The following is a 72,089-nucleotide window of genomic DNA, read 5'->3' as shown; positions in this document are numbered from 1 at the left end:
ATTGTTAAAGATGTTATATCAAATATGAATTCACATTGCGTTGTTCTTCTAGCTTATTCAGCATTAAGAATTTGCTTATGAGCTATACCATTTTACTTCACTTGGTAGTCAGTTTAATTAGGATCCATGTTTATAATCAAATAACTATACTACTATTTTATTATATATTTAGAGGAATCATTCATGGATTGGCAAAGAGTTCTAACATTTCTTTTTAATTTGCTTTTATAGTTTATTTTTCTTTGAATGGTAAGATGTAACGCCTCGTGCATTCGAGTTAAAATTTGACTCATAAGACGGAGGTATAATGAACCCAATTTGAGTAGTGTATAAATGGTGTTTGAAACCCAATCAAGACATGAGAAGAGTCTTTGGGCAAAGCAAAGTTGAAAACCACTCTACGGGGCATGTTTGCAAGTGAGTTTATAGAAGGTCTTACTTCCAATGACCATAACCCCTTTATTAATTAGGAATTTGGGAAAACTTCCTCTTTGAAAGTTGTAGATCTTTGAAATATCTTTCCAACGGTATATTATGGGGGTCAAACGGACATCTGTGCAAAGAGTTATGCCCATTTTACTGAAGTCTGTCTTCGCTGAAAATTCTGCCTGTGTTACGGTGGACGTTACGGGACCGTAACACGGAGCCGTAACGTCCCAAAAATTTTCAGAAACTCACTGGAAATTTTCACTAAGGAACGGTCCCAAGTTACGGTCCGTTCTTCGTGTTACGGGGGCGTCCTTTGGTCTGTTAAGTACGTTTCGGGTCACCTGACTACAAGAGGCCATAACCCTATCATAAATTGGGAATTTGGGAAAACTCAAAGAATGAAAGTTGTAGATAATTGAAATACCTTTCCAACCATAGGTCGTGGGCCTACATGTGACATCGGGATAGGGAGATATGTACATTTTAAGACAGAAAGGTCCCAACCCGATTTCAAGTCGGGTCAAAACCATTTCCCCTTGCTATTTAAGGGAAATGTTAACCCTAGCGGCCTCATTTCATCATATATTCAGATTTTAGAGAGAGAGAGAGAGAGAGAGAGAGAGAGAGGAGAGTTAGAGAGAGAAAGTAGAGAATCAATCGAGTTGAAGGCCCCGAATCCCGAGGCTCGTGAAGGATAAAGTGTAGTACAAGTTGTTGCCGTCGTTCTAAGCTAAAAATAAAACTTGGGGATGTTGTTTTCATGATGACTACTCATAAAAGGTAATGTTTGTACTCCCTAATCATTTATAATTGTGAATTGATGAATTCTTGGGAGAATAATAAATGGGTTTGATAAAGAGAATTATATGAACTATGCTAGAGTTTTTGGATTGTTGACTTGGGATAGTTGTATTCATGTGGGTGATGAAGAATGATGTTAATTACATCTAATTGAGATTGTAGAATTAGCTAGAAGCAATAGAATGGGGATTGGGTGAAGAAAACACCATTAATGAAGGTTATGGAGCTTCATGTCCACCAAGTGTTTGATAAAATGCTTAGATGAACAAAGCATGGATATTGTTGCTAATATAGAATCCCTATGACCTGTATTGCTATAGATTGAAGTTGAAGGGATTGAAGAACATTGTGATACGCTCAAAAGCGGGAAGTTAAGGTATGTAGAACTTCCATCCACATGTGGGAATCTCTACGTTCTTCCCCATGATCTGTTTCGTAAAATCCATGAAGTTCAAATCCTAGGGCATTAAACCCAACATATTGGTAGCCCGTAATTATGTATTTATGTACATGAATTTTGTATCTATATTCGTTATTGTATTCCTAATCTTCCATTACGGTTATTAGAAAATCCTAACTTAATTCATGAATCATGAATTCTTCCTCATGTGTTCCCATTATGTTTATATGAAACTTTATGATTTCATCCAGCAAGTTACAAGCATGTTTTCAAGACAAGTATATATATATGATTTCGAACTATTGTTATTACTCATGAACCAAAAACATGTTTGCACGACTATGACAAGTTATCTTATGAAACTATACAAGCAAGTTATGATTCATGAAAACCATGTACAAGCAAGTTATGATTCATGATATACCATGGGCAGCAAGTGCCACTATTTTACATGTTCATGTTTTGGGAGTTGCATTAATTACCGAGGAGGGCTTCAGATAGCCTGAAACTACGTAGCCACCGTAGGATGAGGATCGATTCACCCCTTTTATTGCCCGGGGGCCTGCATTTCACGATGCAGGTACGAATTTACAGGACGACGCCTCTGCTCATTAGGATCTGCACGTACCAGCTTATTGGTGAGCCCCATCTCATTCGGGGTTTAGTTAACTTTTGTTTATGATTAGTTATGCATCTAAGGTATGCTGGGGGCCTTGTCCCAGTAAGTATGTTTTCCAGTCAGACTCATAATAGAGGTTTCATAGACTAGACAAGTCAGTTATGTCATGTCAGACATTCGGAGTAGTATAGCCATTTTGGCTCATTCATGTTATTTCAGCACTCGTGTTAAAACAAGTATTCTTATTAAGTATTATGACTTACTACGTTTTATAAAGGCTCATCATGCATTCACATTATATTCCACTTATGTTATGTATCATGATGATTCAGCAAGCCATGTGATTCGCTCGGTCACATGCAGTCAGGCACCGAGTGCCGTGTTACGCCCAGGCCATGGTTCGGGGCGTGACATAAGAAGCCTCGTGAATGTTTTTATAATCAATTCGGACTAATTTTAGCCCTAGACAGGTAATTTACATAATCTTGAGTCGTGTGGGCCCCACATGAGTGTGATAAACCATTTTCAACATCCGAGGTTAATAAGATATTAAGGCATTTGAATGGGCTATGACGAGTTTTGAGGTGTTATGAACAAAAGAGTGGAAGCCTAACACGATCATGGCACGAAGTTGAGCACGGGTCAGGCACTAGGGCTCGCTCGGGTTAGGCACTAGGGCTTACCCAGGCCGTTCGCCTCGCGAGCAGGGCAGGGCAGACTAGTGAGGGACGCGTTCGCGAGAGAGATAATGAATCCCGACCATCACAAGTGTTGGATGCGAGGGCATGTGACAACGCTGGCAGTCACACGAGGCAGGGCAAGCCATTGGGCTGGCGACGCGATCCTCCCTGACTTGCAATCCCTGAAGCCTATTAAGGTCATTTCGGGTTAAGAGTTGTTTTTGGAGGTCTAGATAGAAGGAAGATCTCTCCAACATAAATGTTATCTTGAGGTAAGAAATTAATACTCTCTTTGATTGGGCTGGCAACGCGATCCCCCCTGACTTGCGATCCCCGAAGCCTATTAAGGTCATTTCGGGTTAAGACTTGTTTTTGGAGGTCTAGATAGAAGGAAGATCTCTCCAACATAAATGTTATCTTGAGGTAAGAAATTAATACTCTCTTTGATAAATTTGATCCATTAAATGCTTTCCCTAACCTCCCAACCACATGGATTTCAGATTTTCAAATAAAAATCTCAAGAATATTCAAACAAGTCTTGGAGTAGGGTTTGACGAAAGGTAACTCTTCATTCCAATCTTGTATATTATATTCCTGGACATTGTAGACTACACTTTTGAAGGAAATTAAAATTTAATCATCGATTGATGACGCCCTAGAAAATAAATATTGAAATTGGGAAAGTAATTGTATAAACCATGAATAATATTGGGTTTTCTTCAACTATATCGTTTAAAGTTTTTAAAGGTGAGAATAGGTTCTATAACACGTGTGATGAACGAAATTTGAGTTAAAACTGGAGGATTTGACTTTTGAATTGGGAAATAAACTTTTACTAAACGTGTGAAGTTGAATTTCAGTGTTGGTCACTTGGTTAACTTAGTTGGTATCGTTATGACGCGTTACTGATTTATGTAAGTTTGTATATGTAGACTATGAATTGTTGACGTCCTGGGATCCTTTGGCGTAAGATTTGAAAAACGATTCAAGATATGTTAAAACTTACTATCCTTCAGAGCTTTTCCTCCAAACGCACATCGAAATATAGTTTTGAAATGCGTGCTAGTTGAGGAGACAATTCTATGGCTATTGTTTGAGCGTCTTCTATTTGGACGTGGTTCCAGGGAGTACTAAACCTGTCAACCGGTTCGGTTAAACCGGTAACCGGACCGGTAAAATCGGAACCGGTAGAACCGGTTAACCGGTTCCGGTTAACCGTTTAATTATTACCGGTCCGGTTCCAATTTTTTTGAAACCGGAACTGTTAAACCGGTGAAATAAAAAAAAATATATAGTCGTTGGGCGTTGGGCCTTGTCCGTTAATGGACCGTTGGCAACGGTCCATTTGCAAAAATGGTCGTTGCCAAACGGTCATAAAATTAATTTTTGGCCCCCCAACCCCCCAAACTTTTTTTAACACTTTAACCCATCCCGCACCCCTATATAAACCCTTCTTTATTTTTATTTTAATTCACACCAATTCACTCTTATTCTCTTTCTCTCAAATCTCAATCTCTCAATTATAGTTACTTTGCAATAATTAGCCACAAAGTCTTATTATAGTTTCAACTTTCAATTATTAATTTTGCAATTATAATATTATTGGTGGAGTTGGTGATTTTGCAACAATCCGAAGTAGCTTTGGTGGATTTGCAATTCTAGCCGCCTTCACTTTGTTGGAAATTAATCCGGCAATTTGGTACCTTCGTTCCAACTCTATCTTTATTTTTTGCAATTTAATTCTAGCAATTTATTTTTCGCAATTTAATTTACCCAATTTAATTCTAGCAATTTAATTTGTTGTAATTTATTTTCTTGTGATTTATTTGATTGTGATTTAAATTAATTCTATTTAATAATGTCAAAGAGATTAAGACGTGGTGCCGGTAGTAGTAGTGGTATTGTTAGGGGTGGGCTTAATGAGGAAACATTTGTGGAAGAAACACCTAATTTAGGTATTGATGTTGGTGGAAATAATCCACTTTTAGGTCAACAACATTTTACCGACACTTTTAATGAAGATGATGATGATGATGAAACACAACCCCCCGAAAATCCCATAGGAGATATATGTCTACTATTATGAGATTTTTTAACATTTATAGAAAAACACTTTGTATTGCTTTAAATAATGCTTCTAATAATACAAAGGCGATAGGTCTTATAAAAAGAGAACTAAACCCTCCGCTAAGAAATATTTTTCATGTAAGATGTAGTTGTCACATTTTAAACTTAATTGTTAAAGATGGTCTTGTGCATTTTGAAGATTCTGTTCAAAAAGTTAGAGATGCGGTTGCGTTTCTTTTTTGTAATGCTAATAAGGGAAGAATTAGAGATTTTAAGAATGCTTGTGTGGAAAATAACCTTAGACCTAGGAAAATTCAAGTAGAAATTGAGATTAGGTGGAACTACACTTACATTATGTTACAATAAGCATATGAGTATATGATTCTCATACAACAAGTTCACAACAAATATAATACTGATAGTGATGATTGGTTAAATTTTTCGCATTGGGAAGATGTTAAAGAATGTGTTGAACTCTTAGAATTTTTTTATAATGCAACTCTTGCTTTTTCTAGACAATTCTATCCCACGGCTATGTTGCTCGGATCCTTCACTTTTGCTGCCGTACCCGTGTCGGACACGATACGACACCGACACCGACACCGGATTCGTGTCGGATCTGGTCAAACGACATTGGATACTTTGACCAAATCCATGGACTAATCTAAGAAAAAATTTGAGGCTAAATTGAAAGAAACGGAGAGTTCTTGAAGAGTGGACACTTATTGTATCTAGAAGAGTTTCAAGTTAATTAAAAATTAAAATTTAATTATAAATGAAACATAACTATAAAAAATTATTTTTGTTTTTTATTTCTAGGCATAGATTTAGTTATTTTTCTTATAATTTTGAATTATTTTAGCCGAATCCCCGCACCCGTATCTGCACCTAGATCTGTACCCGCAAATCTTAAAATTTAGATTATGCCGAATCTGACCTCTAGATCCGTACCCGTATCCGACACTCGACACCGAGTCCGAGCAACATAGTCCCACGGTAACCGGAATTTTAGCCTACTTAGCGGAAATAGCTAGAGTTTTACAAGAGTATAAATATAAACCCGGTTATCAAGTGGCTATTTTTGAAATGATAATCAAATTTAAGAAGTATTTTTTTCCCATCCCAACTTTATTTATATTGGGTTCTCTTTTAAATCCTTGTTTAAAAGTGTCTTATACTAAAAATTTGGTTAGTCAAATTTATACATTTTTAGAAATTGAAGAGGGAGTTCAACCATCTTTAGCTGAAGCCGAACTCGCTATTGATGATGAGTTTAGAAAAGTTTTTACTCATTATTCTAGTTTGGAAGAACGTGCTACACCCGTTGCTCCACGCCCTACTACTTCTCAGAATAGCAAAAAGAGCTTGTCGGGTTTAAAAGTTTTACATTCACAGCCAACTTCTTCTTGTACTGCAAACTTTGATGAATATAACTTTTATTTGATGCAGCCAAATGTGGATATCAAGGAACTGGATGACTTGGACGTCTTAGCATGGTGGAAGAAGTACAAGGCAAGTTATCCGGTACTTTCAAAAATGGCTCGAGATATCCATACGGTTCAAGTATCAACCGTGGCTTCGGAGAGCGCATTTAGCCAAGGAAGACAAGAAATTGGAGACCATAGACATTCATTATCCGGCTTTAGCTTGCAAGTACTAGTGTGCATTCGCGATTGGATAAGATCGGAGCGACGCAACCAAAACTTAGAAGCGGAGGAAGGCGAAAAGGAAGAAATTGAAGATTTGATAGCTAGTGGACCGGACCAAATGGAAGACTTTGAAGATATTTTCATGACCGAATATGATGTGGGGGAAATTAACGAAATGGTTCAAAATTGGTGATTTTATTATTCTACTATTTCTGTACAACTCATGTATTATTTGCAAGTTAAAAAAAACTACAACTTGCAAATAAATGTTATCCAAGAATGAATAAAATATATGGCTCATTGAGCTTTTTTCTATTTACTTGTGTTCATATTAAAAATAAAAACTAGAAAGTTATATACTTGAAAAATAACTAAAATATATTAAGAATATACTTATAATGTATAGTATACTATAAGTATAACTTAAACACACACACACATATATATATATATATATATAAGTTATACATATATATAAGTTATAATGTTATATATAACTTAAACATATATATATATATTAAGTTATACATATATATAAGTTATATATAACTTAAACATATATATATATATATTAAGTTATACATATATATAAGTTATATATAACTTAAACATATTTATATATATTAAGTTATATAACCTAAGTATATTGATACATATATTGATATATATATATATATATATAAGTATATTCTTAGTTTTTTTTAGGTATATATATATATATATATATATATATATATATATATATATATATATATATGTATGTATACGTATATACGAATTTATAAACTTAGAAAAAAATTAAGCTATAAATAACATAAGTTATAATATATAAGTTATAAGTATATATAGTATACTTAAACACACACACACACACACACACACACACATATATATATATAATTATATATAGTATATAACTTAAACATATATCTATATATATATATATATATATATATATATATATATATATATATATATATATATATAAGTTATATAACCTAAGTATATTGATATATATACGTATATTCTTACTATATTTTAGGTATATGTAGTATAACACTATAACTTAAGCATATAACTTAATATATATATGTATACACGTATATTCTGTATTGCTGACTTGTTGTTAGCCTGTTAGTCAGTAAATATTTAAACTTTACTTATAAACTTGTATAACATATGTAAATATACCTACAATATACTAATAAATACTATAATATATATATATATATATATATATATATAATACAAAAAACAAAAAAAAAAAGTTTTGGAGACTTTGAACCGGACCGGTTCCGGTTTGAGGTTTCAAACCGGTAAACCGGAACCGGTTAAACGGTTCCGATTTTTTAACCGGAAACCGGCCGGTTCCCTAACCGGTTACCGGTCCGGTTCCGGTTAACCCGGTTAACGGGTTTAGGGAGTACCATCATTGATACTCCACATTCCTGTTACTCCTAAATAAAATTTAGTATTATCATGATATATTATACAATTCAAAAAAATGTATTTTAGATTTCATAAGTTTGTAGAATTTCAAAACATAACAAAATATAAACTAAATATTAATCCAATCTTTCATTTGGTGAAATTATTTCGTTCATTAATTCTTTAAACTTATTTTTACCTATTTAACAAACTTTTCAATGGTCATTACCCAACTTCAAGTAGCTTTCAATCTAATTGACCATACTGGTCTAAAAAACAATCATCAAGTTTATACAGTGATTATATGCTAACTTGAAAGATTTTTTATACCTAACAAATAATCAAAGTCGAGAGAATGTCTTGAGTTCAATACTATACGACATTGAAATAGTTATAAAGAAGAAAAATAACGATAGCAGAAAATAAGGGAGTGGGACAATACCCACAACCAGAATGTAATTGAGTTATAAAAGGGAAATGACTTTGATTTTTATTTTTGATGACAGTACCCATATAAAAATTATCGGATCTTTTCTGAAACATAAATTAAAAGGTGCAAACGTAGACAATAGGCTAGGTTTATGATTACAAAATAATTGTCGTAGCCAAGATTTGAACTCGGGTCTCTCAGGTGAGATTCAACATCCGAAACAAGTAAGCTCCCGGGGAGTGAGGCAAAAAAACTACTTAAAAAGAGTAAAATATGTTCTTTTTGATATAAAATAAATACTAACTTAATTCATAAAGTACAAAAGGTATTAAATGATGAATAGGTAAGACAGTACGTATCTATTGCTTTGTATTAATATTACTTTTCCTCTGTCAACATTGCATATGTGCTTCCTATTTATAGGAGCAACATACAAAGGATTAGTTACCAAGTAAACTCATAAAACTTACACGTATGAATTCCAAGATGAGCACAAGATAGTTAATGGACATCCACTACTTGGGATATTTATAACTTAATGGACATCCACTACTTGAGATATTTATAACACTCCCCCTTGGATGTCCATTAATAGATGATGTACCTCGTTAAAACCTTATTAAAAAAAAAACCTGTAGGAAAAAGTCCTAATGAAGGAAAAATAGTGCACATATCTAGAAATACGCTTTGAGAGCTGTCTCATTAAAAACATTACCAAGAAAACCCAATGGGACAAAACTTGGTTAAGGAAAAAAGAGTACAACGCGTATTTCACTCCCCCTGACGAAGACCAAGATTCAGATTTCGGAGTCTTCGCATTCCAATCTTGAATATCATCTTCTCAAGAGTTGAAGTTGGCAAAGATTTAGTGAACAAATCTGCAGGATTGTCACTTGAACGGATTTGTTGCACATCAATATCACCATTCTTCTGGAGATCATGTGTGAAAAATAACTTTGGTGAAATGTGCTTTGTTCTATCTCCTTTTATGAAACCTCCTTTTAATTGAGCTATGCATGCAGCATTATCTTCATATAATACTGTGGGTATTTTTGTATCACACTTCAAGCCACATCTTTCTCTGATGAAATGTATCACTGATCTCAACCACACACATTCTCTACTTGCTTCATGAATAGCGATTATCTCAGCATGATTTGAAGAAGTAGCAACAATGGACTGCTTGGTCGATCGCCATGATATAGCAGTACCTCCGCATGTAAACAGATAGCCCGTTTGAGATCGAGCTTTATGTGGATCAGATAAATAACCTGCATCTGCATAACCAACAAGATCTGTACTACCTTTGTTAGTATAAAACAGACCCATATCGCTAGTTCCCTTCAGATATCGCAATTTATGCTTAATCCTGTTCCAATGCCTCTATGTAGGAGAAGAGCTATATCTTGCTAGCAAATTAACAGAAAATGCTATGTCAGGTCTTGTAGCATTATCAAGATACATAAGTGCACCTGTTGCACTAAGATATGGTACTTCAGGACCAAGTAGCTCTTCGTTTTCTTCCTGAGGTCGGAACGGATCTTTGCTCACTTCAAGTGAGCGAACAACCATAGGAGTACTTAAAGGATGCGCATTGTCCATGTAAAATCGTTTTAATACTTTCTCAGTATAGGCAGATTGATGGATAAAGATCCCTTTAGCGAAATGTTCAATTTGCAGACCAAGACAGAGTTTTGTCTTTCCGAGATCTTTCATCTCAAATTCTTTCTTCAAATATTCAATCGCCTTTTGGAGCTCTTCTGGAGTTCCAATGAGATTTATGTCATCAACATAAACAACAAGTATAATGAACCCTGATTTTGTTTTCTTAATAAAAACACATGGACAAATGGCATCAATTATATATCCTTCATTTATCAAGTACTCACTTAGGCGATTATACCACATACGCCCTGATTGTTTTAAACCATATAATGATCTTTGTAATCTGATTGAATACATTTCCCGAGACTTTAAACCAAATGCTTCAGGCATTTTATATCCTTCAGGAATTTTCATATAAATTTCATTATCAAGTGAGCCATAAAGATAAGCTGTAACCACATCCATCAGATGTATTTCAAGGGTTTCATAGACAGCTAAACCGATGAGGTATCGAAATGTTATAGCATCCATAACTGGTGAATATGTTTCTTCATAGTCGACGCCGGGTCTTTGAGAGAATCCTTGTGCAACAAGGCGTGCTTTGTATCGCACAATTTCATTTCTCTCATTTCTTTTCCGTACAAAGACCCATTTGTAACCAACTGGTTTTACACCATTAGGCGTTTGGACTACAGGTCCAAAAACCTCACGTTTAGCAAGTGAATTCAATTCTGATTGAATTGCTTCTTGCCATTTTGGCCAATCATATCTTCGTCGACATTCTTCGACAAATTGAGGTTCCTGATCCTCACTGCCTTTTATAATATTTAGTGCAACATTATATGCAAAAACACTATTCACCACAATTTTAGAACGATTCAAGTTGCCCTCATCACCAGTAAAACCTAATGATAGTTCTTTACTCACTGGAGTCTCGGGTTTGCTGATTCTTCAAGAATATCAGTATTAATCAGATCTTGAATCTCTTCATGAGATCCTTTCATAGTGTCATTCTGATCATTGTTTGTATTTCTTTTTCTAGGAGTTTTATCCTTGGAGCCCAATGGCCTACCACGCTTCAGGCGTGGATGAGATTCAGAGGCTATGACACTAGCAGATTGTCCCTTTGGAACATCAATTCGAATAGGCACATTCTCTGCAGAGATATGCGACTTAGTTATTCTTTTCAAATCAGTAAATCCATCTGGCATTTGATTTGCTATTTTCTGTAAGTGGATGATCTTCTGGATCTCCTGCTCACATATAGGGGTACGTGGATCAAAATGAGATAGTGATGGAACTCTCCACGCAATTTCTCTTTTGATTTCTTTTCTCTCTCCCCCTAATTGTGGAAAATTTGTTTCGTCAAATCGACAATCTGCAAATCGGGCAGTGAATAAATCTCCCGTCAATGGCTCAAGATAGTGAATAATGGAGGGTGATTCAAACCCAACATATATTCCTAACCTTATTTGGGGGCCCATCTTAGTGCGCTGTGGTGGTGCTACAGGCACATATACAGCACAACCAAATATTCAGAGATGAGCAATATTTGGTTCATGACCAAATACTAATTGTGACGGGGAGTATTTATTATAATGAGTCGGTCTAAGACGAATAAGAGATGTTGCATGTAAAATAGCATGACCCGAGACGGTTGTAGGCAACCGTGTTTTCATAAGTAATGGTCTTGCTATCAATTGCACATGCTTAATAAATGACTCAGCAAGGCCATTTTGGGTATGAACATGTGCTACAGGTTGTTCAACCTTTATCCCAACTGATAAACAATAATCATCAAAAGCTTAGGATGTAAATTCTCCAGCATTATCAAGACGTATAGCCTTTATAGGATAATCTGGGAATTGTACCCTTAAGCGTATTATTTGTGCCAATAATTTCGCAAACGCCAGGTTGCGAGACGATATGAGGCACACAAGAGACCATCTCGAAGACGCATCTATTAGAACCATAAAATATCTTAATGACCCACAAGATGGGTGAATAAGTTCACATATATCCCCGTGTATACGATCTAGAAAAGCAGGGGATTCAATGTCAACTTTCATTGGTGATGGCCTGGTTATCAATTTGCCCTGATGACAAACGACACATGAAAATTCACTACTTTCAAGAATCTTCAGGTTCTTAAGTGGATGCCCTTTTGAATTTTCAATAATTCGTCTCATCATTATTGATCCACGATGACCCATTCTGTCATGCCAAAGCACAAAAGTTCCTGAATCGTTAAACTTCTGGTTTACGATTGAGTGTGCTTCCATTGTACTAATTTCTGCATAGTACAGTCCAGAAGACAAAGTTGGTAATTTCTCCAAAACATATTTCTGGCCGGAGACATTCTTTGTAATGATAAGATATTCATCATTTGTTTCATTTAATGTCTCAACGTGATACCCATTACGGCGGATATCTTTGAAACTCAACAAGTTTCTTGGGGATCTAGAAGAGAATAATGCATCTTCTATAACAAGTTTCGTCCTCTTAGGTAGAAATATAGTACCTCTTCCGGGGCCTTCAATTAATTTCGAATTGCCAGAAATTGTATTAATATTTCCCCTTTTTCTACGCAGGTGAGAAAAGTATTTCTCATCTTTGAATATAGCATACGTTGTTCCACTATCAATCACACAAATATCTTCATGATTGTCATTGATCCAAATAATATTTGAGGATTTTTCATATATTCTTCAAAATGAAAGAATAGGCAAATTAAACATCGAAGTAGATATTTTGATTAGACAAAGTATTACACACACTTTATTACTTATATATGGAAACATAACCACATTAGCTAATACAAACGACATGTATGAAATATCTAAGTTAATACAGATCCATCACCGATCAGATGATCTATTTTCCCTTCAGGGAGTTCAAAGAAATCTGCCACATCTAGATGCATGGGCTCAACATTATCTTCAGAAATAAAATTTGCTTCGACATCATTTTCTGCCTTTTTGAGGGAGGCTTGATACAACTCAACTAGGTGCTTTGGCGTACGATAGGTACGTGACTAGTGCCCTTTTCCCCCACATCGGAAGCATTTATTTTCTGAATTTTTCTTTTGCACAGCTTCATGCTTTTCATCCTTCCTTTTACACTGCTGGTGGTGAAGGGTATTATATGGTGCAAAACGAGAATCATGATTAAAATTCCTTCCTCGACCACGACCATGACCACGACTGGGGCCACGACCTCTTCCAAAGCCTAGAATGGCGAAAATTTGCCTCATTCACTTCAGGGAATGGGGCAGTACCAGTGGGTCGGCTTTCATGATTTTTCATTAGTAATTCATTATGTTGTTCAGCCACTAGAAGATGTGAGATTAGATCAGAATATTTCTTGAACTTCATCTCTCGGTATTGCTGCTGCTGGAGCATACTCGAGGCAGGAAAAGTGGAGAATGTTTTCTCCAGCATATCATCATCAGTAATATTTTCACCACATAATTTCAATTGAGAAATAATTTTAAACATTGTAGAATTATATGCCTTAACAGATTTAAAATCTTGGAACCTTAAATGGAGCCAATCAAAACGTGCTTGTGGAAGTATGACCATCTTCAGGTGATCATATCTATCTTTCAGATCATTCCATAGCGTAAGACGATTTTTAACCGTGAGATATTCCATTTTCAAATTCTCATCAAGATGATGGCGGAGGAATATCATTGCCTTAGCACGGTTTTGGTTTGATGCCTCATTTTTATCTTTGATGGTGTCTTCCAGACCCATCGCATTAAGGTGAATCTCAGCATCAAGAATCCTAGGCTACAAATTCACGTCTAGAAAGATTTGCCATTAGTAAAGGAAAACAAAGAAATCAATACCTTCAAGACTTGTAAAGTATTTGTTCGAGATGACAGAGTCTCGTGCTGATAACGTGATATAAAATAAATACTAACTTAATTCATAAAGTACAAAAGGTACTAAATGATGAATAGGTAAGACAGTACGTATCTATTGCTTTGAATTAATATTACTTCTCCTCTGTCAACATTGCATATGTGCTTCCTATTTATAGGAGCAACATACAAAGGATTAGTTACCAAGTAAACTCATAAAACTTACACGTATGAATTCCAAGATGAGCACAAGATAGTTAATGTACATCCACTACTTGGGATATTTATAACACTTTTCTCAAATATATCAGAGCCAAATTTCAATCCTGGGACCTGTGGGTTATGGGCCCACCACGCTTCCCATGAGCCACTCTGATATGTTAATACATTTTATACATATTAATATACTAGTATTTGTAGGACTGTGGTAAGTATACATCCAAGCTCAATAATAAAATTAAAGTATAAATAAATTATTTAAATTATACTTTTTATCATTTACTATTGTTCTTTGCTCGATCATATTAGTCATTACAAATGTCTTATGGAAATCTGATACTCTATAATTGAGCTGATATTATTTATTGTATTTTGGGTTTGTGGTTAATTTTTTCTCTATTTTGCTACACTAATTTAAAATAAAAGAAGGCCCGCTCCAAAATCTTAGCCGTGAAATATTTAAATTGCAGAATATTAGTGATTGCTGTTGTAAAATGAAGCTAAAAGAGTCACAATATTAATGGATGAAAATCATAGAAATAGAATGACAAAAGAGGAGAGATTTTTACTATTCTTCCAAAATGTTTTTACAAGTGTATCTCATATGAAAATTTATGCCTCTATTTATAGTGATACATATGTATTTAATATATGAAATGGTGGAAGAAAATGGGAGAGCCATTAACATGGTGGAAGAAAAAGGAAGAGCCATTAACATGGTGGAAGGAGCATTATATTTGAGAAATGGACATTCATAATTTCATAACACTCCCCCTTGGATGTCCATAGATGATGTGCATCGTTAAAAACCTTATTGGGAAAAACCCTGTGGGAAAAAGCCTCAATGAAGGAAATAGAGTACACATATCTAGTAATACGCTTTGAGAGTTGCCTCATTAAAAACCTTACCAAGAAAACCCAATGGGACAAAACTTGATTAAGGGAAAAAGAGTACAACGCGTATTTTCACTCCCCCTGACGAAGACCAAGATTCAGATGTCGGAGTCTTCGCATTCCAATCTTAAATATCATCTTCTCAAGAGTTGAAGTTGGCAAAGATTTGGTGAACAAATCTGCGGGATTGTCACTTGAACGAATCTGTTGTACATCAATATCACCATTCTTCTGGAGATCATGTGTGAAAAATAACTTTGGTGAAATGTGCTTCGTTCTATCTCCTTTTATAAATCCTCCTTTTAATTGAGCTATGCATGCAGCATTATCTTAATATAATACTGTGGGTATTTTTGTATCACACTTCAAGCCACATCTTTCTCTGATGAAATGTATCACTGATCTCAACCACACACATTCTCTACTTGCTTCATGAATAGCGATTATCTCAGCATGATTTGAAGAAGTAGCAACAATGGACTGCTTGGTCGATCGCCATGATATAGCAGTACCTCCGCATGTAAACAGATAGCCCGTTTGAGATCTAGCTTTATGTGGATCAGATAAATAACCTGTATCTGCCTAACCAACAAGATCTGTACTACCTTTGTTAGTATAAAACAGACCCATATCGCTAGTTTCCTTCAGATATCGCAATATATGCTTAACTCCGTTCCAATGTCTTCGTGTAGGAGAAGAGCTATATCTTGCTAGCAAATTAACAGAGAACGCTATGTCAGGTCTTGTAGCGTTAGCAAGATACATAAGTGCACCAATTGCACTAAGATATGGTACTTCAGGACCAAGAAGCTCTTCATTTTCTTCTTGAGGTCGGAACGGATCTTTGCTCACTTCAAGTGATCGAACAACCATTAGAGTACTTAAAGGATGCGCATTGTCCATGTAAAATCGTTTTAAAACCTTTTCGGTATAAGCAGATTGATGGATAAGGATCCCATCTGTCAAATGTTCAATCTGTAAACCAAGACAAAGTTTTGCTTTTCCCAGATCTTTCATCTCAAATTCTTTCTTTAAATATTCAATCGCCTTTTGGAGCTCTTCTGGAGTTCCAATTAGGTTTATGTCATCAACATAAACAACGATTATAACGAACTCTGATTTTGCTTTCTTAATAAAAACACATGGACAAATGACATGATTTATATAACCTTCTTTTACCAAGTACTCACTGATGCGATTGTACCACATGCGCCCTGATTGTTTTAGACCATACAATGAGCTTTGTAATCTGATTGAATACATCTCCCGAGACTTTGAGTTAATTGCTTCAGGCATTTTAAATCCTTCAGGAATTTTCATATAGACTTCATTATCAAGTGAGCCATAAAGGTAAGCTGTAACCACATCCATTAGATGTATTTCAAGGTTTTCATGTACAGCTAAACTGATGAGATATCGAAATGTTATGCTATCCATAACTGGTGAATATGTTTCTTCATAGTCGATACCGGGTCGATGAGAGAATACTTGTGCAACAAGGCGTGCCTTGTATCTCACAATTTCATTTCTCTCATTCCTTTTTCGCACAAAAACCCATTTATGGCCAATTGGTTTTACACCATTAGGCGTTTGGACTACAGGTCCAAAAACCTCACGTTTGGCAAGTGAATTCAATTCTGATTGAACTGCCTCTTGCCATTTTGGCCAATCATATCTTCGTCGACATTCTTCGACAGATTGGGGTTCCTGATCGTCAATGTCTTTCATAATATTTAGGGCAACATTATATGCAAAAACATTATTCACCATAATCTTCGATCGATTCAAATTTATCCCATCACCAGAAGAACTCAATGATAGTTCTTTATTTGCTTGAGTCTCGAGTTCCCTAATATCTTCCGGAGTATCAGGATTAGTCAGACCTTGAATATCTTCATGATATTCTTTCGTAGTGTCATTTTGATCATTTTTCGTGTTTCTTTTTCTAGGATTTTTATCCTTAGAGCCCAATGGCCTACCACGCTTCAGGCGCGTATGCGATTCAGAGGTTATGACACTAGTAGATTGTCCCTTTGGGACATCAATTCGGATAGGCACATTCTCTGCAGAGATATGTGACTTAGTTATCCTTTTCAAATCAGTAAATGCGTCTGGCATTTGATTTACTATTTTTTGCAAGTGAATGATCTTCTGGATCTCCTGTTCACATATGAGGGCACGTGGATCAAAATGAGATAGTGATGGAACTTTCCACGCAATTTCTCTTTTAATTTCTTTTTTTCTTTCCCCCTAATTGTGGGAAATTTGTTTCATCAAATCGACAATCTGCAAATCGGGCAGTAAATAAATTTCCCGTCAATGGCTCAAGATAGCGAATAATAAAGGGTGATTCAAACCCAACATATATACCTAACCTTATTTGGGGGCCCATCTTAGTACGATGTGGTGGTGCTACAGGCACATATACAGCACAACCAAAGATTCGGAGATGAGCAATATTTGGTTCATGACCAAATACTAATTGTGATGGGGAGTATTTATAATAATGAGTCGGTCTGAGACGAATAAGAGATGCTGCATGTAAGATAGCATGTCCCCAGACGGTAGTGGGCAACCGTGTTTTCATAAGCAGTGGTCTTGCTATCAATTGTAGTCTTTTAATAAATGACTCAGCAAGGCCATTTTGGGTATGAACATGTGCTACAGGATGTTCAACTTTTATCCCAATTGATAAACAATAATCATCAAAAGATTGAGACGTAAATTCTCCGGCATTATCGAGGCGTATAGACTTAATGGGATGGTCTGGACACTGTGCCCTTAAGCGTATTATCTGTGCTAATAATTTCGCAAACGCCAGGTTGCGAGAAGATAGGAGGCACACATGAGACCATCTTGAAGATGCGTCTATTAGGACCATAAAATATCTAAATGACCCACAAGGTGGATGAATAGGTCCACATATATCCCCATGTATACGTTCTAGAAAAGCAAGAGATTCAATGTCAACTTTCATTTGTGATGGCTTAGCTATCAATTTACCCTGATAACAAGCAACACATGAAAATTCACCACTTTCAAGAATCTTCAGGTTCTTAAGTGGATGCCCATTTGAATTTTCAATAATTCGTCTCATCATTATTGATCCAGGGTGACCTATTCGGTCATGCCAAAGCAAAAAAATACTTGAATCATTAAACTTCTGGTTTACGATCAAGTGTGATTCAATTGTACTAATTTTTGCATAATACAGTCCAGAAGATAAAGTTGGCAATTTCTCCAAAACATATTTCTGGCCGGAGACATTCTTTGTAATAGCAATAAATTCATCATTTATTTCGTTTAATGTCTCAGCGTGATACCCATTACGGCGGATATCTTTGAAACTTAACAAGTTTCTTGGGGATTTAGAAGAGAATAATGCATCTTCTATAACAAGTTTCGTCCCCTTAGGCAGAAATATAGTAGCTCTTCCGGAGCCTTCAATCAATTTTGAATTGCCAGAAATTGTATTAATATTTCCCCTTTTTCTACGCAAGTTAGAAAAGTATTTCTCATCTTTGAATATGGCATGCGTTGTTCCACTATCAATCACACAAATATCTTCATGATTGGTCATTGATCCAAATAAAATTTGAGGAATTTCCATAGATTCTTCAAAAATGAAATAATAAATAAAGTGAACATCGAAGTAGATATTATGATTAGACAAAGTATTACACACATTTTATTATATAAATATGAAAACATAACCACATACAAATGACACTTATAAAATATCTAAGTTTTCACAGATCCATCACCGATCAAATGATCTATTTTCCCTTCAGGGAGTTCAAAGAAATCTGCCACATCTAGATGCATGGGCTCAATATTATCTTCAGAAATAAAATTTGCTTCAGCATCTTTTTCTGCCTTTTTGAGAGAGGCTTGATATAGATCAACTAGGTGCTTTGGCGTACGACAGGTACGTGACCAGTGCCCCTTTCCTCCACATCGGTAGCATTTATTTTATGAGTTTTTCTTTTGCACAGCTTTATGCTTTTCATCTTTCTTTTTACACTGCTGGTGGTGAAAGATATTATTTGGTGCAAAACGAGAATCATGATTAAAATTTCTTCCTCGACCACGACCATGACCACGACTGGGGCCACAATCTCTTCCACGCCTAGAATGGCGAAAATTTGCCTCATTCACTTCAGGGAATGGGGCAATACCAATGGGTCGGCTTTCATGATTTTTCATTAATAATTCATTATGTTGTTCAGCCACTAGAAGATGTGCGATTAGATCAGAATATTTCTTGAACTTCATTTCTCGGTATTGCTGCTGCAGGAGCATACTCGAGGCAGGAAAAGTGGAGAATGTTTTCTCCAGCATATCATGATCAGTGATATTTTCACCACATAATTTCAACTGAGAAATAATTTTAAACATGGCAGAATTATATGCTTTAATAGATTTAAAATCTTGTAGCCTTCAATGGAGCCAATCAAAACGTGCTTGTGGAAGTATGACCATCTTCAGGTGGTCATATCTATCTTTTAAATTATTCCACAGAGTAAGAGGATCTTTAACAGTGAGATATTCCATTTTCAAGTCCTCCTCAAGGTGATGGCGAAGGAATATCATAGCCTTGGCACGGTCTTGGTTTGATGCCTCATTTTTATCTTTGATGGTGTTTGCCAGACCCATCGCATTAAGGTGAATTTCGGCGTCAAGAATCCAAGACATATAGGTATTGCCGGATATATCTAAAGCTACAAATTCACGTTTGGTAAGATTTGCCATTAGTAAAGAAAAATAGAAAATCAATACCTTTGAGGCTTTAAAGTATTTTCTCGGAACGGCAGAGTCTCGTGCTGATAACGTGTTGTAAAATGAAGCTAAAAGAGCGTGTTGTAAAATGAAGCTAAAAGAGTCACAATATTAATGGATGAAAACCATAGAAATAGAATGACAAAAGAGGAGAGATTTTTACTATTCTTCCAAAATGTTTTTACAAGTGTATCTCATATGAAAATTTATGCCTCTATTTATAGTGATACATATGTATTTAATATATGAAATGGTGGAAGAAAATGGGAGAGCCATTAACATGGTGAAAGAAAAAGGAAGAACCATTAATATGGTGGAAGGAGCATTATATTTGAGAAATGGACATTCATAATTTCATAACAATTGCTACTTTTTTTGAAACATACTTTAGACTTACAAAAGCATCATAACAGTGATACTAAACCTTTCGGCGATCATCTAATTAGCATCTTTGGTATTATATAACTTCACCAGTGAGAAGTATCAATTTAATGAATGAATTTACGTAACTGTATCATTGTAGAGTATCATTTAGTGTTTGTTTTTTTATTAGACGTGACATTTTAAAAAAAAAAGCATAAAAAAAAATTCTCCATTATTTTTATTAAAAAGCGCTATAATATTTTTCAGTAATTCATGAAAGGATTAAGTATGCTGCCAAAAAATAAAAAGAAGAAATGATCAAGTACGACATATACCATATTAGTGGTTCCTATAACTGACTTTAAAAAAAAAAAAATCACATGTTGACTGACTTATTTTCTGACGAATATACTACAGTATTCAAGAAAAATGTAAATATTATCATTTATCCAAGTTAGTGAATAAAGTTATTGTTGATATAGCTCCAACACCATTTTTCTTTTAAAAACTTCCCCTATCTCATTTTTTGTGAAGTGAGGGGGTTCAGAGTGCAGAAACAAAGATGTTTAATTTGAATTTGAATTTGATCATCAATTTTTCAATTTTCTTGAATAAAACTCACATATTTGAAGATTATACAAATATTATTATATGTCATCATAGTTAATAATTTAAAATTTTCAAAAAGAGTGGAAAAAATATATACTATTTGACTACCCAATAGTTAGGTTAGTTAGCATAAAACAACAATAACAGTAATTGTATCGTAATTTTAATAAATCAATGTCCATTATACCCATCCCTACGTCTTTATTTAAACTTGTTTTATATCATCAGAATATTAAAAGTGAAGTTAAAAAAAAAAAAAGTTTTAGTTTAATCATAGGCGACTAGGCATCTTACGGGTTAATATAGGTGGATCAGAATGAGATCCAAGCCCAACAAGTAAAACACCATTAATTCCCATATTATGTGGTACCGTTGTTCCCTGTTGGACAATCATCGACCGGAAGCTGTGTTAATTTAAAGGGAGAACTACGTGGCATAACTAACTCTAGTACATATTTAGATTTAGTAGCTATAGTATAGATTAATTATATCTTATAGCTAAAAGTAATATGTTAAATACAATTAATAACTACATATATAGTTAAAGCAGAATACCCATCATCACATTATTCACTGCCAACCAACCCTCCCATCTCTGTCTCCCCTCTTCCCCCCAACTGCTCCGGCGAGGAGCTCTAGCTTCAGTGAACCGGAGCAGCAGTCTTCTCCGATGTATTTTTTAAAGTATTTTTTGATTTTTGAATTATACTTTGCTGTTCCAGAAAGAAAAATGGAAGAAGGGAGAGATTTCATCTAAGTTCTTTTCTTCTACAAAGAGTTAGTTTCTTCTCCGGAGAAAAAAAGAAAAGAACTGCGATGTTGAAAAGAAAAGAGGACTGTGATGTTGATGACGGCGGCCAGATCTGGATGGAAACAGTCAGATCTGACCGGAAAATACAAAATACACTTATTTGTTGTATGTATACAGTGTTTTTCGCCTGTATTTCGAAGAAGATTCTTTTGTATACAAATGAATAAAGTGAATTTGAAGTGTATACAAATGAATAAAGTGAATTTTATTTCTTGTATTCAGTTTTTGCGTGTATTCGTTAATTTTTTTAGTGCAAAATTTAGTGTTTTGGGGAAGGGATATTTTTTTGTATACAACCGATTTTAAATATAATAAAGTGAATACAGTGTAAAAGTAGCTACAATGAATACAGTTGAGTTGAATACATTTGAATTGAATACAAATTTCAGCAAATTTTACTCACTGTGTTCACGAATACAACGACACACCACAGTGAATACAATAAGAAACAAGCGCTGCATCAAGCTATATGTTTGCTACGAGATGTAAATAGGTAAAATGTAGCTACGCAGCAAAAATAACCCTTAAAAGGTAGTCATTGATGAAATTTTCCCTAATTTAAACACGTAATTTATTCCTTAGCTAAATTTAAATTAAACAGGTTTTATGCGGTGTTTTAAGAGGCGTATTCGCGGCGAGTCTCAGGGCGGGGCGTATCAAAAGCGCTCCGGGTCGTAAATGAAAAGCGTAGATCCATAGGGTGTACGCCCTAGAATTTGGAGCATAAGTCCCGGGCGCAAAAGCATAAGCCCCGGGCAAAAAAGCGTACACCCCGGACGTTAAATTTGGTTTTTATTGTTTTAAAAGTATTTTTGCTATAGATTATGATTTTTATTATTAATATAATGATACTATACTTATACTTTATGTTATCATGCAGTGTTTTAAAAGGCGGGGGTGAGGCATTTTTCGCAGCACGGGGCGAGGCATAAGCCCCAATTCTATATAAATTTTATAAAATAACCACTCAAACCGTACCATTGACTCCACTAAAGGCAACTAGGGAGATTGAATTAAAAGTGACAAATGGGTTTGTCAATTTAGTGTGAGTCCGTCAAGTTTTAAAAATTGGGTAGAAGTGACAATTAACCAATTAATGTCAATGAGGTCAAACTTCATTAAGAAACTTTTTTTAGCAACCCCCAAACTTTTTGCTTTTACACTTTTACCTCTACATTTATTACATCAAAATAACTAAAATTACCAAAACATGTGGAAAAAAAAACTACCCGTCATTTCTTCTGCTTCTTCTTCCCATGTCTCCAACCATTGATGCTCAACCTATCTTCCTCCTCCTTCTCCTTATTTTTCTTCTTCTTCTTTTTTGGAATCTAACTCCCCCAAAACGTTTTTAAATAGTAGATCCAAGATTGTATTTGTGTTTTTGTTGAGAAGATTTGTAGAGAAAAATTGTGGAAAAAGAATATCAAAATATTATTGGGTCTGTTGGACTGCATTTGCTTTGTTCTTGAGCTTGGAATTACTTAAAAGGACCATTCATTAATTATTGGTAAGTGAACAAGATTAATTTTTGTGCATTCTTCAGCTAGGTTTTAGTGAACTAAATCTGGTTGTTTCTGTCAACAACATTCGTAGTTGTCCGAACAACTCCAAAAGCTGTTGACAGAAACAATTGAACATTGTCTGACAATACAGAAGTTGCCCTAACAACTATTACAGTTGCCCGACAATTGTGTGTAGTTGTTGGACTACTGAATAGTTGATAGGACAACTAATTCAATAGTGGAACAACTTTTATAATTGTCGCAATAAATAGTTGAACAATTATAAAAGTTATTCCAACAACTACTAAAGTTGTCCGAAAACTATGTTTAGTTGTTGATTAACTGATTCAGGACAACTAGTAAAATTGTAAAACAACTTATCAGTTGTTGGAATAAATAGTTGAATAATTACAAAAGTTGTCCCCCAAAACTACTAAAGTTGTCCGACAGCTGTCGATGGTTGTGGGACAACTAAAGAGATGTAGGGATAAGTAATCAAGTTCTATAGCAATTTTGAAGTTGTTTGATGAATCTCTCTTTTGTAAGACCACTGAAATATGTATTTTTCGGATATCATCAGGTATTATGACCATCAATGGAAGACCAAATAATAATAGGAGTTGATTCACCTAGTGAATGGGTGGAGAATGCTACTCGTTATACTTGGCGTTCGAAGGGTCGAGAGACAGTACCAATTATGATAAGCAAGGATGCTACGTATGATGAGTTGGTTGAGATCATCGTTTCTAGGTCTGGGTTAAGTTGTGATAAAGATGATCTTTCCATTAGTTACATGCTCGGCTTCGCTGAAAAGCAAAAGGATGTCCTACTCCGATAAGGAATGATCTTGATTTTCGGTTTTATTTTTGTGATCCAAACAAGCCCATTCTAAGGGTACCTGCAGTTGAAAAAATAGTAGAGGGAACAGATTATGTGCAAGTGGAACCAAATATAACAAATGTGCAAGTGGAACCAAATATAACAAATGATGAAGAGCATCTTATGACTATGGATATTCCGATAAATGAAGGAGCTACACGACATCCTATACTAATGCAAAGCAGCCAAGTAGATGATGACGACACGGGTTTTTATAAGTATAAAACTTTCAAGGACAAACATGAATTAATTAGTTTATTGAAGCTTGCTTCCGTGAAGAAAGATCAAAGATTCAAACCAGTGAAGATGTATATTGTGTTAGATGTGTAGATCCGAGTTATGATTGATGGTTGCGAGGTACAAAGCTTAAAAGTTGTGATAGATTTAAAATTATCGTTTACCGCAACATTCACTTATGTGGGGCATAACATCTTACAAGCCATCATCCACATGTTCCAGCGGACGTCATTGGACAATACATACACCATAAGTTCTTGAATGGAAAAGGTCCCTCCACAAAAGAAATAAGAAATACAACTTAAGCTGAGTTAGGTTGTAAGATTAGTTATTGGAAGTCCTTGAAGGCCAGTGAGATAGCTAAAGCTATGATAAGAGGGACACCTACCCATGGGTATGCAGTTCTAGATACTTACAGTTATATGTTTAGGACTGTAAATGAGGGAAGCAAGACATCGTTGAAAGTTGATGACAAGTTCAAATATTTTTTTTGTATCTTATGGATCTTGGATTAGGGGATTTATGCATATGCAAAAAGTCCTAGCCGCTGACGGGACATTCTTAAGGGGCCCTTACGAGGGATTTTTGCTATCTGCTGTGGCACAAGATACGAAAAATAATATTTTTCCTGTTGCATTTTGTGTAGTAGATAAGGAGTGGGATGCTTCATATGAATACTTTTTTGAGAAATTGCTAGACATAGTTCCCAATACTACAGAGCTGTGCATCATTTCTGATAGGCATCCAAGTATAGGAAAAATGGTATCAAAGATTTACTCTGAAGCACATCACGGATGTTGCACGAGGCATCTTGCTGAAAATGCTAGAAAAGCATTTCATTGTGGAGATTTTCTTGGACTTTTTTGTCATGCAGCTAAAGCATACTGTAGGGATGTGTTCAATGACCATTTTGAAGAAATCAGATATATCAATGCAGAAGTCGCCGATTATCTTGAGAATGATGACTTTCGTAAATGGAGTAGAGCCTACTTCCCAGGAAACGGGTAAACTATCTTAGTGGTTCAAAGTCAAATTTTACAGGTCCCCGACAATTATTGCAGTTGTTCCAACAACTGCAACAGTTGTTCCAACAACTGCAACAGTTGTTCCAACAACTGCAGTAGTTGTGGGACAATTAAAGAGAATTGTTCCAGCAACTGCAATAGTTGCTTGGGGCCTGCGGTCATTTGTATCCGGATTCTTAATAATTTTGGCTTTTATATTTCAGGTATGATGTATAGACCTCAAACATTGCTGAGTCTGTTAACTCAATGTTTAATAAAGAAAGAAAATTCCCCATTATTGCCCTATTTAATGCTATAAGTAGGACGTGATCAGAAATATTCAATGCATACGTAAATTTAACAACTATCTTTGTCCCTTCGGCTGAAAAGAAAATAATGACTAACAAGAATCCGGAAAATAAGTTATTGGTCCATCGAATAGATGAAGACACATTCACCATTACCGGGGAAAGTGGGGTCTCAATGGTTGATCTACGAAGAAAAACATGTTCGTGTCGAAAGTTTGACTTGGACAAAATACATTGTTCACATGCTATGGCAGCGCTTAGAAGTAAATTCGGAGATGAATATGGAAAGATGATTTATGAGTACTCTTCTTCGTATTATAAGGTAGAATCATACGTGCTTGCATATGCCGACCCAATCTTTCCAGTGCCAGCTGAAGAATTTTGGAACCCTCCTCCGGAGATTTTACAGAGACGCATACCTCCACCTGAAAAGAAAACCAAACGGGGAAGGAAACAGATGAAGCGGGTACCTGGAGTTGCGGAAGGATTTTCAAAGAAGAAGTTCAATAAATTCTCCTTACGCAAAAGATTTGGCCACAAAAAAAAAAAACATGCCCTACAATGATAATTGAAGATCAATCCAGGCATTTTATAAATTATTAAGGATAAATGAAGTGATTCAATGATAACTGAAGATCGATCGAGCCATTTTAGAAATTATTAAGGATAAATGAAGCGATTCAATGATAATTGAAGATCGATCGAGCCATTCAAGCAATTATTATGGATAAACTTAGTGAATCAATGATAATTGAAGATCGATTGATCCATTTTAAGAATTATTAAAGATAAATCAAGTGATTCAATGATACTCGAAGATTGATCGAGTCATTTTAAGAATTATTAAAGATAAACTAAGTTATCCAATGATAATCGAAGATAGTTCAAGTAATATGTAATACTATTATTATTATTATTATTAAGGATAAACTTAATGATTCAATGATAATCGACGATCGATCGAGCCATTTTAGGAATTATTAAGGATAAACCAAGTGATTCAATGATTCTTTTAGATGTAAGCCAACAACTTCAGTAGTTGTCGTACAACTAAAGTAATTGCTGGGACAACTACTGAAGTTGTCGAACAACTGATTGTTTTGGTGGAATAACTTCTATAGTTGTCGGCACAACTAAAGTAGTTGTTGGGCATAAACTATGAATTGTTGGAACAACTTAAGCAGTTGAAGGGACAATTGAAGCAGTTGTTGAGCAACTACATAAATTATAAGAATAATTAAAGTAGTTGCTGGGACACTACAGAAAATGCCAAAACAACTAAATAAAAAATTAACACAAGAACTAGTTTTCCATTAACTGAAATGACCATTAAATAAAGTACAAAAAGCAACCCCATACACAACCAATCCCCTAAGGTTTCAATTCCTTCTCAAGCACTGCAACAACATATCTTAGCCTAAAATTTTCCATTTCGATGTTACTGAGTTGTGTCATATTAGTCCCAATAAGAAGGTGATCAATAAATGCACAAGAGTACGGTCCATAAGCCTTCCTATACATGTTTCTTGGGGCATCCTTTAGACGCTTATACGACCACGCTTCAATTAGTAAATTTTCAGGAAAATAGTTGAACACTCCACTTTGTTTGAGTAGTTTGGGCCACAATTGGATAACAGGTCGGATAAATGTAATAAAAGTTTGCTCATTACACTCATTAGTATTGCAATCATAAAGTTTAATCAAACCCTTCTCCATTAGAAGTTCAAGTGCAACAAAATGTTTACACTTTATGTTCATCACGGTGTAAGTTCTTTTTGCTCCATCCCACTTCCGACCATATGGGTAAGGTCTTATCCCAGAATAATATTCGAGTATGTCACTGTCGATCTCAAACAATGATAGAGCCTCATTCATTAGTGGGGCACCATTCACCAAACGCTTATCACTCAAAACCTTGTAGACATCATGCAAGTTGTCATAAAAGTTCAGATCCAAAATTAGATCTATTTGGTTGTAGTGCCTGGGGAACCAAATCTGTCTCTTGCGCATCAGCGACAAAATCTCATTAACATGCTACAAAAGATAAAATCAATAAACAGTTCAATGCTAGTAATCAACAATGAATTGTAATTGTCTAACAACTGTTGCAGTTGATGGACAACTGCAGGAGTTGTCCTACAACTGCTATAGTAGTTATCCTACAACTGCAGTAGTTGTCCTACAACTGTAGTAGTTGTTGAACAATTCAAGCTATCCTTGTCCAACAACTTTAATAGTTAATACTAGGCTATGTCTCTATTAACTGCTCCATAACAAGAACAAACTAAGAAAAGAAATTTAATATTAAAATTTAATAAAAAGATTAGTGATATTACCTTGCACTCAAACGAGAAATTTGGATCAGTCATGTTCTCCAAGTTTTGGTAATTGAATTCATCACTCAAGTACATTCTTCTTTCTTCTTACTAAGGAAGTCTTTAAAGGCTTCTATCTTCTCCGCAGCAAGAGGTTTGTACAGATTCAAACTTCAGTTTGTTCTTTGTCCTAGCATTCTTGGCTTTGGTATTTATGGCGAACCTCCTCCTTAATTCAGGAGTATAAGGAGATCGCATCATGTAGCTCGGAAATCTATTCCTCTTTGGCTGCTGCTTTTCTAACTTCACTGGCAATTAATTTATTGCCTCCAAAAAGGCATTATGCTTATCAGAACATTTTTTGTATTCACAACGACAAGGGACCTTGGAGATACTCACACTTGTTGTAGTTGTCACTCGAAGAGTATCTACTTACCTACCAAGATTAGCTGCATATGAGTCTCCTCCTCCTGCCCCACCAAAATATCTACAAATATTAAAGTCCATATGTGGACTAAATGTTTGGGTAGTAACTCTCTGCGCAACACCACAATCTCTGGCAACACTCTCCTCGCCACCAGCTCTCTCAAGACTCTTATCACCACCAATTATATCTAATTTTATGGTTGTTACATTTGCCAACTCAGCTTTTAAAACATCAATGTTTGGATCTGAACCATCTTCAAAGGGCGTAAATCCTTCCCTTTCTCTATGTTTGTTAGAAAAAGAAAAGGGTGCACAATCTGATTTTGCATCTGCATTTAAGAAAACGAGTTTGAATATTTAGTAAACATAAAAAAACCTCATCAAGAAAGGAAAACAATAAAAAATAAAATCTCCAATCTGTTTTGATGATTGCAATCTGATGATTACAATTTTATTTCTATTAACTAACCAAACACGAGGAGAATTAATTCTTTCAACCTCTGTTACTTCCCTTCCCATAAAATTCTCTGTTCATTCCCACAAAACATAATAGTTAAACTTTCTGTGTGGCTTGTGGTGCACATAAATGATGTCATGATGAACTTTTCATCTTTCAAATACTTCTTAAGAAAATACATATAGACATAAAGATCTAGAAATAACACCAACAATTACTTCAGTTGTCTGTGGTTGTGGAACAGCTTCATTTGTTGTTGGACAATCGAAGCAGTTGTGGGAACAACAAGTTCAATTGTCCAACAACTGTAGTTAATGTCCCCACTATTGCAAAACAAAATTGAAATTATTTAGATGTTGAATCTTACCTCTTTTCTTGTCTGAACAAGAGGATCAACATTTGCCGAGTTAGAGTTAGTCTTTCTTGCTGGTTTTGCGGACAACCATTTAATCATTCTTGGCATTGAACTCTCAAGTGAAGGATCCTTAGCTAACCGTTGAACTGCCAGAATAACTTCAAATGCCCAAGCCTATGTAATAAGTAAAATGCAATTTAGTGTACATAAAATCAAAATAATAATTTAACTCAAAACCATAAAATGAACATTTTAATTACTTACCGCGAACGTCCATGGAAAGCCATAAAGGTTATATTGGTTTTTGGTTGGATTTAATCCTTTTAAAAGATATTCAATATCAAGATTGAAGCTTATTCTACCCCATGTATATGAATCGAATACATTTTGATTCGACGCCATTTTTAATCAATTGGTGTCTACCTTTTCTTTTTTATCTTTTGCACACAATATGCTATGCAAGAACCAATCCATGCTCATAGCCACCTTTTTTTTTTGTCAAGTTTGAATCCTTTAGCTTCTCAATGAGACCATTACCATCAACAGACTTCCCCACTATATCTACCAAACTTGTACCATTTTCTTCAACCTTTACTAACTGCTGACTAAGAGAGAGGAGAGAATAACATCAAAGTCCAGTCATGATAGCGAATTCATTGATGTCGAAACAAATTGGCAAGCCATTGTAATCATACCAAATTTCCTTTTTCTTTTCACAAAAAATTCGGCGAAGAAGAAAGTCGTGCACCAACTTCATTGGGAGATGTATTGCTACATCTTTCTTCAAGTTTAAAAAGTGACCAAAATAAGTTTTTCTGAAACCATTCTCAATACGCCAATCGATCAAAACCTTTCTAAACTCAACAAATTGAGTTCCAAAGCCGACTCTTACATTGATCCTTGAATCATAAGGCGTAAACGTATTCAAATGGGTCTTAAATCCATATTTTTCAATGGAAATGGTCTTCACGCATTTTGGAACTGAAAGAGCATCGGGATCATTATTATTACCTGATAATCCAGTACCCTTTGAATTGCCACCACTAGTATCATTACTTGATCCAGCAACGGCTATTGATTGAGGATCCTCTTCATCGGCTGTAGTTCTTTCTTCTTCTTCTTCTTCTTCTTCTTCTTCTTCTTCTTCTTCTTCTTCTTCTTCTTCTTCTTCTTCTTCTTCTTCTTCATCATCATCATCATCACCCGAATGCTCAGTTGCACTCTCACCACTTTTTTCCTTTTTACTGATTTCTCAGTTTCACTCTCACTTCTTTTATCCTCTTCACATGATTGCTCAGTTGCATTCTCACCAATTTTTTCCTCTTCACCTGATTGCTCAGTTACACTCTCGCCACTTTTTTTTTGCTTCACCTGACTTTTCACCACTATTCTCAAGTGTTTTTTTTTTCACCAATCAACTGCTCATTGTTTAAAGGTATCATCATCTCCAAAGGTGCATAAGCAAGAGCCTCACTTGTTAGGGTTGCTTTATCAATCAGCTTTTGTACTGATGTGGTAGCTCTTTTATTATGTGCAGCATCTTGTTTACTAGCAATAGGTAAGCTCTTAGATTTTTTACTAGCATTAGGACAAGGTGAACTTGTTATCTTCCTCTTATATTGGCCCATTTTATCTTATCTACACACAAAAAAAGTTAAAATTAGTAAATAATACAATTTAATAATACAAAAAAAAAAAAAATTGAACAACAACTGTATTTGTCACAACCTCTAAAGTTGTGTTCCAGCAATAAACAAAGTTGTCCTACGCCTAAGGAGCGGATCGAAAGAGAATTCACAGAATTGGTTGTTAAAAGGTCTCTATTAGAACCAACAAAGTTGTTAACAACTTTTGCATTTGTTCCAACGACTATTGCAGTTGCTAGAACAACTGCTGAAGTTATCCTAACAAATGCAGAAGCTGTTCCAGCAACTGCAAAAGTTGTTGGGGACATGCTGTATCGAATTTGAACTAATTAAATTTTCTTTTTAATACAAATAATATAATTAGTGCTAAAGTTCAACCCAGAACAATATAGTTCAACCCAGAACAATATAATTGGTGCTAAAGTTCAACCCAGAATAATTTTCTTTTTAATACCATCAAATCGCAGCTAATAACAGTAAAAGAAGTATGGGGAGATAGAAATTTTTGCCTGATCATAGAAAAATCGTAATCAACAAGAGAAAAATCAAAATTCATAATCTTTATCTTCTTCATTTAGTTGCCAATTTCTTAATTCCACCTGCTGTTGTGTCGCTGTCTTTTTTTTTTTTTTTAATTTTTTTAAAAGTTTAGAATAAGTTGTGTTTTAACTTATTTTCTTTACTAGGTAATTAGTGAATGGGGTAAATAAATATGAAAAAAATAAGTTAGGGTATAATTTAGGTGTATAGTTGACAATTTCGCCATAGTTCAGGGGTGATTTATCCCAAATCAAAAGAAAATAGGCAAACTGTTAGGGTTGTCATTGGGGCATACAAGACTGTCTTAAATAAATAAATGACTGAAAGATAGATAAATCCCCGAAGGAAACTAGGGCTTACCAAGCAGCTGATACGAGATTCCCAACGAGCAGATTCGTTCGTCGTGTAAATCAGTACGTGCATCGTGAAATGCAGGTCCTGAGCAAAAAAGATATAACTACAATTAGATTGTACTTGTATGTAAAACCAACTTATAGAAATAGTAGATGTGGGGTGCTCGAGAAAAAGACATCCCAAATTAATAACATGTATAGATACTAAAACTAAAACGGAAACTGAAACGTACTGATAGCTAAACTGAACAAGAGAAGTATAGTCATAAGTACCCCCTGTTCTGAATGTGAAATCACCTGTCTTAACTGAATTTATATTTTGTGGCGTCTGGCCCAACGTAAGTGCATAAACCTGTTACCACGGGCCCAAGTATACGTATACATAAAATGTGGCCTCGGGCTCAATTACGGGTGCTCAGCATTCAACAATTTATATTAAGGAACTGAAAATTGTACTGTAATGCATAACACTGGAATACTGAACATTACTATCCTGAGACATGTATTCATGAACTGATTATGGAGTTTAAAGCATTAACTGTTCTAAAGCATACAGAGCTTTCATGACTGAGACTCATGGGAAATCAAACACGAGTCTATATTGATTACGTAGTGAGTTCATGATATTCGAAATGGCAATCATGAACGAATTATGAAACTGCATCATTTAGAGAATAGAAGTTCTGAGCTTTTCATTAAACTAAGGCTTAACTCTATTTCTGAGGCAATTCATAATAGTCGTAAAAGAATGAGGCGTGGAGAGAATCATTAACATTACCACACGTAGAGATTTATCCTTACATACCTCAATTCCGACCTTTAAGCCCTTTCGACTTTAATCTATAGCAATACATGTCAAAGGGAATCAATATTAGTAAGAATTCTTATGTTTTGGTCATATAAGCATTTTATCAAACACTTGGTAGGCATGAAGCTCCACAACCCTCATCAATGGTGTTTCTTCACCCGACAATCCATCCTCTTGCTTCTAGATGATTCTATAGTCTCTTACTGGTACAATTATCATCATTCTTCATCACCCATAAGATAAAAATCACTCTTAATCAACAATCAACAGCCCAAACGTATAATTGTTCATGATTTTCTAGCAAACCAACAACTCATATCTGATGAACTTATAGTCTGTAATCATAAACACAAAGCTATAAGCAATTGAAGTTGGAAAGTCTTACCTTTTTGACATTCAAGTCTCTTGAATTCATATTCTAGGGTTATTTTTGTCATGACCCGACTATGGGCCATCACGGGTACTCGGGTCTAACCACCGAGCACCACTTTTACTACTACTCATCATACTCATCCTGCGTTCATTCATTATTCTCTTGCTTCTAATCATAGGGAAAACCATTTTCATTTTGAAACATATTTACCTTTATATACATAAGCCCTTTTGGCTTTCAAAATAATATATATACAATGATGAAATCGTGAGACCATACTACACACATACGTATCTACGAGCCTCTACTAGAGTTCTAGACATATGGACGGGACAGGACCCCGTCGTGCCCAAAATATATGTACACAAAATAGTGAGTCAATGGCACCTCCGGAACAATGGAGTGCTCTCAAAGTCTGCTGATAGCTCCTACGAATCTGGAGCACCTCCCTGTCTACCTGTGGGCATGAACATAACGTCCAAAGAAAAAGGACGTCAGTATGAGCATTGTACAGAGTATGTAAGGCATAAACAATAATAATACGTCAATGAAATAAAAAATCATCAAGTGAAGAACAACCTGTAACTAACTGTCATTTAAGAAGAAAATAATGCATGATAACTTACTTCATAAACATCATCATGTCATGTATGCATATATATATATATAAGCTGCCCGACCATGTAGGTACGGTGTGATAATCATTAGCCCGCGTCCAGGCCTCCCGCGTCCGGGATAACCATCTCATGCCGCCCACTAGTGGTGTCTGCCCATGCTATCTAAACATGGTGTATACGCTGCCCGCCTTGGCGGTGTCTGCCCGGCCATATAGGCACTGTGTATTATCATCATCATGTACTCATCATAATGCATGCATAGGAACTCAAAGATAACCATACTTTATCGGGGTGATATAAGGTCGTGAACCCCCGATTCCGTTATGGAGTTTCATAAGCGTTCTGCCTCACCTTGAAGGAATTAACATATAAGGTGAGTGTAGCACAAAGAACTACATCAATTAATCATAATTAGGATCATTAGCTTTGTAGAACATCATGTCATAAACTTTATTATCTTTAGACTTAAGCTCATTATCATCATTAGCATACTTATAACATATCTCTTATCTTCATCTCATATGAGGTTCTTCATGAACATAGACTCATAATTTCCGGAATGTAAGAAGGTCATGGAGGATAAGGGAAAATCATGTCATAAGATTCATGCCTTAGAAAGGAAGGGACTAGCCTCACATACCTTTTCGTTTAGCTACACTATCGCTTGAACATTCTCCTCCAATGTTCTCGTTCCTACCTTCAATAGAGTTTGTACTAACATTAGATAATCGATAGCTTAGCATACTTGACTAAAGCTAGGGAAAATTGGGCAGCATTTTCTTTGTTTATACAACTTTATCCATATCATCTATCAACTCCCAAATGTCTATAATAACATTCACAACATCATAAGCAAATATCTTCATTCACCTACATTATTTATATTTCCAAATTTCACTTCAAATCATCTATAACCATGGTCATAGCATACTATTACATCCACTCATATATAACGTTTATCCCATGTTCTTAATGTCATTTATAACATAATTATAATCACAACATATCAAGAATCATGACTCATTCCAAGCTACTACTAAAAAATGACACTATTCTCACATTAATGACCCATTTTCTATCTCTTTCTACAATCCAAGTCTCTCAACCTCTCAATACTTTAAACAACATGGAATGATCATAAAACTTACCTTTGATAGTGTGGGAATGAGCTTTAAGTGGAAATACTTCACTTGAGCAAAACCCTACTTCCACCTCCCATGAGATTTCTTGGCTTGGATGAATCCTAATGAGTTTCTTGCACTTGATTCTCTTGGTTTGATGAAGTTGATCATGAATTTCTCTTGAGTTCTTGTGGAAGATGTGTGGAGAGATTTCTTGTGTGGAGTGAGAAATGAAATGAATTAAATGAGGTTGGGGTCCTTATATTAATTTTAAAACCTGTCCCGACCTAGTTCTACGGACCAACATACGGTCCGTATCTTTTATATGGTCCGTATGTCTGACTGTATCTTTGGTCCAGTGAAAGTCCCCATTCTAGGTAGAACATATGGCCTAACATACGGTCAGTATATTTTATACGGTACGTATGTTGGACCGTATAATGCCCAGCTTTTCGAAACTCGTTCTCGTCCACTCGTTTGATCTCCAATCCTTATGGAACCTACTTAACACTTGTTTATCACCTCATTAACAATCTAAGGGACGTTATAACTCTTCTAGAATACATCGTTAAGTCCTCATTAACTTGTTAATCGTTAGTCTATTCATTGTGCATCAACGGAAAATTTTCCGAGGTATAACAATTTTGTCCAAGACAGAGATTCAATCAATAATCTATGAAATATATGAGGATTCTAGCGTTAATATTTGTTAGATTGATGTAATAATTAATGTGGTTTGAGTGGGAACTCACCTTGAATGCTTTGTGGAAGCCCTAGGCTGTTTTCTCCCTAAAAAGATGATTTAGAACGAAGTGGAAAAAGGTTTTACAAAGTTGGAGTTTATAAAATTCGAAAAAAGTTCGCTTCAGGCATAAAATGGCCTGGCGCGTCGCGCGGGGAGTAGCGGCCAGAGCAATTAGCATTTTTCTGGTCCTGCAAAAATTTTCCCAAAGTTCTGGAAATTTGGCCTGGCGCGTCGCCCCCCAAGATGCGTTGGGCGACATGCATGCTTTAATTTCACTGCACTGATGACGTTCAGTAAAATAAGCATAACTCCTAGCACAATACTCTAATTGACCTCCACCTTATATGGATGGAAAGTATTTCAAAAGGATACGACCTTCATGTTTTAAGTTTTCTCAAAGTCCCAGCGGATTTTCACAAAATCAGGCTGGAAGGCAGACCTATAGTAAACCTAGCCGATTCTATCGAATCTTATGCACCTCACTATTCGTCTTGATTTCAAAACAACTATTTCCACCCAAACTCATCCCAATGGGATTTCGTAGGGCTAAAATATCATTTAATATATTCACCTAAGCCGGATTTACGGAGTGTTACATATTCAACCTTTTATAAATCTTGTCCATTTTGCTCAATAAGCATTGGACCTTCATATATTGATAAGAACCCATTACATAAGAAGGACTATAGGAATCCCTATATTCCATAGCCTACGGATGCTAGAACAGGCTCCAACATATCCATGAAAGTAAGTTTGCAATAAGCTCACAAAAATAACTTATAGAGGAGGAGTTGTTGGCATATACAAAAAACTCCCCCGGAAAGCCTATACATCTCATCAAGGGACATCTAAAAAAATAAATTCTTTGCTATTGTCTATCAATATGCTAAGCGAGTTCCTTTTCTGATTGGTACGAAATGAGGGAAGGCCACATCTGTCCATGTTAAAATCACCCTTAGAATCACTAGGCAATTGAGAGAGCTTTGAATACCAAGTAGGGGCATTGCATATTAGGCAATTATTTGCAAGAGAATCAGCATCGCGAAAGTAATGTTGGATCTTGATCAATCTTCAAAAAAATTCTAGTACTGTTTGAATCTCCATAATCATAGGCTGAAATCTCCACGGCACTGTTTTGTATCCACTTAGTGAGCATTAGAGAATCAGTTTCAATTTCAACTTTGCTAATATTATCGTCCTTGCTAATATTATTTTCCTTGCACATACTATCTTTTATCACATCCAGTCATAGTTTTTTTCCAAATCGCCTAAGTCAATGTGAATCAAGGAAAACAATCCAATTTTTCCATTCACAGAAATAGACATATTTTTAGTAATTTTAGCTTCAAACATATAATACAATTATCAATATTATTAGAACCTAAACTATATATTAAAATGAGTGATTTACATGTTCTTTATATAGACATTAACATATTCTAATCTAGCATGTTCTGGAGAAATAGATTCAGCCATATAAGCAAAAGTAGATGCATGTTCATTGATATCATCAGAAATATAAAGCACAGCTGAATCATTGTTACAAAAGTTAACTTTATATGATAATACCTTCTTTCAATCAGAAATGATACAAGAGAATCAATTGTTTGATAGTAACACTTACAGGCTTGGTTTAGAAATTGACACATTATCATTTTTTCTTGTTTCTCAAGTTCTTATTTTTCATCGTCACAACCTTAACTATCACGGGATTTTGAAGAATGCTTTAAATTTGCATATGAATTGTAGATACTCCCAAGGCTAAAACTACATTTATCAAAATTGAGATAATGAAAATGGAAAGACAGATATCAACGTTAGGTTATGTGGTGAATATTTTTTAAGATTCATGAAAAATTACCCATAATTCTTATGCGTCACTTTGGAATCATCCGCTTTCATATTTTTGGTGATGTTAAAATTTTCAAGGATTTGTAGTGTTTTGATAAACGATAATTGTTAATAGCTAAATCATGAAGAAACTTTGAGAGACAGAAAGAAAAAAACTGTTGTGTGCTTTCATGGAATGAGAAAATTATTACATAAACATTTCTTGATTATTAGTCCAAGCAAATGTGTTTGGATAAAATATGATTGGCGTTATTATTCAAAGTGGGTGTTATAATACGAACAAGAGCGAAGCATGAAGACTTTTCAAAGATAACTACATAATGGGTTAGGAACAAACGTTAATGAGAATTTTATCTTCAATAGACATCAATTCTTTGTATGAATTTTAACCTATTCGATACTACAACATATTTGTATGCAATTGCTAAATCTATCAATCTTTTTTTTTAACGCCTTTAGTATATCCTACCATAAGTCATAAAGATAACACAAGTCAATACAATGAGTTGTGAAACGTTATGTCGAACATTGTTGCTAAGAGAAATGTCATAGAACCTTGTACGTGAAGCCTTTTATTAACTTTTGTGTAGCAATAGAAAATAATTTTTTCTAGTAAAACTAGACGGCTTATGCCCGTGCTGCGCACGGGCCCAACACTTCAGATTATAGTGCATCTATGTGTATGTAGTTGTCTTTGAATAGTGATTATATATATATAGTATATGTTATGTTTAAAACATGATTAATATAACATTGTAGTTTGTGCTCCGTATCTAAAATTTTATTATATTAATGTTTGCTACGAATACAAAATCGGCAAATTTATTAATATTTTTTAAAAGAGAAGACTTGTTGTAGAAATTGATTTTCTATCTAAACGAAGAAATACTATTTTTTAATTGTTGGTAAATATTCTCAGTTTAGCTCATTTTACTTGTCATGTTGTCATTTGCATTAAATTCTATCTTATTTTAAAATATAAATATTTTAAGTATATTTAGTGAACATAATAACTTGATTTTGTCAATATGGGATACTATGTTCAAAATACGATTAATATAACATTGTAGTTTGTGCTTCGTATTTAAAACTTTATTATATTAGTATTTGCTACGAATACACATGGTGTTTAATATGGGGCCCATATTTTTTTAACATTGTTTATTTTTTAAATATGGGATTCACTTTTTTTTTTTTCAATATTGCTTGATTTTGTTAATATGGGGTCCACTTTTTTTTTCCGTGAGTTTGGATGTGGTGGGTTCCACTTTTTTTTTAATACTGGATGATGTTTAATATGGAGCCCACAATGTGGGATTCATTTTTTTTTTTATATATATATTGCTTGATTTTGTCAATGTGGATACTATGTTCAAAACACGATTAATATAACATTGTAATTTGTGCTCTGTATTTAAAACTTTATTATATTAGTGTTTGCTACGAATACGCACGGTGTTTAATATGGGGCCCACAATTTATTTATTTTAATATTGCTTGAATTTGTTAATATGGGGTTCACTTTTTTTTTTCCCGTGAGTTTGGATGTGGTGGGTTTCACTTTTTTTTTAATACTGGATGGTGTTTAATATGAGGCCCACATTTATTTTTAATATTAGTTGTTGTTTAATATATATAGGGCCCATAATTTTTTTTTACAATTTTTTTTAATGGGCCTGTTTAATATGGGGCCAATTTTTTTTTTTTTTTTTTTTTTATATATACTATGTTCAAAACACAATTGATATAACATTATAATTTGTGTTCCGTATCTAAAACTTTATTATATTAGTGTTTGCTAAGAATATAAAGTCTGCACTTTTTTTTTTTTTTTGACATTGTTTATTTTTTTAATACGGGATTCATTTTTTTTTTATATATTGCTTGATTTTGTCAATATGGGATACTATGTTCAAAACACGATTAATATAACATTGTAGTTTGTGCTTCGTATTTAAAACTTTATTATATTAGTGTTTGCTACGAATACGCACGGTATTTAATATGGGGCCCATATTTTTTTTTAACATTGTTTGTTTTTTTAATATGGGATTCACTTTTTTTTTAATATTACTTGATTTTGTTAATATGAGGTTCACTTTTTTTTTCCCGTGAGTTTGGATGTGATGGGTTCCACCTTTTTTTTAATACTGGATGGTATTTAATATGGGGCTCACATTTTTTTTAATATTAGTTGTTGTTTAATATATATGGGGCTCACAATTTATTTTTTTACATTTTTTTTATGGGCCTGTTTAATATGGGGCCCAATTTTTTTTTTTTTTTTTTTATATGTACTATGTTCAAAACACGATTGATATAACATTGTAATTTGTGCTCCGTATCTAAAACTTTATTATATTAGTGTTTGCTACGAATACGCATGGTGTTTAATATGGGGCCCACTTTTTTTTTTTTTAAACATTGTTTGTTTTTTAAATATGGGATTCACTTTTTTTTTATAATACTGGTTGGTATTTAATATGGGGCCCACATTTTTTTAAAAATATTAGTTGTTGTTTAATATATATGGGATCCACAATTTTTTTTTTCTTTTTTTTAGGGCCTGTTTAATATAGGGCCCAAAAGTTTTTTTTTTTTTTTAAATGGGGCCCATCAACAGACGACGAAGAGGGACGACCAAGCTCCCTCTTCTAAGTAGTAGTAACAATTTGTATGCGTTAGTTGAATAGACAATCTCATGGCTATTGATAGAGCATCTCCTATTTGCATGTTGTTTTAGCTAGGTAGGATGTGGTACCATTATTGATAATTCATATTCATGTTGTGCTAAATAAAAAATTAGTATTACCATGATATATTATACAGTTCGATAACATATATATTAGATTCCATAAATTTGTAGGATTTCAAAATATAGCGAAATATATGCTACACATTAATCCAATCCTTCATTTGGTGAAAATTGTTTCATTCATTAATTATTTAAACTTATTGTTCACCTATTTAACAAATTTTTCAATAGTCATTATCCAACTTCAAGTGGCTTTCAATCTAAATTATCATACTAGTCTAAATAGCAATCATCAAGTTTATACAAAAGTGATTATGCGCTAACTAAATTTTTCTTTTTACACCTAACAAATGATCAAAGTCGAGAGGATATTGTCAGTCCAATAGCATACGACATCGAAATAGTTCCAAAGAAGAAAAAAAAAAATCAGAAAATGAGGGAGCCCCCACTATTAGAATGGAATTGAGTCATGAAAGATAAATGACTTTATTTTTTATTTAGAGTGGCAGTATCCCTATAAAACCATATCAGATCTTTTCTAAAGCGTAGTTTAAAAAGAGATTTAAACGAACTTGAAACAAATCATTGAAGGTGAAAAAAAACAACTTAAATATATCAAAGCCAGGTTTCGATCCTGGGACCTGTGGGTTATGGGCCCACCACGCTTCCGCTGCGCCACTTTGATTTGTTAATACATTAAATACATATTAATATATAGGTATTTGTAGACATGTGGTAGCATAACCAACCTTAGTAATAAAAGTATTTGATTTTTTTTTTTTATCGTTTACTATTATTCACTTTCTGTGCTCGATCATATTAGTCATAACAACTGTCTTATGAAAAATCCGGTACTCTATAATTAAGCTCATATTATTTATTGTATTTTTGGTTTGTGATTATCTTTTTCTTTTTGTCTGCTACATTAATTTAAAATAAAAGAAGGCCTGCTCCAAAATCTTAGTTATGAAATATTTAAATTCAAGAATATTGGTGATTGTTAATTTTTATTTTTTTTGAAACAAACATACTTTAGACTTACAAAAACACCATAACAGTGATGCTAACCTTCTGGCGATCTAATTAACGTGTTGTGTTTTGCTTTGAATTTGATTTTTTTATATAACTTCACCAATACAAATTACCAATTTATTGTACGAATTTACGTAACTGTATGTATGTATCATTGAGAGTGTCAATAGTGTTAGTTTTATTATTAGACATGACAGCCTTCTTTAAAAAAAAAAAAAGAAAAAAAAAAGCATAAAGAAATTCTCCATTATTTTTATTTTAAAAAGCGTTATAATATTTTTGTGTTTTATAAAATGATTAAGTATGCTGCCAAAAACAAAAAGGCTTAATGCATATGCAACCCCCTAAACTTATCTTTTTATTCAATTTTGGCATCTCAACTAAGTGTTGTTCCTATTGAATTCCTGAACTCATTCTCAAGTATGTCTATCAAACGCAATCCGACTTATATAGTATTCCATCTTCAATGTAGTAACATGCTAATATATATATTCTAATTTAATTATGCCATCTTTTAACTAAGATTAGCAGCAATTGAGAGGGAAAAAATGAGCATCTCTTAATTAAGCTGGTAGTGGAAGAGCAAAACCAACAGAAATCGACACATCCATGAACCTAAAGAATAGCTTACCACATGTCTAAAATATTACTCCGCCTTCATTTTCTCAATTTAGTTTCTACTTCTAATAAAAATCAGATTTAGAGGGTTTAACAGACATACTTAAAGATGAGTTTGGGTTTAATAGAAACAAAGGTATCAAAATAGAAAAAACGAATAAATCTAGGCGCCGCATAATATGCATTAAGCCAAACTAAAAATAAAAAATCACGGGCAACTACGGGATTACGAGTTAATAGCCAAGCCCTGACCGGTAAAAAAAAAAAAAAAAAAAAAGCCTTTAATTCCCACATTTCTATTGTACCCTTATATTCCCCATCGGAACAATCACCACCGTAAACCGCCGTCAGGAAACCGGTTTACGGCGTCCCGGTGCGGAGCTATAAATATGGAGCGGGAAGTGATAGAGGCAGAATTAGTACTACCGACTCACATGAGATTCAAGAAGATTCAGATGTATGATAAGTACCCTAAAGGACAAGCTAGAGGCAGGCACTGGAAACATCTCAAGCAGATTATTCAAGCCGAAAATTACGAAAATTACCCTCCTGAAATACCTACTTGTAAGTCCTTCTAATTAAGCTTTTACAACAATTTTCTATGTTTACATCATTAGTGAATTAGTTGCCTTGCTGTGTGTTTTTTTGAGAAAATGATGGAAGTGGCCCTTTGGTTACACTATTTTGATCCCCTTTTTTTTCTATTTAAGTTGACAACAAATATGTATTTGCCCATGTTGCGTTTTAGAGCCTGTTTGGATGGGCTTATTTTAAGCAGCTTATAAGCTGTTTGCAGCTTATAAGCTGCTTTAGATAAGCTAAGTCAAACGGGCCTAATTATTTTTTTGAGCTTATTTTAAGCACAAAATGACTTTAAGCTGACCAGCCAAACACTCAAAAAAGCTGAAAACAGCTTATAAGCCAATCAAAACGGGCTCTTACTTCCTCCGTTTTAATTTATGGGACCATTTGATTGGGCACAGAGTTTAAGAAAGAAGATTAAGACTTTTAAACTTGTGGTCGTAAATGAGTCACATATATGTTGTGTGACTATAAATCATTGCATAAAGGTAAAGTGTTTTCAAATACAGAAAGAGTCGTCATTCTTTTTGGCACGGACGAGTAAGGAAAAATAAGTTAGGGTATAATTTAGGTGTGTGGTTGATAATTTCGCCGTAGTTTAGGAGTGATTTATAACAAAACAAAACAAAAAGAAAAAATCATAGGCCAATAAGTGGGTTTCTTATTTATTTTCTAGTGTTTGGTAAATAAATAGAAAATATTATCCCAAAAGTATTTGTATATAGTATAGGCAAACACTATTAGGGATGTGGGGGTGCGTTGGATGGTGGGTATTAGATGTTTTCATGGAGAAAAATGTTTTTCAAAAATTTTGACTAACCAAACGTGGAGCTATATATGGAGTGCAAAGTGATAGAAGCAGAATTAGTGCTTCCAACTTCATTCCTCGTGTTGTTGCGTTGCTGGTTTTTTCTTTTTTTCCTCTCGAGAAAATGACGGAAATGGTCCTTGATGTATAAGGGCTGCACTGTTGTTTTGATCCTTAGGAGTCGTTTGGTTGTTGGTTAGTTATGCATATATTAGTAATGTAGGGAATAATTATGCTGGGTTTAGTTATTTATGTATTAGTTATTCCATCTTCTAACCTGCATAAAGTAACACATACATGTTTTAGTTAAGTGAGATTGCAAAATGATAACCAAACACCGTATTTGGGGTGCTGAAATTTATATAAAGCAACTAAAAAGCTACAAACATGGTATAATTATGCTAGTTTTAATACATGAATTATTAAACTTCACCACTGTAAAACTGCCGTGAGCAAATCTGTTTGCGGTGGCAGAGCTATAAATATGGAGCGATAAGTGATAGAAGCTGAATTAGTACTTCCAACTCACATGAAATTCAAGAAGATTCAGATGTATGATAAGTACCCTAAAGGACAAGCTAGAGGTAGGCACTGGAAACACCTCAAGCAGATTATTCAAGCCGAAAATTACGAAAGTTACCCTCCTGACCTACCTACTTGTAAGTATCGTTAGTTGATTTCATTAATTTAAATTGGCTACTGTTATGTTGCTGTCTTTTATTGAGAAAATGATCGAAGTGGTCCTTGGTTGCACTATTTTGATCCTTTTTTTTTTGGTTTACGATAAGCGTGTCTGTTTGCACATGTTGCGTTTTAACTTTTTTTTTTACTAGGTAATTATTGAAGGGGGTAAATAAATATGAAAAAATTAGTTCAAGGAGGTAGATAATACGGAAAAAATAAGTTCAGAAGGTGTATAGGTGTGTAGTTGACAATTTCGCATAATTTATGGGTGATTTATCCCAAAAATAAAATGAACACATAGGCGACTAGGCAATATTACTTGTTAAGATCCAAGCCCACCAAGTAAAAACACTTTTAATCAGAACAATCACTGGGAGGAAGCTTCACCACCGTAAACTGCCATGAGCAAATCGGTTTGCGACGGCGGAGCTATATATGGAGCGGGAAGTGATGGAAGCATAATTAGTACTACCAACTCACATGAAATGCAAGAAGATTCAAATATATGATAAGTACCCTAAAGGACAAGCTAGAGGTAGGCACTGGCAATATCTCAAGCAGATTATACAAGCCGAAAATTACGAAAATTATCCCCCCTGAACTACCAACTTGCGAGTCTCAATCTTTCACTTAAACCTCCAATTAAGCTTTTTCAACAATTTTCAATGTTTACCTCATTCTTCTGTTAGTTGATTTCACTTATTTAAATTGCCAGTTTCTTAATTCCACCTGCTGTTGTATTGCTGTCCTTTTCCGAGAAAATGATCGAAATGGTCCTTGATGCCGGGATTGCACTATTTTTATCCTTAGGATTCGTTTGATTGTTAGAGTTATGCAGCTATTAGTAATGTAGGGATCAGTTATGCAGCTATTAGTAATACCAAGATAACTAGTTATGCAGCTATTAGTAATGTACGATGTAGTTATGCAGATATTACTAGTATATGGATCAGTTATGCATATATTAGTAATATGGAATAAAGGGGGAAGTGTGATAGAAGCAGAATTAGTATTGCCAACTCACATGAAATTCAAGAAGACTCAAATGTATGATAATTACCCTAAAGGACAGGCTAGAGGTAGAAATTGGAAGCAAGCAGATTATGCATGCTGAAAATACGATCCTCCTCACCTACCTACTTGTGAGTCTCAATTTTCCAATTAAGCTTTTTACAACAATCTTCTATGATTACGAATTTGTTGATTTCATTAATTTAAATTGCCTTCTGAATTCCGCCTGCTGTTTCCTTTGGTGTCTTTTTTCGAGAAAATCGAAGTAGTCCTTTGGTTGCACTATTTTGATCCTTAGTGTATAACGCTTAACATAAAATCGTCCTTAATGTATGTGAAAAGCAATCATTTTAGTCGACAGCCCTAAAAAACTAAGGGCTCGTTTGGTTGCTGGTTAGGATATTTATGGATTAAAACCAACATAACTAGTACCATGTTTGGTAGCATTTTAGCTGCTATCATTAAAATTCAGCACACCAAGTACAATGTTTGCTTACCGGTTTATAATCCCACATAACTAAAACATGTATACATTTACAAGTTATGAGTTAATTTATGTATCAATTTATGTAGAATTGAAGATGGAACAACTACTACACGAATTTAGTAATACATGAATAACTAAACTTTGCAATGTGTAACGAATCCTTGCATAACTAATCCCTACATTGCTAATACCTGCATAACTCTAACCCGCAACCAAACAACCCCTAATGGTTCCTTCAAGACTATGGTTAAATGTAAAGGTGATGTGTTTCAGGTGCATCTCAAGTGGCTGCCATAAACGCAAAACACAGAACAAACCGCTTCCATATAAATTTTGCTCGATACATGGCTAGGCAAGCGAATGATAGGAGTTACCTAATTGCTTTTCTTGCAAGTTCTAAGCAAGATAACAATAGAGAAAAGGGGAAAGTGAGGATCTTTACTAGGAGAAGCAGAAAAAAGTAAAAGGAAAGGAAAGTTCAAGTAGCATATTATATCTCCATTGATTGTTTCCTGACTGAGGCTTTAGAATTTTTTTCCCTTTTCTCTCTTTATATTTATTCTACCTTTTTTGGCTTTTTCGTCCATGGTAGCACATCTTGCAGATGTAAAAGTGAAATGGAGAGATAGCGACCGGACAATGAGGTTTGTGAGTGAATGAATATTGGTGCAGAGAAATGAGATTTCTCTGGTCTGTGAGAAGAAAGAAAAATGAATCCCTAATGCTGGTGGTGAATGGTGTCGTCTTGCAGCAATGATGGTGATCGTATGAGATCACTGGTGTGGGTTGTTTTTTCAGAAGAACGGTAGAGATGTTAGTTTTTTATGGCAAAGAGGCTAGGGAGCTGCAACAATATGTTCAGATCCTTTTGATCGGTTTTGGTTTTACAGGCCGTTGCTGAAGGTTCATTGAGAAAAGATGGAGTACTCGTTAGCTAAGTCTTTTTGAATAGAATGGGTATGCACGTCTGTACTGTGCAAGGGAAATATGATTTGTTCACGGTGTATGTGGAGGTGATCTATGTTTTAGGAAGAAGAAGAAGGTCCTATGCATGCAGTCACTCAATACATGTACTCGTTTGTATGTGTGTGGTGTGAGTTGCACCTGAAGAAGATTAGGATGGTCAATATAACAGACTTTTAACTCATACAATAGTGTTTAGGGATGTGGACCAAAATGACCACTTTTTACATACAGTAAGGATATTTCTGTTAAGAATTATACATGAAGGACCAAAATAGTCCAACCCCTATACATTAAGGATCATTTTCACATCTTTTTTCTTGGTTTAAGAAATGTTGTGGGAAATTTTGTAGCATCTATTTTCTCTCTATCTTAAGAAATATAGTCTAAACCTTTCTTCATTGATGATCAATTACTGTCATGGAGAAGGTAATGCGTAGATGAACAAACATGTTTATGATTAGCATAACTTTAGGCATGCTACATATCCATTTCCGTCATTAACTTTTACTCTCTCTGTTTTAATTTATGTGTCTTAATTTGACTTGACAATGAGTTTCAAAAAATAAAAAAGACTTTTGAATCAGGTGATCTCAAACTAAAGATATGTACAATGTACCAAAATGCCTTTTGACTCTTGTTGTCTTAAATATCTCATGTAGGATGTTGGGTGTAAAAAGTTACAAAATTTAGAAAGTAGCATTCTTTAAAGTAGATTAAAAAGGAAAGTAAGACAAACAAATTGAAAGGGAGGGAGTATTATTTTGAATTTTCCATGGGCATTATGAGATCAGTGGCATAAGCAGACTAGGATTACATAGTAACTATGAGCTGGAATCACGCGTTTAGCGCTTCAATTCGTTTGCCCATAATGAAGAATGGGCCGTGTTCTAGGTTTTGGCAAATATAGGTATATTTATTCAGTTTGGTTCATTTGCTGAATCTTAATTCTGCTGGTATCCAAATAGTACAGTTTGACTTGAGAGAAAATGGGTAGCCAAACTTTTGTTGGTTTTGGTTTGCTACTGAGTTTGGTTCTTCAACTTGGTTAAAACATTTGGTTTAACGTACCCAATGAGCATATAGACCAAAAGTAGATGTAGTGTAAAGCTGCTTTTTATTATAACATTTAAGATCCAAAATTTCAGGTCGAATTCTTGTTGCCTAACTGGATAAAAAAAAATCAATTTTGTACTTTTTAGATCATGACAATCAATTTTGTCCATTATATTTTGAATTAAATTGTAGAGGGAGAAAACAGTATCTTTCTTCTTTATATGCTGCACTGTTATCATCAATCATTGTACAACTTGTATGTTCAAAATATAATTTCATGAGCAGCAGAGTGTATTTGTCTCCCAGTCTAGAGGCATTATTTTGCATATATTCCTTTCAATCATTCGTAGGTCAATGAATATTTCGAAGTTTTTGACTTTGTTTGCTCTTTCCCTTTAGATGTTAACATTGAGACGCCACCTTCTATGCATCCAGGCAAAAGGATATGCGACATAACAGGATTTGAGGTACCTTTTCAACCGACCGCCCTCTATGATGATATGGTCTAATACTCTGCTTGCTTTCTGGTGTTGTCTTACTGTTACATCCTCTCTGAATAGAGTTATGTGATTCTTGAGAAAATCAAAGAACAGTCCCTTATGTTTGTGGGGAGGTTCAAAATAGTCCCTTAACACTGAACTATTTTAGTACTTTAAATGCTAGTTCTAAAGCTGCACTAGAATCTAGAAATAAATAAAAAATTGCAGAAACTACAAAAATTTGTACCTCTAAAACTTAGTTCCCGCTAATTTATTTTTTCCTCATAGTTCCTGTGAAATCTAACAGACGGAGCTCAGTAAATATTTGACGGAGACTAGAAGCGTTAAATTTTGGCAAACTCAAAGGACCAAAACTGTTCAGTACATAATCAAGGGACTATTTTAAACCTACCCCTCAAACATAAAGGATCATCTTTGTCATTTTATCTGTGATTCTTCATTGCCCTTTATGCTATTAAAAACTATGTTTGACATGCAGGCACCATATTTTGACCCAAGAACTAAACTTCGTTATGCTAATACGGAGGTTTTCAAGGTAATAAGGTTGCTCCCTAATGACTATGTTCAGAGATACTTGGCTCTCAGAAATGCAGCAGTTGTTTTGAAATAGGTGCAGAACGCGGAATAGATAGTTGTAAATTTATGTGGAAAGTAGAGGACATTTGAAGTTGCAGTTTGCATAACTGTACTTTGACTTGTACTGATAGAAGAAATCATAGCCTAGTTTTGTTAGATCTCTTAAAACTGCTCTGGGAATTTGCTACTGATGAATTGGCTCTTTGATATCTGGAAACTCTTCTGCTTGTCTAATCCGTTAATTTTTCGCTCAATGTCACTGAAGGTTTAATGGTATTCAAAATCCGGTCGTGTGGTCTATAACATGAAACAATATCACCCGACAGGGTCGGTGAACTCTTCGTAGTTCTTGGTCTTATTGAACGAGGGAAGATTGATGTTGTTGGGGGAGATTGTTCTTCCTGAACTGGTTTGTTAACCATGGCCTTTGAAAGTGTTACAATGTGTTAGCGACTATAAGTTGAACAAAATGTGTCATTTCCGGCAAAGTTACATTTGTTAGCTAGCTTCTCAGTTCATCTAACTGGTTGCAGTCGAAGTAATAATTTATCTTTTATGTGTAAGAACATGATTGCCAATGTACCGTACCATATTAAATTAATTCGATATGGTACTGATATAATATTTTTAAAATCATAAATCAAATTACCTAACTGAAATTGTTAAAGTCGAAATGCACGACAGAATGAACACCCCTAGAAAACAAAAAATAACAGTACACTCCGTTGGTTCATTTTTACTTGTTCAATTTGAAAAATCAAGAGATAAATTATCATTTCATACATATTTTATCCTTATTATTAATTATTGAGTTGTGCACTAGGCTGCCCTTTTTATTATTAATTATTGAGTTGATAAGTTCAATGAATTCTTAGTGGCGGCATAAATTTTAACGTATGTTTTATCGATTGCAATCATTAGGTTACTTAGCAATAATTAGCGGGGATATAGTAAATTATGATTTTATTTTTGATACCTTAATAGACGTGTCAATTCAATACGTGATAAGAAAAAATGGACCGAGGGAGTAAAAAAGAATTATAAAATCGGTAGATATTAATTAAATCTTTGTCATAATAATGAGAATGTCACATTAATCCAGGCTTCAAGTAGCAACAAATTAGACAAGCCCATACAACTAAAACTGGGCTTTTCACCAACCCAAAGGATAAACCCTAGCAGCTTTCTCACTCTATATAACGTCGGCACAAGATCAAAATAACATAATGTCTCTTCACTCAATACTACAAAGCATTTATTTCAAACTTCCATCCTTTAACTTTTATTCTAATGTTTTCTTGTTGGGTCATTATATTTATATCTTGTTTCTTTTTTGTGGAATCAAAATAGAGTTTAAATTTTATACGCTGTCAGTGAAAAAAAATAATCTGTGGACAATTAAGCCGATGCTCTGGATAATAAAAATGAAGGAAGCATGGTTATGTGCACAGAAATTAAAATAGAGTCGACATGTCTGCCCCCTCTGATTTCTCTATGATTTGGGGGCCTGGTTTAGACTCAAATCCATAATTAATCTATTATGCTCATGTTCTCTTAGTAAAATGGAATTCTATTTGTTAAGGTGGACTAGAGAGTTGCTAAGTTTTATACTATTTGATATATATAAAGGACTAGAATAGTCTGATCACTATACATTTGTGATCATTTTGCTAAATCCTTTTTGGGATTCTTGTTCAGAAAACACTAGTGATGATCTGTCAATTTTGTCTTAATCAGGAGATGGTTTACCAGCGTTAGGACAAAGTTGACAGGTCCTCGCTAGGGTTTGTTTTTGTCACCGAAGAATCCAAAAAATGATCTATAGAATGAAAAAAATGATGTAGATAATGAAATGTTTGTTATTATAGGGTTTCGAAAAGATCACGATCAAAATGGTCACAAATGTATGGGTTTTTTTTTTTTTAATTCCCGAAGAATCCAAAAAATGATTCACTGAATTTCAAAAATGTAGAGAACGGAAAAATGATGTAGATAATGAGGTACTATTTATTATAGGATTTTGAAAATAGAATGACCAAAATGGTTACAAATGTATGGTGGTTGGACTATTTTAGTCCTATCCTTTCATTTTATATGTAGGTGTTAGATTTGGCGCGAAGTTTTAGAAATTAAATAAGAAAATTTTAAATTTTGTGATCTAAAAAATTATAGATATTTGTGTGACTATTTAAAATTGAATTGTTACTAAATATAAGCTGATTAAAAATGAAAGTTTCATACAAATTGTGAGGGAGGGAGTAATAATCTGTTATGCTATGCTTTGTTTCCAAACTTTAATATGTGTTGGGAAAATGGAATTTAATTTGCTGGGATTGACAAATACCTTGTTAGGTGAACTTTGGAGGACTTAGTTTTCAGTGCGAAAGAAAAAGCGATGATTTTGAATTATTTAAAGCCAAATATTAGGGGCGATTTTGAGGTTTTTTCCCCTGACATTTGGACATTAATGTGGTTGAAACTTGAAAAAATGAATATTTTTTAAGTTAGAAGTAGAAAAATGATATTTGAAAATAAATTTGTGCACAATAAGCCGATGCTCTGGATTAATTAAAAATGAAGGAAGCATGGTTATGTGCACAGAAATTGAAATAGAGTCGACATGTCTGCTCCCTCTGATTGCTCTATGATTTGGGGGCCTGGTTTAGACTCACATCCATAATTAATTAATTATATGTTTATGCTCTGTTTTCTTTGTTTAAATTTTACTACATGGTTGGAAAATGAATTTCATTTGCTTGGTTGACTAATTAGTTAACAAATTGAAGAATTAATCATTTTGGCCGGTGTCATTTTGCCTTAGCTGAGAACTCTTTTTTTACCTAGAAAGGCATTCCTTCTTATGGTATAACCCTGAGAAATAGAGGTTGATTTACGATCTAAACTTTATGAGTTTAATTTCGAAGGTTTTTAGCATTAATTCATTATTTCAAGGTTATTAGTAATTTTAATAAATTTTACATACAAATTTATATGTTGTGTACGTCAAAAATTGGTTCAGAACAATATGGTATTGCTGCCCTGCTAAAAAAGCAGAAGACTTTGTCTCGCTGACACCCAATAAAGAAAAAGTTTTGATCAACAGTGGCATTCAACTTAACTTCATTGAGCATAATACAAGTGACAAGAAAATTAATCTACCCTAAATTTAGAAACCATAATACACCAATTGATCCTAAATTTAAAAACCATAATACACCAATTGATTGAAAGATAATGAAAATGAAAAATTACTGCTTGGATAATATAAGTAGTAAATAAAAACGTGAAAACCTGAATGCTGAGGTAGGACAACTTAACTGTACCTTCACTAAACATAATACAAGAGAAGTAAATTAATCTAAACTAAAGGAGGATAGAGATTTCAAATACCACTCCAAATGTGCAAAGCTATGTATCCAACTTAGCTAAGAGTTCTATTTACATGGGAGGGTTGAACCTGCTGAAAGCCTCATAATCACTCAATTCTTGGGTTACTCTTCAGGTACTGTGCCTTTCAAGTACTTAGGAGTGCCACTAAATTCCAAGAAGCTTGTTGTATCTTAGTGGCAACCTTTGATTGAAAAAGTGGTTGCAGAGATATCCTCCTGGATAGCAAAAAGCTGTCTTATGCAGGTAGAGTTCAGTTGGTTAAAATTGTTGATCTTAGTGTTCAGTCTTTTGGGCTCAGCTTTTCATTCTTCCAGCCAAGGTAATAAAACCAATTGATGCCCAATATAGAAGCTTTATCTGGTCAGGGGTAAATACTATTACCAAGAAAGCTTTAGTCTCTTGGGATATGGTCTGTTTGCCTAAATAAGTTGGTGGTATGAACTTGACTTATCTGAAAACTGGAATAAAGCAGCAATAACTAAAATATGTTGGGACCTGACTAGAAAACAGGATAAACTATGGATCAAGTGGATACACACCTATTATATAAAAGGGAGATCTCTTGACCTTATTCCAATTCATCAACAGACAAGTTGGATGGTTAGAAAAATTATAGGTGCAAGGAGTGAATTGGTACATACGCAGACAAACTCATTAGGTACCAGAAGTGTTATTAAACATATTTACGTACCTTGATATGCTGCCTAGAGTTATTTGGAGGAATTTGTTATTTCATAATACAACTAGACCAAAGGCCACTTTCTTATTATATCTGCCAGTCCAAGATAGATTATCCACAAATGACGGCTCATTAAGTGGGGTATTCGGGTGGAGCCAAAGTGTGTTAATTGCCTTCTAGAGAATGAAACAAGAGATCATCTATTTTTTTTACTGCAGATTTGCTAAGGAACTGTGGGCTCGTTTACTTCTGTAGTTGCAACTCCAGTGGACTGCAACTACCAACTGGATGCAACAATATGAGACTATACTTCAGTTATGTAGAGGGAAAACTGAACAAGCCCTCATTATCAAGATGGTGTATGGTGAGTTCATCTAGGCAATATGAAGGGAAAGAAACACTCGCATTTTTTAGAAGAAGGCCACTCATTGGGAGTAGAGCTGTCAATATAGGCTTGGCCCGCGAGGCCGGCCCAACCCAACCTTTTATTTAAGTAGGGTTGGACTAAGATTTCTTTGGCCCATATAGAAGTGAGGCTCAAAAGCTCAGCTTCTCTTGGCCCGCCGGCCTCAAGGGTTGGACTGAGGCCAGAAAAGAATAATAAATTAATTAATTTTAAAAAAAATATAAGTAAATTAAATAAAAAGATAAAAAGTAGTGAGAAAAAGGAATGTATAAGTAGTAATTAGAAACTGGAGTAATACTTTTTAGCCTTAGAATTTATATTATGTTTCATTTCTTTTGAACGTGATCTGAATTAGTGATTAAAAATAATAATTTATACTTGTTCTCTTGAATTTTTTCTTCTATAATATGGATTTGCGCAAGAATGGGTGATAGAAGATACTATTTCATATTGCAAAAATTTCATGTTCAAGTTGTACCAAAAATCACTTAGAAAATGTTATTTCGGAAGACGAAAAAACTTAAAGGGTTGACCCGTCCTAGCCCGCAGCCCGCTTAGGGCTAGGTTGGACTGCCATTTTGCAGGCCCTTCAATTAAAAGGGTCAGCCCGTCCTAGCCCATTTAATTCTTTGGCCCTTAAGGGCTTGGTTGGGTTGGGCAGGGCCAACCCATTTTGACACCTCTACGGCCACATCTGATCATAGTCACTCATGGCTCGGGGTGTACATGGACCGGGTTGGTTCGGATTTTTCAAATACCAAACCAAACCAAATGCGTCGGGTTTTTAAATTTATAAACCAAACCAAACCAATAAAATTCGGGGTTTTCAACTTCGGGTTTTCTCGGGTTATTCAGTTTATTCGGATTTTTTGGATTTTTTCTGAAAAAGTCTTCATACAAAACATATGACTTTTACTTCAAATTTTTCTTTTGTCCTAATAAGATACAACTATATAACTAAGGTGTTTCTTAAGAAAATAACACAAAATGTGAGATAGGTGATGACATCGTATTAAAATATTCAACAAAAAAGATAATAAAATCGGTTAAAATAAGTATTGCTAATTAATAAGCCATAAAAAAATGACTTTAATCTAAATACTAAGTTATGCTAAAATAAGTACGACTAATAATTATTAATTACATGACAAAGAAAAAATTAAGCTATGTATTTTTACGCTCTAAACCAATCATGCAAAAGTAAAGAATAGATATCCAACATTACTGTCATTCTTAGTGTTAGAATTGAATTTCTTTTGTTAGCATTAGTGTTGAGTTGGTTTGATTTGGACTTTATTTGAGTTACTAACATCCATAGGATATAAAACTTATTGGCATTCAAAATTCTAAGTTCAAGCTTAAAATAATATGATAAAAGACAAAAAACTATGAAATTTTTTAGGAAATATTTACAAATTACAGTACAAATAAATATTTTTATATATAAAGTATTTTAAAAATCGAATACATGTAGTGTCGGGTCGGTTTGGTTCGGTTTGACTTTTTTTAGCTAAAATCAAACCAAACCAATTATGATCGGGTTTTTTTTCCCAACACCAAACCAAGTCAAACCAAACCACTAGTCAGATTTTTTTCTCGGTTTGACTCGGTTTATCGGTTTGGTGCGGTTTGTCGATTTGCTTTGTACACCCCTACTCATGGCGCACATCTTCTACAGCTAGTGTACTTGTCCTAAATGATATATGGCAAGTGAAGAAAATGATTCCTCATAGCACATATGATTTTCAACAGGTTGGCTCGATCAACATATATAGTAAAAAATTAGTTGTCCTAACCTTTCATATGAGATTAGTCTATGTCACCTAGACTAGTCTAAAGTGGATTATTTGGACGAGTACATAGCTAACATATGTGCAATTTTTAACGAGTCTTTCAGCATGTTTGAAAAATCCATAATACTCATGTCTTCCCACAAAGATGAGGTACTAGAATGTCAACAAGAATAATTGAAGTCACTTTTCCACCCGCATTCATTCTACTATCGAACATCAACAATATAGTATACATTTATTCTTTACATTGGAGACTGAAAACGCTCATGAAGGAGGGCAGGCGACAAGGGCGGATCACATAGAAGGACTAGGATTAGCAGGCTTCTAAACTGACGAGTTTTTGAAGAAATTGCACATGAGACCTTAGACGAAAGTGAAGAGTTTTATAAGACATAGCATAAGTCCACATTGTACACATGCCTTTGGGCTCAATGATAGCTTAGCCCAAGAGACAAATTTGTGAGGCCTGTTGGGCCAAAGAAAATAATACGTGTCATGTGCTTAGGTCGTGACACTTTCCCCGGATCAATGGTCCCTTTCTTAATTACCTAACTAGCATAAAGTTCTCCTTAAGGTAAAGTCTCAGTAATAGACTTTTCAGTTTACACCAAAAAGCAACTAAATTCAAACCCTTCTTTTTCAGTCACGTGGCTTCTGCTATTCCTTCAAAAATACCTGCTATTTCTAGTACCTGTAAGGACATGAAAGCATGCACCTAAATGTTGGAAAGTGAAGATGATAACCCATTGCACATGTGATTTTTAAGAGGATTCTCCACTTACATTAGTACCAAGTATTAGTCTTAATCGTTAATGTCACACCCCGATCCCTCCAGGGTGTGATGGGCACCCGACCCCATATTCGGAGCCGAGCGAACCCTCTGACTCTTATTACATACATACTCCTTTTGGACTCTTAAATCGAATAAGAATGAAATACATAGTAAGCTTTCAGAATCTTTCTTTTCCCTCGTACTCAAATCAAATGGAATCTGTAATCACATGGACTTTATAACATAACATAAGATGACACATTGGCTGGTGGAGCCGTTTACAATACCGACACTCTATACCCACGACTCTGTCTGCAAAGTCTCTGACTTCGAACAAGACATCATAGCATAGAACTCTAACCCGGCAACACTCCAGGGCAAATGGAGCTTGCCAACTCCGCTGGAACATCTTCTATAATAGCTTCTACTCATCTGGGTGTACCTGCGCGGCATGAAACGCAGCCCCCGAAGAAAAGGGGTCAGTACGAGCAATGTACTGAGTATGTAAGACATGAATAGTAACATAGTGAGGGATATAAATATGAATTATAACAGAATGGAAATATAGAGCATATCATGAGGTAAAAGAGTAACCTGTACATCTGAGTGCCTCTTAGGACGGATGCCATGCATGCTTAGCTTTCTTTGAAAACATTTCTTCTTCATATATATAGAAAATAGACATATCATGTTGCTGAGGCGTCGGCAGCCGATCCATTTAACCACATATGTCCCGCGTCCGGGCATCCCACGTCCGGGACGATATTAACCGATGTGGGATTTGCCTGAACCAATGTGGGATTTGCCTAAACCAATGTGGGATTTGCCTAAGGCAAGCCTTATACTCACCCCCCCACTCTGGGACTCAGTGTTCTTGCTGAGGTTTGCCCCACCATTGGGTTTGCCCCACCACCGGCTCCGATACCAACTGATCAGGTGGTTACGCGTATATAACGCTCTGGCCCTTTTCCCATATTCCCCATATACATATACATATACATATACATATATCATATAAGCAGCATGCAGGAGAACCCAAAGAAAGTCATGTATCTATCGGAGTGACGTAAGGTCGGTAACCTCCGATGATATTATGGAATAATCATCATGGCTTTGTCTCACCTTGAAGGAACAATTATTATAAGGTGAGACTAGCAACGAATAACAGCGTTAAGACTCGATGGGTACGTACATAAATCGACACATGAAGGCTCAGAAACAAGTTTCGGGGCAATCCGATTTAGAATAAGAAAGTTATGAGCGTTTGAAGTACAGAACCTTCTATGAACGTTTCAGAAGCTATTTCTGGAAAATCAAAGCAATAATCATATCAAGTACCCTTCGAACATGAAATCATTCTTATCATAGTCATCATAGAAATATTCTCATCCTCGACATCATCAATGTCGTTGTAAAACATATCCATCGTTATTGTCATAAAAGCTTACAATACCATAAACCTTTGTTTTGGAAAAATACGGACATTTTGGAAAACATTGACGGGTTATCGGAAAAATAATCATTGCCTTGGGACCATAGACTTCTAACCTTTAAAGACAAGGAAAATATGGAAACATTTATAAATTCATAACGTAGGAATCATGCCTTTGAAAGAAAGGGACGAGCCTTAACATACCTGCTTCACGTCCTATTAGCTACGCTTAATTGTCCAAGCTTGCTATCGCTAGTCTACATTCAAGAAGATTGACGCAATCATTAGATTCATCACCATATACTTGTTTTAATCTTTCAAGTAAATTCACTTATGATCTGCCGAAATTTCGGCAGCATCTCCCCTGTACATACACCATCCCCGAGAATCTAACTCGGCCCAAATCATCAATCAACAATCTGAGAATTCAACTCGGCCAAACTATCAACAACAATATCACCAATCATACCAACAACATCAACAATCAATTCAAGACGCATTCTAACATTAACAACCTTTGTCATACAATTTAACGACATTTCATTTATATTCAATTCAATTCACATAATATTCAAAACAACCCAATCAACATACCACTTCACCCGAAACCTTCCAAATTCAACAAGAACAATAACAACCTATTTCCTTCTTTCAAATTCAACCACAACAACCCAACTTACAATCTTCTAACACATGTCTCATTTCCAAATTCATGAATTATATTTACAACCCATACATTATCAAATTTATTCTTACAACTATGAGAAACCACACTAACGTCACATTAACTTCTTCAATAATGCACAAACGATTTCAAGTTCATCTCAAGCTACTAAACCTTCACTTTACATCATGGAATCCACAACACAACAATCAAACTACTAAATAAAATTAATTCATCACATCTTACCAATACCCCTCTTATTCGGCCAACACCATACATATTCATATTTCATGAATTTCATCCATTTCCACATACTTCAACACTCACAAATCATCTATAACACATGAAAAGAAGATTGGGCACTTACCTTCTTCATCTAACCTCTTAGCTTAGCTAGGGTTTGTAAATCACTCCAATAAATGCTTGGCTTGCTTCAACAACTCTTTCATGTTAATGAGGACCTTCCATTTGGTGGAAATACTAGAAGAAAATAATTTTTCTTGATCAATTTCTATGACCTTATATTTTGGACCCATGGCCGAATGGCCTTGTTTTCTTTCTCCAAGTTTTCTTCTTGGAGTTTTCATGAATAATTGTCTTATTTTGTGAGCAATTGTCCACATATATATTTAGCCTCATCAAATAGCATGTGGACACATGCCCCTTCTCTATTTTTCTCGAAGTTTCTTAAAAATAGTCAAAGAAGACTAATTGTCTTCTTAAGCAAGCTTTGGTCCATATATCTTTATAATTTGCCCCATTAAATAAAAATTGTGGACATATACCACACATGCCACACAGCCAACATGGCCCCTTCAAGAACCTTCATGAATATTTTATGAAATTCCCATTTTGCCCCTAGCCTTCTACAATATTACCATGAACTACTTTGTGAATTTCCCTTTTTACCCTTAGCCTTTCTCAATATTTCCATACTACTAATGTTCATAAATAATATTCATAACCAACTTGTATATTAAAATAATTTTGGAAGATGGTCATTCCCTTAACTTACCACGACTACCTTGAAATATCTGAACGTACAAATTACGGGATATAACAGTTAAAATACGATTAGTCTATGTCACTTAGACTCGAAGTATATTATACGGACAAGTACATAGGTAACATATGTTCAACTTTTAGCAAGCTTTTACCCTGTTTTGAACAATCCATACAAAATGCTCATGACTCCCTACAAGGATGAGACACTGGAATGGCATACTGGAATCATTCAAGTAACTTTTCTCCCTTACAACTTAAAAAAGCATAAATCCAGAAACTTCTCCACCTACAATCATTCTTATCATTTATCTTTACTGTGGGGACTCGGGAAGGACACCTTCGGATTGATGGTCACTTTCTAGACCTCATAATTACCAACAAGCATAATCTTTTTTTTCTTTCGATAAAAAGAAATATGTTTATTAATATAACTGGTCGAAGGTAAAATCTATATATTGCAATAGCTTCATTAACATCTTTCAGTTTACACCAAAAAGCAAGTAAATTCAAACATTTAATTTTCAGTCGAGAGTAGCTTCTGCTTTTGCTTGAAAACACCTTCTTTCTTTATTATCCACAATTCACGCGCTAGAACTGTGTTCCACTGCTTTGCTTCCTTTCTAAGGCCTTTCACTGTCCAAGTCCATGAATATTCTCACAGAAGCAGACATAGCCCCCATTGCTCCAAAAATATAAGAGCACCTTATAATAGCATCTATTCGCTTGGAGAACATATGCCTGTTAGTTGTGTAATTTGGACTACCTACACCTCTGGAATGGTAGAAGTTAACACCTTCACAAGATTTTGCAGATAAATTTAAATCTTCGCGAGGCATACATGCAAAATAAAAAATTTAAGCAGCCCATCAGAAATATACTGTATGCAGCTTTAGCGTTCAAAGTTTTTAATGAAAAAAGGATCTCTTTAAGCACATCTAAATTCCTCAAATTAACTATTCTAAGGGGGAAAGGACAAAGTCACTAAAATCCACTGAAATAGTTACCGATTGGCCCTTGGCAAACCTAAACCTAAGACAATATCATCCAACTACCTATTGAAGTATCTTTGCCATGAAAATACATGCATTAAATAGTTCGCATTGCTTTAAATTTCTATGGTGGTGTTAACTAAGTATTTGACTGTGAAAGGCCAGTTCAATAGTCATGCACAATTCAGTTTTAAAAAAAAAAAAAATAGTCATCCACAGTTATGGATCTCGCAGCAAGTTTTCACAGTACCTTCTCCCAAAGGAAAAGATATGAATGTCGACTCTGCTTTTCCAACTATGCAGTTTCTTTTGTTCCAAAATGAACTTCTGTTTTCTACTAAATTAGGTATAATCTCAAATATTATACAACCTTCAAAGATTTTTAATACAGCAAGGACTTAGATAAAAAGAGACTTTCCCTGTCAATTATTGCAATCTACAATTTTATAAATAAGGCCCAAATTCTCTACTGAAAACGTAGCCAACGGTCTCAAAGTAAGAGTACAAAATCACAATAAGGCTGAGGAACCACTTTATAGTTCAACTAGTTTGGATTAGAAGACGATAACAGATACAAAACATAAGGCACATTTGACTTTCGTTTTCCAAAATCACTCTTAGAACAGTAATCTCAGTGCTATAAATGATAATGTATATTAATAACTTCATAGCATATCAGTAAAACTACCCAACACTTGTGGAGGACAAAAATCAATGCTGCAGTTAACATTTGTGGAAGAAATCCATAAGAGATACAGCATGACAATACGCGACATATTTTGTAGCAAAAAAGAGAAAATATCAATCATCGCTAACAACAGGAAAACTTCAATTATAAGTAAAGGTTTATAGCCCTAAAATATTGGTGTACTGAATAGCAACTTAGTTGTAGTACAAAGGACAGACCTAGCACTTTGAGTTATCTCTCGGCCACTAACATAGACCTGTGTGGTTCCATTGCTTGCATGAGGACTAAGTTCCCAGTAAACTTCAGATTTGAACTCACAAATCTGTCAGGTTCTCACCTTCATGTTAAATTAAGAAGTCAATGTTGCATTAACATTCTTACTTCCCAATAGGGATTACAAGGAATAATTAGTTGAAGTTCAACAACAAAGTTACCTTTCCCCAAAGTTCAGATCCCTAGTCATACCAATAACTTCCAGGCTTCAAAGGACATCCATTAACAATAAGCTGCTCCGGTTGGAGCTGATTAGTAGCACTTTCTTTCTCTGTTTCATTATTTGCTTGACTGCCAAGGGACTAAGCAATGTATGCCAAGTTGGAGCCTCTTCGACTCATCAACTGGCTCACCTATGAAACTTACACATTTTTGCCCATCCGGGATTGCACTGAGGAGACCAGGTATACTCTAATGCTATTGTGTATTCCAAGTCAGCACCTTCCTCAGTGAGGAGAACACCCGGAGGAAACAACCTCCATAGCATTCGACCTCCAATTCTTTATTTAGAAAAGAAATAAATGTGGGAGAGAGAAACTATTCAAATTGCCGCGAAAGGAACAAGTACTAACAACTCCTTCGACGCTGACAAATATTCTAAAGTCTCTTTTCCACCAAAGAAACAAGTTGTAATGAATCTTGATGTACTACAACAACAACAACATACCCAGTGAAATCCCACGATGTGGGGTCTGGGGAGGGTAAAGTGTACGCAGACCTTACCCCTATCTCGGAAGATAAGGAGGCTGTTTCCGAAAGACCCTCGGCTCAAAATGATTTTCAAAGTATAGAAACATGATAAAAATTCAGCAAATATGAAGTAGAAATCACAAAACATTTAGAGCGAGGTTTCTTATATGATGATCAGAGAATAAAAACATTGTTACTTGACATTAAGAACTACTCACAAATACAATTCTAGCCATGTCTCCTAACTACAAACCAGTTTCAAACATAAAGCACCAGTGGTTAAGTATGTTGCGATCAATACAAAAGATAGGGGTCAAAGACTATCAATACGAAAAGACAACCGAAGCGTGCGGAGAGGATCTGGGAAAGCTTTGAAACTCCTGCACCATTTTAACATAATCCTGAGACACATCACACACTTCAAACTTGGCAGAAATGATGAACTTTTCTAGCACTGTTGCATTCTTGAGCAAATATTTCACCAATGGCACTATAGACTTGTTTCCACTTAGTGGTCCATCAAAGTTAATGACCTTGATGGTCTTCAGAGGTAGCAAAGAGCAGTTAAAATTATGTGTCTTGAACCTCTTGCTCTGTTCATCCTCGCTAGTGTACCTTGACAACAGGTCCTGCTGGATAGAATCCGATATATTAACCAGTTATTCTCCTTCAGGTACAAAGCCTAGGCGTTGATTGCAGACAAATTAAAAGGTGATAAGTTTTGCCAAAGACTAGTCCTAGTTTTGCCAAAGACTAGTCCTCCTCCCATCCAGAATACTATTTTTGCTTACACATTAGAGGCTTATCTCCTAAAAGTTTGCAAAAGACTGAACCTTCTCAACTTTCTCCCTACTTGAGGATTAAACCGGTTCAATTCTTACCCCTTATTTGAAGAGGTAAGGTCGTCAAGTCCCCTCTTTGTAACCTTTTATCATTGTCAATGAAATATACTAGTAAGGTGGTTTAGATTTAAAAGAAAAAACAAAAAGGAAGTTTTATGATTTTTTCCTGAAGTACTTACGATCAGAAATATATTGATATATATAGTCTTCGTCTACCTCTAATAGTTGTTTGATATTGATAACATGAACTAATGAGTATAAAAGTTTAAAGAAAACTTATGAGTGTAAAAGTTTAAAGAAAACTTACTCTTGGTGTGTGATTATTCCAGTCAATGACCAATGTCTCAAGATCCGGTGAACTCTGTAGAAAGCTGCAAATTCCCGGGAAGTCCAATGCTACTAAGGCTGTGTTAAGTTTTAAGAATTTCCAGCTTGATGATGGAAACAACCACCCTTTCAACTCCAGTATGGACAGGCACTTATAAACCAAATAGACGAAGCAAAATATGTCAAAAACAAGGAAATGAAACAAACTTAATAAATGACATGAAAATTGTTGAATAATTCGTAAAAACAGCTTCGACTATAGGACTGTGTTTTGCCACATGTCACAATCCAAATTTTATATGTTTTCTATCCTATGTAAACTCTTTATTCTCACAATTTTCATCATAAAATATTTTGTTCAATAGGCCTTGCTTGAATGACCTGCTACTGTCCAACCAAATTGGCCATCAGAAAGTTATTCTTCAGTACTTACAAACACAGTTATCATGTTATCCTAAGTAGTAGTGGCCTTGTTAATGTTACTAAACTGATGGATTCAAGAACAAATAATAAGTTGCAATAGCCAAGAGTATGAATAAACCTCGATGCACCAGGGACCCAATACAAGATTCTTGACATGCGTAGTGCTGTGAAGAAGTTCCTGGAAATATCTACACTCCTTGTCCAACTTCTGTTTCGTAGCTTCTTGTGATCAATTTTCTCAGCTTCACAGAGCTGATTTCCAAACGACGAAAACCACCAACATTATCTAATACCAAGCACTCCAAGTTAGGACAACCTAATAATACTTTTTCCATAAAAACCTTCCCTCAATGTCACGTCACCAATTTCAAGAGAAACAAGACTAGTGTATGCAATGTATATGTGAGCGAAAACTTTAAGTCTTAAATATTGTATGAAAGTTGTTACAATGTTGTTATAGATATACACATTTCATACCATCCTCATACATAAAATTTTGAGTATAATGTTTAAGCCTTGATCGAGATATAGACATTTCATACGTTTTTCACACACAATACTTGAGCAAACTTTTTAAGCCTTGAGCAAGATATACACATTTCATACATAAAAATTTGAGCGATTATTTTAAGTCTTGAATGTTGTATCAAAGTTGTATACAATGTTTTTGTAGTTGAATTAATTTTACAGAAAACTAACATGAACTTTGTACACGAAAATGTGAGTGAAATTCTAAGCCTTGAGCGAGATACAAATTTCATACCGTTTTCATACACACAATTTTGAGCAGATTTTTTAAGCCTTGAACGAGATATACACATTTCATACCGTTTCCATACACTAAATTTTGAGCGAACTTTTTAAGCCTTAAGCGAGATATACACATTTCATACATAAATTTTTGAGCGAAAAAATAATATTTTAAAAAAAAAAAATTAAAAAAAGTATGTTTTGTATAGGATTTGTAATGTTATGTTTTGTAAATAGAACACTATCGTCATGTTTCGTAAATATTTCTCCTTAATATGTATATATACGTACTTTTAACACATTCTTGATTTTACATTTTAAAATAATATAATCATTTACTATAATTATTCTAAAAAGGGATAACAGATGAGAATTTCATAGTAATTTATTATCGGCTTAATACTTTTGAATTTTTTACACGGTATGTTAAAGTTTAAAAAGTTGTTAGTATAAATAACATAACATACGACAATTTCGTAGAACTTTATTATTGGCTCAATACTTTTGAATTTTTTGAGTTTCTCAATCTTTTTGACCTTTCTCCTATTTCTTCCACATTTTTATTTTCATCATCTCAATTTAAATGTCCAAAAGGGACAATTGACCAATTTTTAGCCTTCCCTCATAATTCTTCATCTACTAAATACTTTAACATCTATTTTTGTGTTCTTCTAACTTTCGAAACTTCTCCTAACAGGCCATACGCAAAGAAGTTACGTGCCCACTAAACTATGAAAATTTACTTACTCATGAAATTTTCATTACTTATTCTCTCCTAACTAAGTTACGTTCATGATTCGAGATTTAAAACCATGATTCGAGACTTAAAACCAAGACAGGAAGAGTTTGGATAAAAACCAAGACGGGAAGAGTTTGGATTAAAATTTCTCTTAAGCGGTAAAAATACGTCTTACGTCAAAATTGAACGGGTCGTACTTTTTAGGCGTACCTCACATGGGAAAATCAAAGGTCACTGAAATTTGCAATCGAGGTACGACTTGGATGTACGGGACGTACATCATTGTACGGGACGTACTTTTGTCCCGTACCCTGCATGCGAAAATCTCAAGCTTCTAGATTTTTGACAACCCAGGTACGACCTCCAAGTACGGGACGTACTTCAAAGTACGGGCCATACAAGTTGGCCGTACTTTCTCCGCCTCAGCAAGTATAAATACGTGGATTCAGTTTTTATTTCCACTTTTCACATTCCCAAGCCTTAGCACGAAGTTCTTCTCTTCCGACCATTAGACTACATCAAGGCAAGTCTATTCTAAGCATCCCAAGTGAATTCCAACATATCTTCTTGAGTATCAAATAGGAATTCATTGTTCTAAACCTAGGATTTTCAAGAAAATCCATCACAATGATTCAATATTAAGGCTTTTGGATTCTTCTTCAAGTTCAGACCATTAGTTACAAGTTTTGGAGCATTAACAAGTATGTAGGGTTTCTATTTACGTGTGGGAACATTATTGTTCTTCCCCATGCCACGTTCTTCCATGATCATACGAAAGTTCACCAAAACTAGGGTTCTACACACGTTCATGATAACCCTAAGTACATGTACTACCATGATATGCCATGTTTGCTTTAATAGTTCGTTATTGTGTTCTTAATATTCCCTTTGGTTATTGAGAATCGCAAGTTATTAACTATTATGATCAATCCCACGAAAATCATACATGCTTATATATATATATATATATATATATATATATATATATATATATATATATATATATATATATATATATATATATATATTATCCATGTCCATGTTAAACTATACTTATATACCATGTTACAAGTCATGTTTATGTAATTCATGGGCTTCTAAGCCAATTATATCCATGTTCGTGTTTTGAGAGTTGCATAGATTACCGAGAAGGTTTAATACCTGAAACTACGTATGCCGACGTAGGATAAAGATCGCTCCGCCCAGTTAGGACGATTCCTTCATGTTTACCCATTGCGGGTTATTGGATCTATTCATATCATGTTCATATCTTGTACCCCGGTAAGGTGCAGGATGGTTTAGCTGATCGGGCAGAGATCAGACGCCACATGCTTATGTGGTGGTTAATGTCGGTTATACTAATGCTCTCCCACAGATATCTTTACAGACTTAAAATATTTTATTCATGTTATACATATTCGTGACAGATGATATTCATGTTCATGTTCAACTTACAACTATAGTTTCAGTTTTAGTCCTGTTATTTCATGTGCCATGCTTATTTCATTCAGTTGCTTTACATACCAGTACAATTCGAATGTACTAACGTCCCCTTTTATTTACCTGGGAGCCTGCATTTCATGATGCAGATTTACAGGATAATGGATCAGCTCGTTAGGACTTTACATGTACCAGCTATTGGTGAGCCTCATCTCATTCGAGGTTTTATCTTTATTTATTTATTGTCAGTATGTAGTAAAGGTATGCCGAGGGCCTTGTCCCGGTAAACTATTTAGCAGTTAGACTCATGTCAGAGGTTTCATAGACTAGACTAGCAGTTATGTCATGTCAGATGTTTAGAGTCGTATAGCCAGTATTGGCTCAGTACTTATTATATCTTCAGACTATTTCCGCATTCATGTTTAACAGTATTTTCATTAGTATTATGATGACTCATGCTATTCAGACTATTCATGTTTTAAAGTGTTTTCCGCATTAGTACATGCCCCGTGTTGATTAAGCAAGCCATGTGGTTCGCTTGGTTACATGCAGCAAGGCATCGAGTGCCATGTTACGCCCAGGCCATGGTTCGGGGCGTAACATAGACTGTTTAATTCTACTTCATAATGATTTGGTTTTACAGGAGCTCGAAATTAAATTTATGTTTTTAAATCTTAATTTTCTTAGAGATTGATATCTTAGATGAATTCAAATATTATACTTTTTAGTGGTGTTCTACTCCTGCTTTATGATTGTATTAAGTGGGAGTTTGATTTGTCAGGATCATATTTGTAAAATATGATACAAATATAGTTTTTACTATGAATTTGATTTTGTAATAAATGATTATAGGATTTGAAACTACCCAATAATGCTCTTCACGAAGCCAAGAGCAGAATTATGAGCAGGAACCGATAATTGGTTATGAAGAATCATAATCGAACTTTTTTTTTTCCTATGTTTAAGAAGACCCTTCGAAGATAATAAAAAATTTATGTAAACTTCTATCTTCTCAATATGCGAGAAAATATAATTTAAATGATTTTATTTGTATGATAATTAGTAGTTATAAAATGAGATTTATGTAATTTTATTAATTCTTTAATTTTTGGTAATGTCATTTGGAATCTTTTTTTAAACCCAAATGTATAAAATAGTGTATTCATATGTCGTTGTGAGTTTTTTTTTTTTTTTTTAATCATAAAAAAAGGAACAATACCTAATTTCATTATTTAGATTACATCATTTGATAGATACCCTAATTTTTTTATAATCGCGCGAATCAGGAACATATTCACTAGTTTCAAATAATGAATGGACTAATCTGACGTTGTTTCCCTTTATCTATTGTCCTATCCATTAAATTGTTGTCGAAGAAAATTACCACCTACAAATTTTTTGGATCGTGTGAACATGAGAATTTGCAAGTATATTACATTTAATGCTTTTGTTATCTTCTCAGTACTCCATGGTTCATCCTACTCTTTCCTCGACAGTGTAATTATCTAATACTTACTAATAGGGCTGTACAGGGCAAACCGACAAACCGAACAAAACCGACAAACCGAACCAAACCGAAAAAAAACCCGACTAGTGGTTTGGTGTTTGAAAAAAAAACCCGACCATTATAGGGTTGGTTTGGTTTTAATTAAAAAAAGTCAAACCGAACCCAAACCAACCCGATTATAGATATACTACTTTTAAATTATGTTATACATAAAAATATTTATTAAAATGTAATTTATAAATATTTTTTTAAAATTTTTCATAATTTTTATTTTCTTTCTTACATTTAGATTTGGATTTAAGAAGCCCATCTAAATAATATAAAGAAAAAAACCCATAAGGAAATGAACACCACAAGTCCACAAGTCCAAAAGACCAAAACATAATACAAATTTAGCCCAATTCGGCTATAGAAACAGAACCTTCTCCCAATATTAGGTCTAGAACACAACACACAAAAGTTATTTGCAGATCCCTCTTTTGTGCAAAACTGCAAATACTTTCTCCTTTTCTCATTTCAGATCCCTTTCTCCTTTTCTCTTTTGCTTTCCTCTCAAATCAAAGAAATAATATGACACTCAGTAGCTTGTGATCTTAATTCTTAGCCATCGTTTGCCTTTTCTCATTTCAGATTTATCACAGAGCATTCGGATCTTATGATCTTAGGCTACAGGCTACAAGACTCAACTTTACACTGTAAGCATTTTGTTTTTCCTAATTTTTTTTTTTGTGAAAGTAGTTTTACAATTGCTTTCACTATGTGAAAGTAGAATTTCATTTAAAACCAGGATACAAAACTCTCATCGACAAACCAATGATCCTTGTTTACATAATAATAATAATATCAATAAAAGGGACCTATCATATCCAAAACCAGAAGAAGAGAAAAGTGGAATTAGATGTCAAATTTAGGCATTAGCTTTTGATGCTGCCAAAGAATCTAGAAAGTGGCAAAGGACCCTCAGCTTCTTCATCATCGCTTGTAGACTGCAAAGGACCCAGTTTACTAAAAGCAATTTCAGAGAGAGAAAGAATCTATATATATATATATATATATATATATATATATTATTAGAAAGGAAGATCTTCTTTATAGATGAAAAAGGGGGTGGTGGGGGATATCAAACACGGAGAGGAGACGATGATATTCTTTCTTTTCCAGGAGGAAGGAAACAACACTTTTTTTTCCTAATTAGCTTTAACGTTTTACAAATTTATTTATATTGCTATCAATTTGTTGATTTGTTACAAATTACAACTTTTTTATTATATACAGAAATTGTCTTTCGCGATGGAAGCGACAACTTCTGGAACTAAATCGCTAGTGATTGACAACAACCCTCCGATTGTGCCAACAGAATCTCAACAACAACAAGGTAAGAACATTCCTCATCGACGCACTCCTCCTAAAAAGCAAAAAAGAACAACTCCTAAAGAACCTTCTAAATCTGGGAATAGTGGTAGAGAGACTTCTGAGATTTGGGATCACTTCTTCAAATTTAAAGCTAAAGGAGGTAAAATTAGGGCGAAATGCAATTACTGTCCAAAAACGTTTGCTGCCGAAAGCAAGAATGGGACTACTACATTATCGTCACATCTAACTGTTAAATGTAACAAATCTCCCTTTAGAATCGTTGATAAGAGACAAACAACATTAAAACCTATTAAAGAAGGGTGGACAGAAGGTCTTTCGGGTTCTAATGAAAGGGTAGTGTATAATGCGGATGAAATTAGGAGGGCCATTGCAGAATTTGTAATTATTGATGAGCATCCATTTAGAGTTGTAGAGGGAGAAGGCTTTAGGAAATTGATGGCTAAAGCCTTACCAAATTTTGAACTACCTTCTCGTGTTACTGTTGCAAGGCATTGCTTGAGGATTTATCAAAAAGAGAAAGATAAGCTTAAATATCTTATCAAGGACCAACGTGTTTGCCTTACTAGTGACACGTGGACATCACTCCAAAATTTGAGTTATATGGTTGTCACCGCACATTGGATTGATGACCGATGGAATTTACAAAAGAAAATTCTGAACTTTTTTCCAACACCAGATCACAAAGGCGAGACTATTGCTAAGGGAATTGAGGAATGCTTATTGGGTTGGGGCATTGATAACTTGTTTACAGTAACCTTAGACAATGCGACTGCCAATGATGCTGCCATTAAGCATTTGAAGGTGCTAATGGATGATTGGAATGGGGTAATACTTGGAAATGAATTTTTACATGTTAGGTGTAGTGCTCACATATTGAACTTGATTGTAAAAGAAGGGTTAGATGAACAAATTGAACCCATTTCTCGTGTAAGGAATGCGGTAAAATACGTTAGATCTTCTCCTTCAAGGTTTGCTTCTTTTAAGTCATTTGTTGAAAAAACTAAGATAGATACTCATGGTCTTGTGAGTCTTGATGTTGAAACTAGATGGAACTCGACATATACAATGTTAGATACAGCTATAAAATTTGAAAAAGCCTTTACAAGAATGTATCTGGATGACCATAAATACCAAAAGTATTGTCGAGAAATAAGTGCATTAAGAGGAAATCCATCAGCAAATGACTGGAAGAATGTGAGAGCTTTTGTCAAGTTTCTTGATCTTTTCTACTAGACCACTTTAAAATTTTCAGGGACTTTGTATGTTACTTCCAACTGTTTCTTCCGTGAATTTTTTACTCTTCGAAGTTCTATTAAAAAGTATTCTACATGCGAAGATCTTATTTTGGTTGATATGGCAGACAGGATGAAAAGTAAATTTGAGAAGTATTGGGGAAATTTTGAGAATATGAATATGTTATTGATTGTTGCTGTTGTGTTAGATCCGAGATATAAGATGAAGTATGTAAACTTCACTCTTTCCAAAGCATATGGTCCTTTGTTGGGAAGATTAAAGTCGGAAGATGTGGCAAGTGTTTTAACGCGTTTGTATGATTCTTACAATAACTCTTTCGTTGATGCTTCTTCTAATGACAATATTGGAGGTGATACTAGCATGAGTGAAACTGATGATTTGTTGGAATCTGAATGGGAGAAACATTTGGCAAACGAGGGAAATATTGCAAAAAAAACTGATCTTCAGATATACTTGATGGATGATGTGGTGAAGAATAAAGATTTTGATATCTTGTCTTGGTGGAAAGTTTCATCTAGTAAATATCCAGTTGTTTCAAAAATTGCGAAAGATGTTCTTTCTATTCCTATTTCTACTGTTGCATCTGAGTCGGCATTTAGTACAGGTGGTCGAATTCTTGATTCTTACCGGAGTTCTTTATCGCCAAAAACAGTAGAAGCTCTAATTTGTACTCAACAATGGCTACGATCACCTTCTAAAGAATACAATTTTCACGACAGTTTGGAAGAAGTCCAGAACATTGAGCAAGTTGATGAAGGTATTCTCAAATAGCATCTGATGAATATTTGCATACATGACCCTATTTTTTTATCCTGCTCATGTCTTGATGGTACTTATGAACTGCAGCAGTCAGCAGATATGCAATTCTGCTTTGGCTTCCTTCTTCCATGCAGAAATTGAATTGCACCAATAACCCAATACCATGTAATACTTGTTTAAAAAGTGGATATTTGAGAAAATCAGCTGCAGGCCTGCAGTAGTAGCAGAAGCAAAAAAATATTTGGAATCTATGCCTAAATGCATATATGGTTTCTTTTACTTATTTCTCAAAGAGCTGTTGGTTTTCTTTTATGAATGGAGAAAGAAATCATGGACATATAGCATTGATGGACAATTGGACATATAGCATTGATTAGCCAGTTTTCTTTTACTTATTAATTTATTCTTTTTTCTTGCAGAGTATGGAGACTCACCTTTGAGCATTGATTAGCCAGTTTCGTTCACGATGCATTATCTGTGTGAGAATTGGTATGCTAATTGATTACACTATTCTTTTACAAAAGTTACAGGCTTCTTCTACAAAAAAATTGTTTTGTATAGCTCATTTTCTTTGATAGTTATGAATTGACTGGCACTAATTCTCCTTATTTCTCTGTTGTGTTTTACTAATATTGTTTTCTAGGTGGTACAATTGTTTTCTAGCTGGTGCAATTGTTTTCTTTGGTAACTGAGACTTGCAGAACTAGGACCAAAAGACATAGTACTCAAGGCTGAAGTAGACAATTTGCTTCCCTTTTGTTTTTTAATATTTGGTACTTATTAGCATAAAAGGCTGGAGTTGTGGGGACTTTCATATATTTTAATATTAGTATTTCCAATCAGAGGTAGTAACTTATATGATGAAAAAGAAAACTTTAGATAAATCAGTTGCACTGCTTTTTCTAGCTGGTGTAAACAGCAGTACTTGCTCAATCTTTAAGCTGTAGTGATTCCTTTCAGTTGCTGACTGTTGTATGTATCTTGCAGGCTGCAACCTTTGTTTATTTTTGCCCAGTAATAAACAAAGGTTGCAGCCTGCAAGATACATACAGCAGTCAGCAACTGAAAGGAATCACTACAGCTTAAAGATTGAGCAAGTACTGCTGTTTACACCAGCTAGAAAAAGCAGTGCAACTGATTTATCTAAAGTTTTCTTTTTCATCATATAAGTTACTACCTCTGATTGGAAATACTAATATTAAAATATATGAAAGTCCCCACAACTCCAGCCTTTTATGCTAATAAGTACCAAATATTAAAAAACAAAAGGGAAGCAAATTGTCTACTTCAGCCTTGAGTACTATGTCTTTTGGTCCTAGTTCTGCAAGTCTCAGTTACCAAAGAAAACAATTGCACCAGCTAGAAAACAATTGCACCACCTAGAAAACAATATTAGTAAAACACAACAGAGAAATAAGGAGAATTAGTGCCAGTCAATTCATAACTATCAAAGAAAATGAGCTATACAAAACAATTTTTTGTAGAAGAAGCCTGTAACTTTTGTAAAAGAATAGTGTAATCAATTAGCATACCAATTCTCACACAGATAATGCATCGTGAACGAAACTGGCTAATCAATGCTCAAAGGTGAGTCTCCATACTCTGCAAGAAAAAAGAATAAATTAATAAGTAA

At 34.6% G+C, this 72,089-nt stretch overlaps 3 protein-coding genes, 1 long non-coding RNA gene and 2 other non-coding genes across 7 annotated transcripts; 4 read left to right on the top strand and 2 right to left on the bottom strand.

Moving 5' to 3' along the window:
- Nucleotides 1–25,669: 25,669 nt before the first annotated feature.
- On the top strand, nucleotides 25,670–26,146 carry LOC132606111 (uncharacterized). Its single transcript, XM_060319451.1, has one exon. The coding sequence runs from the start codon at nucleotides 25,670–25,672 to the stop codon at nucleotides 26,144–26,146; it is 477 nt and encodes a 158-aa protein (XP_060175434.1).
- A 15,657-nt stretch (nucleotides 26,147–41,803) lies between these two features.
- Nucleotides 41,804–48,494, top strand: LOC132605771 (protein EIN6 ENHANCER). Of its 2 annotated transcripts, XM_060319005.1 has the most exons (4): nucleotides 42,018–42,157; nucleotides 43,458–43,642; nucleotides 47,584–47,651; nucleotides 48,163–48,494. In XM_060319005.1, the coding sequence occupies exons 2-4, from the start codon at nucleotides 43,513–43,515 to the stop codon at nucleotides 48,292–48,294; spliced, it is 330 nt and encodes a 109-aa protein (XP_060174988.1). In that variant the 5' UTR covers nucleotides 42,018–42,157; nucleotides 43,458–43,512; the 3' UTR covers nucleotides 48,295–48,494. The 2 variants fall into 2 exon arrangements, with proteins under 2 accessions (XP_060174987.1, XP_060174988.1); XM_060319004.1 differs by lacking the exon at nucleotides 43,458–43,642 and having other exon boundaries at nucleotides 41,804–42,157.
- A 1,188-nt stretch (nucleotides 48,495–49,682) lies between these two features.
- Nucleotides 49,683–49,786, top strand: LOC132608537 (small nucleolar RNA snoR100). The gene has a single exon (XR_009570447.1). It is a non-coding gene; the product is annotated as a small nucleolar RNA snoR100 (small nucleolar RNA).
- Nucleotides 49,787–50,832: 1,046 nt separating this feature from the next.
- On the top strand, nucleotides 50,833–50,936 carry LOC132608536 (small nucleolar RNA snoR100). The gene has a single exon (XR_009570446.1). It is a non-coding gene; the product is annotated as a small nucleolar RNA snoR100 (small nucleolar RNA).
- A 4,354-nt stretch (nucleotides 50,937–55,290) lies between these two features.
- Nucleotides 55,291–57,967, bottom strand: LOC132604954 (uncharacterized). The gene is made up of 3 exons (XR_009568940.1): nucleotides 57,764–57,967; nucleotides 56,937–56,989; nucleotides 55,291–55,742 (listed from the first exon to the last, which is right to left on the bottom strand). It is a non-coding gene; the product is annotated as an uncharacterized LOC132604954 (long non-coding RNA).
- Nucleotides 57,968–61,170: 3,203 nt separating this feature from the next.
- Nucleotides 61,171–62,658, bottom strand: LOC132606110 (F-box/FBD/LRR-repeat protein At3g14710-like). The gene is made up of 3 exons (XM_060319450.1): nucleotides 62,644–62,658; nucleotides 62,191–62,361; nucleotides 61,171–61,670 (listed from the first exon to the last, which is right to left on the bottom strand). Exons 1-3 carry the CDS (start codon nucleotides 62,656–62,658, stop codon nucleotides 61,365–61,367), a joined length of 492 nt encoding a protein of 163 aa, XP_060175433.1. The 3' UTR covers nucleotides 61,171–61,364.
- Nucleotides 62,659–72,089: the final 9,431 nt, after the last annotated feature.

The sequence above is a fragment of the Lycium barbarum genome, chromosome 8, assembly GCF_019175385.1.
Source record: "Lycium barbarum isolate Lr01 chromosome 8, ASM1917538v2, whole genome shotgun sequence".
In the NCBI taxonomy this organism is placed as follows: domain Eukaryota; kingdom Viridiplantae; phylum Streptophyta; class Magnoliopsida; order Solanales; family Solanaceae; genus Lycium; species Lycium barbarum.
This window is presented reverse-complemented; position numbering and strand designations above follow the sequence as displayed.

Bases quoted from the DNA above. Each gene is read 5' to 3' on its own strand.
- LOC132606111 (XM_060319451.1), top strand. From the start codon at position 25,670: ATGACTAACAAGAATCCGGAAAATAAGTTATTGGTCCATCGAATAGAT.
- LOC132605771 (XM_060319004.1), top strand. From the start codon at position 41,983: ATGGAGCGGGAAGTGATAGAGGCAGAATTAGTACTACCGACTCACATG. The intron at 42,158-47,583 runs GTAAGTCCTTCT...CTTTCCCTTTAG, and splicing joins CCCTCCTGAAATACCTACTT to ATGTTAACATTGAGACGCCA. The intron at 47,652-48,162 runs GTACCTTTTCAA...TTTGACATGCAG, and splicing joins GCGACATAACAGGATTTGAG to GCACCATATTTTGACCCAAG.
- LOC132606110 (XM_060319450.1), bottom strand. The intron at 61,671-62,190 runs GTAAGTTTTCTT...TCTATCCAGCAG, and splicing joins GGAATAATCACACACCAAGA to GACCTGTTGTCAAGGTACAC.